This window comes from Somniosus microcephalus, chromosome 21, assembly GCF_052327205.1.
Source record: "Somniosus microcephalus isolate GS21.2 chromosome 21, FLI_Smic_1.0, whole genome shotgun sequence".
NCBI lineage: Eukaryota > Metazoa > Chordata > Chondrichthyes > Squaliformes > Somniosidae > Somniosus > Somniosus microcephalus.
In genome coordinates, this window is record NC_141007.1 from 11,174,277 (window position 1) to 11,245,233 (window position 70,957).

General features: G+C 51.4%; 1 protein-coding gene across 1 annotated transcript; it reads right to left on the minus strand.

Annotated features, from left to right (window-relative positions):
• Nucleotides 1–10,490: 10,490 nt before the first annotated feature.
• Nucleotides 10,491–54,173, minus strand: LOC147102591 (baculoviral IAP repeat-containing protein 7-like). Its single transcript, XM_085963237.1, has 8 exons — nucleotides 53,351–54,173; nucleotides 37,511–37,610; nucleotides 29,103–29,184; nucleotides 28,202–28,241; nucleotides 26,878–27,087; nucleotides 26,581–26,652; nucleotides 23,706–23,908; nucleotides 10,491–11,728 (listed from the first exon to the last, which is right to left on the minus strand). The coding sequence occupies exons 1-7, from the start codon at nucleotides 54,048–54,050 to the stop codon at nucleotides 23,715–23,717; spliced, it is 1,398 nt and encodes a 465-aa protein (XP_085819363.1). The 5' UTR covers nucleotides 54,051–54,173; the 3' UTR covers nucleotides 10,491–11,728; nucleotides 23,706–23,714.
• Between the last annotated feature and the right edge of the window lie 16,784 nt (nucleotides 54,174–70,957).

Here is a 70,957-nt window from a genome sequence, read left to right on the forward strand (position 1 = left end):
GAGTATTTCCAGCATTTTCTGTTGTTATTTGAGCTATTAACAATGTTGGCTGGCATTGAGGCCAGGGAAAATAGGCGAGTTGGTTAGGAATTTGGTGGGGACAGAGTTCAGGGGATAGGAGGTAGTACAGATTAGGTTGGAGAGGCTGAAGGGGAGATGGAAGTGATTTAGGGGCTGGAGGCAGTGGAGGCAGGTTGTGGCTGAGGACTATACAGGTTTAGAAACGACTATCTCCATCCAGCGGACCTGTGCCATAGGTCACAGGCTCCTTACCCCACTTTACCTCTGGTTGCCTTCAATTGCCCCCTCTGGCAAAAATGTGACCGTCACCCTCTTAAAATTTATAACATCCTCCATATCCACCACCTCCCTGTCCTACAGCGTGTGCTAATATTGAACCCAACTACAGGCTCCAATATCTTCAATCTCCAATGAGGCAGCAATTCCAGTCCCTACAGGTGTGTGCGTGCTGTGTACTCACCCGTAGGGCCAACGGAAATGCCGGTTTTAGGCATGCGCTGGAAACCGGCATTCCCGATCTGACAGATCCTCCGGCTGCCCTGGAGAAGGGCCTCTGCGGGGGGAGAGTTCCATTTTTTGGAGACCCTCCACCCACAGAAAACACTTACAATTCTTGTGCCTGGTACCAGGATAAGAGTTGCAAAAAAGTTTGAAAAAAATTAAAAATTTCCACTGATTTATCATTTAAACATACTTTAAAGAAAGGTAAGTTTATTTTTAGCCCCATTAAAAACTTTAATTTTTTTTTTCAAAAAATAAAATTTTTGTTTAAAATACTTAATTTGTGTAATTTAAAGTCATTTTAAAAATGTGATTTAAAAAAAATAATTATTTGAAGTTTTACTATGTTTTGGGGCTGATCTCTATTCATATATTTGACGGGTCTTCCTGTCAAATCTATGAATGGAGATTCCCTGCTCTGATTGGCTCCCCATGGCCCACGTGATCCCAGGGACGCTGCGAACCGCCTGTGCCTCTGGGATACGTGGGCCCTGCGCACCGGTAGTTTGGAGAGGCCCAGCAACGGAACTCTGTGCTTCCCGGGAGCCCTCCGGTCCAGGCGCAGATTTTTCCAGATCGCAGCCCTCCGCCCGCGGGAGGCCTGCGATCGGAATATCTGGGCCAATATTTTCTTGAAGATCATAAAATATCTCAGTGAGTTCCCTGCTAAGCAGCTTTTTCCAAATGTACCCTTAGTCTTTCCTCATAGCTCAGATGCCCAATCCCATTTCTCAACTTAGATCCTTCTTCTTATAGGTGTTCCCACAATGCAAATCTGTCCAATGAGGAGAGAGCGATTGTGCCGTCACGTGACGTTACTTAATCAACAGGGAGTAGGGATAGTGGGTAAGTACTCCAATTTGCAGGATGTGAGTAGTGGTGTCCCCAGGGATCTGTACTGGGGCCTCAACTTTTCACTATATTTATCAATGACTTAGGGAGTTTGCTGACGACACCAAGTTAGGTGGCACAGTAAGTAGTGTAGATGAGAGCAGAAAGTTACAAAGGGACGTTGATAGATTAAGTAAGTGGGCAAAACTGTGGCAGATGAAGTTCAATGTGAGAAAGTGTGAGGTCATCCCCTTTGCACCTGAAGAACGATAGATCAGAGTATCTTCGAAATGGTGAGAAGCTGGGAACTGTGGAGGAGCGGAGAGAGTTAGGGGTCCAAGCACAGAAATCACTAAAGGCTGGTGGACAGGTACAAAAAATCATTTTAAAAGCTAATTTTTATCTCAAGAGGGCTGGAATCCAAAGGGGTGGAAGTTATGCTTGAGTTATATAAAGCTCAGGCTAGACCCCATCTGGAGCACCGCGTTCAGTCCTGGGCCCCGCCCCTCAGGAAGGATATACAGGAAACTTTTTTTTATCCGGCATGGACGGGACCGACGTGGTGCCGGTTCATCAAAAATTCCGGATAACCGAACGCTATAGTAAAAGATAGGGAGAGCTGACAGCTCCGTATAAAGCAACAAACCCTGTTGCTTAGCAACAACTGTAGAACAATGAGCACAAGTTGCAAGCGTCTCTGTAGCTTAGCAACAACTGCAGCCACACCCTTGCACAGCAACAGATGGAAGAAGGCAAATACAATATGAAGTAAAACTTACCTGAACCTACTCCTGAATTTTGCCGGTTAACCGAGATTTCTGGTTATTTAGGTGCCGGTAAATTGAAAGTTTCCTGGACTGGGAGGGGGAGCAGCGCAGATTCACCAGAATGATACCAGGGCTAAAAGGGTTAAATTATGCAGACTAGGCCTGTATTCCCTTGAGATTGGAAGATTAAAGGGTGATATAATTGAGGTGTTTAAGATGATTAAAGGGTTTGACAGGGTAGAGAGAGAGAAACTATTTCCTCTGGTCGGGAGAGTCCAGAACAAGAGGGCTTAACCTTAAAATTAGAGCCAGGCCATTCAGGGATGATGTCGGGAAGCACGTCTTCACACAAAGGGTAGTGGAAATCTGGAACTCTCTCCCCCAAAAAGCTGTTGAAGGTGGGGTTCAGTTGACAATTTCAAAACAGATTGCTAGATTTTCGTGATGCAAGGGTGTTAAAGGTTACGGAACAAAGATAGAGTTAAGATACAGATCAGCCGTGATCTAATTGAATGACGGAACAGGCTCGAGGGGCTGAATAGTCTGCTCCTGTTCCTATGACTGTGCAATTGCACAGAGCCCCGAACGGATCCCAGTCCGGACAGAGTGAAGCCGCAGCTTATTGAGGCTGGTAGTCAATTGAAAATTTCAAAACTGAGATTGATAGATTTTTGTTAGGCAACAGTATTAAGGGATGTGGGACCAAGGCAGGTGAATGGAGTTGAGATACAGATCAGCCATGATCTAATTGAATGGCAGAACAGGCTCGAGGGGCTGAATGGCCTCCTCCTGTTCCTATGTTTTTGCTGTTCACTGTAAGGCATTGACTGACCCCCCACCCGCTCCCCCTACCCGCTCCAAGCTGGGAAGTGCATGTGACCGGATTTTAGTATGATACAGATCAGCTATGATCGAGTGGCTGAATGGTTCCTATTTTATATTCCTACTGTTCGTTTCCCTTCTCCAGCTTCATAACTTCATATATAGATAAGTGTGACTTTGGTTGGAGGCCACCTACTCCTTGGAAAATAAGAGTTTAAATGGGGTAGAACTGCAAAGGGATCCACGGGTAAAGATTCACAAATCATTAAGAGTAGCAATAAAAACAGGAAATGCTGGAAATACTCAGCAGGTCAGGCAGCATCTGTGGAGAGAGAAACTGAGTTAACATTTCAGGTCAATGACCTTTCATCTGAACTGGAAGAAGTTAGAGATTTAATGCCTCTGAAAGGTCATCGACCTGAAACGTTAAATATTCCAGGGTACTTGACATTTTGAAAAGACAGGCAGAATGGAAAAGGAGGGGGGTGCGGTAGCCCTGATAATAAAGGATGACATAAGGACAGTAGTGAGAAAGGATCACGGCTCGGAAGATCAGGAAGTAGAATCAGTATGGGTGGAGATAAGAAATAACAAGGGACAGAAAGCACGGTGGGAGTAGTTTATAGGCCCTCTAACAGTAGCTACACCATTGGACAGGGTATTAATCAACAAATAATAGGAGCTTGTAACAAAGGTAATACAATAATCGTGGGGGACTTTAATCTTCATATAGACTGGGCAAATCAAATTGGCAAAGGTAGTCTAGAGGACAAGTTCATGGAAAGCATTCGAGACAGTTTCCTAGAACAATACATAGTGGAACCAACCAGGGAACAGGCTATTTTAGATGTTGTATAATGAGACATTGTTAATTAGTAATCTCATAGTAAAGGATCCTCTGGGGAAGAGTGACCATAATATGATAGAATTTCACATTGGGTTTGAGAGAGAAATACTTAAGCCCGAAACAAGGGTCTTAAACTTAAATAAAGCCAATTACATAGGTATGAAGGGTGAGTTGGCTAAGGTAGATTGGGAAATTAATTAAAAGGTATGATGGTAGATAAGCAGCAACAAACATTTAAAGAAATATTCTAAAATTCTCAACAAATATACATTCCATTGAGAAATAAAAACTCCACGGGAAAAGTGATCTAACTAAAGAAACTAAGGATAGTATTAGATGAAAAGAAGAGGCTTATAATGTTGCAAAGAATAGTAGTAAGGCTAAGGATTGGGAGAACTTTAGAAACCAGCAAAGGATGACCAAAAAATTGATATAAAGGGAGAAAGTAGAATATGAGAGTAAACTAGCAAGAAATATAAAAGCAGATTGTAAGAGCTTCTACAAGTATGTAAAAAGGAAAAGAGTAGCAAAAGTAAGCATTGGTCCCTTAGAGGCTGAGACAAGAGAAATTATAATGGGGTACAAGGAAATGACAGAGACTTTAAACAAATATTTTTTATCTGTCTTCACAGTAAAAGAAACATAGTGAGGAATCATAGAAACATAGAAGATAGGAGCAGGAGTAGGCCATTCGCCCCCTCGAGTCTGCTCCGCCATTCAATGAGATCATGGCTGATCATCCAAATTCAGTACCCTGTCCCTGCCTTCTCCCCATATCCCTTGATCCCTTTAGCCTTAAGAAATATATCCAACTCCTTGAATATATTTAATGAATTGGCCTCTACCGCCTTCTGTGGTAAAGAATTCCACAGGTTCACCACTCTCTGGGTGAAGAAATTCCTCCTCATCTCTGTCCTAAATGGCTTACCCCTTATCCTTAGACTATGACCCCTAGTTCTGGACTCCCCGGCCATCAGGAACATCCTTCCTGCATCTAGTCTGTCCAGGCCTGACAGAATTTTATAGGTTTCGATGAGATCCCCCCTCAATCTTCTAAACTCCAGTGAGTACAAGCCCAATCGACCCAATCTCTCCTCGTACGTCATTCCTGCCATCCCAGGTATCAACCTGGTGAATCTTCGCTGCACTCCTTCCATGGCAAGAACATCCTTCCTCAGATAAGGCGACCAAAACTGCACACAATACTCAAGGTGCGGTCTCACCAAGGCCCTGTACAACTGCAGCAAGACATCCTTGTTCCTATACTCGAACCCTCTTGCTACGAAGGCCAACATACCATTTGCCTTCTTAACCGCCTGCTGCACCTGCATGCTTACCTTCAGCGACTGGTGCACAAGAACACCCAGGTCTCGTTGCACTTCCCCTTCTCCCAACCTATTGCCATTCAAATAATAATCTGCCTTCCTGTTTTTGCCACCAAAGTGGATAACCTCACATTTATCCACATTATAGTGCATTTGCCATGTTTCTGCCCAATCACCCAACCTGTCCAAATCGTACTGGAGTTTCACGACATCCTCCTCACAGCATACCCTCCCACCCAGCTTTGTGTCATCTGCAAATTTGGAGATACTACATCCAATTCCCTCGTCCAGAGCATTAATATATATTGTGAACAGCTGGGGTCCTAGGACCGATCCTTGCGGTACCCCACTAGTCACTGCCTGCCACTCGGAAAATGACCCGTTTATTCCAACTCTTTGCTTTCTGTCCGCCAACCAGTTCTCTATCCAAGTCAATACCTTGCCCTCAATCCCATGTGCCTTAATTTTACACGCTAATCTCTTATGCGGGACCTTATCGAAAGCCTTCTGAAAGTCCAAATACACCACATCCACTGGTTCTCCCTTATCTATTTTACCAGTTACATCCTCAAAAAATTCCAGTAGATTAGTCAAGCACGATTTACCTTTTGTAAATCCATGTTGACTTTGTCCGACCCTGTCACTGCTTTCAAGGGGCTAATGAGAGTGAGAAACTTAAAGTAATTAATATCAGTAGAGAAAAAGTACTTGAGAAACTAATGGGACTAAAAGCTGACAAATCCCTTGGACCTGATGGCCTACACCCTAGGGTTCTAAAAGAGTTGGCTGCTGCAGAGATAGTGGAGGCATTGGTTGTGATCTTCCAAAATTCCCTAGATTCTAGAACGGTCCCAGCGGATTGGAAGGTAGGAATGTAACCCTACTATTCAAGAAAGGAGGGAGCGAGAAATCAGGGAACTACAGGCCAGTTAGCCTGACATCAGTCGTTGGGAAAATGCTGGATTCCATTATTAAGGAAGCGGTAACAAGGCACTTAAAAAATCATAATATCATGTCAGCTGTGGCTCAGTGGGTAGCACTCTTTCCTCTGAGTCAGAAGGTTGGGGGTTCAAGTCTCACTCCAGGGACTTGAGCACAAAATATCTAGGCTGACACTCCAGTGCAGTGCTGAGGGAGTGCTGCATTGTCGGAGGTGCCGTCTTTTGCATGAGATGTTAAACTGAGGCCCCGTCTGCTATTTCAGGTGTACGTTGTAATGAAATCTGTTTGTCTTGATCCTGTATTCGTTTTGCACTCATGTATATTACCCTCCCCCACTGTGTATAGTTTCACTTCCTCTTTCCCGACTAACCTGGGAGGTTCCAGGTCTTGGCTCTTGGCTCCGCCCCTGACTTCTCTTACATAAAGATCCCAGGATCTGTATGACTCATTCCTGTGAACCAGTCGGCGTGTTGAGATGTTAGCTCTGATCTTAGTGATTAAAAGCCAACTTGTTTAAGTCTATAACTTCTAGTTTTGTGGTTATTGAAGGCCCATCATACGTAAAAGATCCCATGGCACTATTTCGAAGAAGAGCAGGTGAGTTATCCCCGGTGTCCTGGTCAATATTTATCCCTCAATCAACAAAACAGATTATCTGGTCATTATCACATTGCTGTTTGTGGGAGCTTGCTGTGCGCAAATTGGCTGCTGCACTTCCTACATTACAACAGTGACTACACTCCAAAAGTACTTCATTGGCTGTAGAGCGCTTTGAGACATCCGGTGGTCATGAAAGGTGCTATAGAAATGCAAGTCTTTCTTTAGGCAGAGTCAACATGGTTTTATGAAAGGAAAATCGTGTTTAAAAAATGTATTAGAAAATTTTTTGAGGATGTAACTAGCAGGGTAGATAAAGGGAAACCAGTGGATGTAGTATATTTGGATTTCCAAAAGGTATTCGATAAGGTGCCACATAAAAGGTTGCTAAGTAAGATTAGGGTTCATGGGGTTGGGGGTAATATGGATAGAGGATTGGTTAAAGGACAGTAAACAGAGAGTAGGGATTAATGGGTCATTTTCCAGTTGGCAGGCTGTAACTAGTGGGGTGCTGCAAGGATCAGTGCTGGGGCCTCAGCTATTCACAATCTATATTAATGACTTGGATGAAGGGACCAAGTGCAATGTATCCAAGTTTGCTGACGATACAAAGCTAGGTGGGACAGTAAGCTGTGAGGAGGACACAAAGAGCCTGCAAAGGGATATAGACCGGTTAAGTAAGTGGGCAATAAGGTGGCAGATGGAGTATAATGTGGGGAAATGTGAGATTATTCACTTTGGTAGGAAGAATAGAAAAACAGAATATTTTTTAAATGGCGAGAAACTTTCAAATGTTGGTGTTCAGAGAGATTTGGGTGTCCTCGTACAGGAAACACAGAAAGCTAGCATACAGGTGCAGCAAGCAATTAGGAAGGCAAATGGCATCTTGGCCTTTATTGCAAGGGGGTTGGAGTATAAGAGTATGGAAGTCTTACCACAATCGTACAGGGCTTTGGTGAGACCACACCTGGAGTACTGTGCACAGTTTTGGTCTCCTTATCTGAGGAAGGATATACTTGCCTTGGAGGCGGTGCAACGAAGGTTCACTAGATTGATTCCTGGGATGAGAGGGCTGTCCTATGAGGAGAGATTGAGTAGAATGGGCCGATACTCTCTGGAGTTTAGAAGAATGAGAGGTGATCTCATTGAAACATACAAGATTCTGAGGGGGATGGACAGGGTAGATGCCGAGAGGTTGTTTCCCCTGGCTGGAGTGTCTAGAACTAGGGGGCATAGTCTCAGGATAAGGGGTCGGCCATTTAAGACTGATGGGAGGAGGGTTGTTAATCTTTGGAATTCTCTACCTGAAAGGGCTGTGGATGCCGAATCGTTGAGTATATTCAAGGCTGAGATAGGTGGATTCTTGGACCCTAGGGGAATCAAGGGATATGGAGATAGGGCGGGAACGTAGAGTTGAGGTCGAAGATCAGCCATAATCTTATTGAATGGCAGAGCAGCCTCGAGGGGCTGTATAACCTATTCCTGCTCCTAATTCTTATGTTCTTATGTTAACTCTGCTTCTCTCTCCACAGAAGCTGGCTGACCTGCTGAGTGTTTCCAGAATTTTCTGTTTTTATTTCAGATTTCCAGCATCTGCAGTATTTTGCTTTTGATTAAACGTAGCGACGCCATAAAAAGTGCAAAGCACTGGAACTAATTTCTAGAGGAATAGAATTCAAAAGCAGCAAAGTTATGTTATACTTATACAGAACCTTGGTTGGACCACTCTTGGAGTACTGTGCCCAGTTCTGGCCTCCATATTACAAAAAGGATATAGAAGCACTGGAGAAAGTGCAAAAAAGATTTACAAGGATTATAGCAGAACTAAGAGGGTATAACTATCAGGAAAGACTGATCAGGCTGGGGCTCCTTCCTCTAGAAAAGAGGAGACTGAGGGGTGATGATGTAAAAAAACTACTAGGCACTTGGTCAGAGTATTAAACAAGGCTTTAATCGACTTTCACAACATGGAAGTCTAGTTATCCTTCACTAGTTCCTGTTTACAAAATGTCCCTGAGCAAGCTGGGCCCGTGCATTTATACTCTCCCTGGACAGCGACACCAGCAGGCCACCCAGTATATTTCATAAGTCATTTCTATATGAATGGCACGATTTATGTCAGGTGACCTGATAGAAGTCCTTAAGATTATGAAAAGGTTTGATAGGGTAGATATAGAAAAGATGTTGTGGGGGACAAGGGACCATAAATATAAGATAGTAATAAATCCAATAAGGATTTCAGGAAAAACTTCTTTACTCAGAGAGTGGTGAGAATGTGGAACTCATTACCACAGTAGTTGAGGCGAATAGCTGAGATGCATTTAAAGAGAAGCTGGATAAACACACGAGGGAGAAAGGAATAGAAGGATATGTTGATAGGGTGAGATGAAGAAGATTGGAGGAGGCTCGTGTGGAGCATAAACACCAGCACAGACCTGTTGGGCCGAACAACATCTCCCAGCTCTTGGCCCTACTCTCCAAACTGTTCACATCGCTCACCAACTGAGTTCTCCACTGTTCATAACCCCTCACAATTTGGCATCAATGGCAAATTTGGAGAGCTTGTTAAAGGAAGACCGTACATTTATACGGCACCTTTCACAACCTCAGAACATCCCAAAGCATTTCGCAGCCAATGAAGTACTTTTGAAGTGTAGTCACTGTTGTAATGGAGGAAACACTTAGTCAATTTGTGCACAGCAAGATCCCACAAACAGCAATGCGATTAATGGACAGTTAATTTAATGTTGGTTGGGAGATAAAGTTGGCCAGAACGTCAGTGGAACTCAATGGCTGCTCTTCAGATAGTGCCATGTGATCTTTTATGTCCATCTGAGAGGCCAGACTGGGCCTCGTTTAACATCTCCGCCGAAAGACGGCACCTCTGACAGTGCTGCCGGCCTACATTATTGCCAAATCAGAGGCGAATGTGCTACCAACTGAGCCACAGCAGACACTGTCCCATCCTCGACATCATTAATATACATAAAAAGCAACGGCCTCAGAACAACGTTCCTGCTAAGCTGTGCGGTCTGGAGGTCCTGCTGAGTGACTTTTATATGGGAGAAACCGAGCATGCGCGAAAATTTGAATGGGCCGCGCAGCCAGTTAACGGGACCGCGCACAAAAAAAAATTAAAGGGAGCATTGCCTCAGAACCAATGGTGTCAGATAGTTTTTCTGATCTCCAGCCTGGGAGAAGTCACAGCTTCCTCCAGTTTAAAATCAGGAAGACCAAATCCATCGATTTCTGCCCCTGACACAGACTCCTCTTCCTTGCCATTGATTCCATCCTCCTCTGTAGCCCATGGCCTCAGGCTCAACCAGGATTTGCCAGCTTGGCATCATGTTTGACCCGCAGCTTAGTTTGCGAACCCATATCCTTTCCTCACAAAGACCGCTCTGACTGCGCCCGCCTCCACGCCGACCTCAGCTCTTTCGCTGTTGGAAGCTTCTTACCTGAGGGGGCCACTAAAGCTTGTATTAAAAACAGAAAATGCTGGACATACTCAGCAGGTCAGGCAGCAGCTGTAGCGAGAGAAACAGGGTTAACGTTTCAGGTCGATGACCCTTCGTGACGACCTGAAACGTTAACCCTGTTTCTCTCGCTACAGATGCTGCCTGACCTGCTGAGTATGTCCAGCATTTTCTGCTTTTATTTCAGATTTCCAGCATCCACAGTATTTTGCTTTTGTATTAAGGCTCGTTGCAGCGTTCCGGCTGCTGCCAGGCTGAGGGCAGCTAACTCAGCACAGACGAGGGATCAAACCTGGGGCCTGCTGCTCCATAAGGGTTAGTGCTACAATCGACCATCTGAGCAACAGCCAACATTTCACTCCAATCACTAGTAGAAGTACTAGTTCCCCGTCAGGAAGTGGTTACCAGAGAAGAGCAGTGGTGGGCGCAGTTTTGGTCAGTTGTGTGCAATTTTGGTCGCCTTATCTGAGGAAGGATGTTCTTGCCATGGAGGGAGTGCAGCGAAGATTCACCAGGCTGATACCTGGGATGGCAGGAATGACGTATGAGGAGAGATTGGGTCAATTGGGCTTATACTTGCTAGAGTTTAGAAGAATGAGAGGGGATCTCATTGAAACTTATAAAATTCTAACCGGACTAGACAGACTAGATGCAGGAAGGATGTTCCCGATGGCGGGGGAGTCCAGAACCAGGGGTCACAGTCTAAGGATAAGGGGTAGGCCATTTAGGACAGAGATGAGGAGGAATTTCTTCACCCAGAGAGTGGTGAACCTGTGGAATTCTCTACCACAGAAGACAGTTGAGGCCAATTCATTAAATATATTCAAGAAGGAGTTAGATATATTTCTTAAGGCTAAAGGGATCAAGGGATATGGGGAGAAAGCAGGGACAGGGCACTGAATTTGGATGATCAGCCATGATCACATTAAATGGCGGAACAGGCTCGAGGGGCCGAATGGCCTACTCCTGCTCCTATCTTCTATGTTTCTATGTTTCAAGTTAGTAAAGACAGTGACTGGGTTTCTAGCCACTGGTCTAACATCTCCCCACAGGAAGGAGCACGGTGAGAGAGCAACGTCCAGGCATATCTGCCAATTTTCCAACACAAATACGTTCACCTGCATCCAACGAGACAATGGTGAGGGAGGAGGGAGTGTGTGGACCACAGAGGCTTTTACCCGCCATATTACGCTTGCAATACAAGAGAATGCAAACTGCTCGGAGTAAAATATAAATGCACGGGAATCTCAGTCACTATTACCATTTAATTATCAATGCACATTATTTTGTTACAATCCATAATCTTCTTGCCATCTGCAGTTCACAGCAACAGCATCAACACAGGCGAGTGAGGGGTTCGGGGGCTGAAGCGGGGGCAGGGGAAGGGGGGGAACTTTCGGCAGATCAGAGCCTTCATTCGGCAAACTCAAAAGCCTACTGGATGCAGTAATTGATGAATGTTAGTCTCCAATGTCACAGTTTATACTAATGATGACCACAGGGCTGGGTCCCCTTTGCTCTCGAAGTTAAAATCTGCGCCTGTCCATCGAGATTATCTTCGGATCCTCAGGGCGAGATCCAGATCGTCTTTGGAGAAAGCTGCAAATTGTCAACAAAAAAAACACACAATGACGAAGCTGCTCAGTTTGATTTGTAAGGAAGAGATTTCATTTTAAGTTTCTTCCCCCATCTTTGAGGCACGTCGTGCCAATCCCATGCAGGGGCAGGTCATGTGGGGCGCAAGGCCTTTGCCAGTGGGACTCCAGAAGAAGCTGTACAGGAGTGGCCGGGGGGGACTAAGCTAGACACAGATCCCGTGTCTTCAGTGCTGGTACCTGTGGGGGACCCAGAGGATCCATGTTGTTTCAGGCCGTCAGAATCTCTGTTAGAATTTTAATAGAAATTTGTAGCTGCTCCAGTATTGCGACGATTCTGAAATGCAACTGCGATTGTTTTTTGGGAGAGACTTCTGCTATCTTTGCGAAGGTAAGATTCAACCGGATTTAACACTGAAGTGAGGGAGTCTTTGCTTTACAGCTTGTTTGGCCAAACATCGCAGGCTTGTGATATGTCAATCGGACACATCTAGTGACAACGCCTTGTCAATTGCGGATTCTAATCCTAAACCAACTACTAACCGAACCCCTAACCGTCTAACCCTAACCCTTGTTCTAACCCTAAACCCGAGTCCTAAATTGCGGTGCCTATAGTTATTGTGCCGTGATCGATGATGTAAATCGCCCTCTTTGTTACTCGTCACTCCAATGTTAATATGTGCACGGTTGCTACTCTTGAGAGGAGACGCCCTCATTGTGCCTAATGGCTGAACCATCCAAAATAAACCTGCGGTGTTAGAGCCAGCATCTCCTGGTGAAAGCAGCTGTTACCTGCAGTCAACACGATGTGAAAGGCAGGGTGTGTGAGGCACGGTGAGTGTGCGAGGAGAACAACCCCAGCTTCTCCAGTCTCATAACTGAAGACCCTCAACCCCGGTACCGTTCTAGTACAGGAAACTCTCGATTTACCGGCACCCAAACAACCGGAAATCTCGGTTAACCGGCAAAATTCAGGAGTAGGTTCAGTTAAGTTTTTCTTCATATTAGTGGCCGTTTCTTGATTCTTGGCTGTGTAATCGGGGGTTTCTGCACTTGTTGCTAAGCAACAGGGACCTTGGTCTGTGGCCGGGCTTCTTGCACCTGTTGCTAAGCAGCAGGGAAGCCTGGATTTGTTGCCGTGTACGAGCTCTCGTACCTTTTAACTATAACTCTCTGTAATCCAGAATTTTTGATAAACCGGCACCACGCCGGTCCCATCGGTGCCGGATAAAAAAGAGTTTCCTGTAAATCTCCTCTGCACCCTCTCCAAGTCCTTGACATCCTTCCTAAAGTATGGTGCCCCAGAATTGTACACAATTCTCCAGCTGAGGCCTAACCAGTGTTTTATAAAGGTTTCGCATAACTTCCTTGCTTTTGTACTCTATGCCTCTATTAATAAAGCCAAGATCCCATATGCTTTTTGTTCTCAGCTTGTCCTGTCACCTTCAAAGATTATGAACATACACCCCCCCAGGTCTCTATGTTCCTGCACCCCTTTTAAAATTGTATCATTTAGTATTCCTACCAGAATGTATCACTTCACATTTCTCTGCATTAAAATTAATCTGCCATGTGTCTGCCTATTTCACCAGTCTGTCTATGTCTTCCTAACGTCTGTTACTATTCTTTTCATTGATTACTACATTTCCAAGCTTTGTGTCATCTGCAAACATTGAAATTATGACCTGTATCATCCAAGTCCAGGTCAGTAATATATATCAAAAAGAGCAGTGGTCCTAATACCGACCCCTGGGGAACATCACTGTATACTTCCCTCTAGTCTGAAAAACAACCGTTCACCACTGCTCTCTGCTTTCTGTCCTTTAGCCAATTTTGTATCCAAGCTGCCACTGTCCCTTTAATCCCATGGGCTTTCATTTTGCTCACAAGTCTATTATGTGGTACTTTGTCAAACGCCTTTTGAAACTCCATATACACATCAATCACACTACCCTCATCAACCCTCTCCATTACTTATCAAAGAATTCAATCAAGTTAGTCAAACACGATTTGCCTTTAACAAATCCATGCTGCCTGTCATTTATTGGGGCAGAAATTCGGGTCTCCACGGGTGAGTACGCATGGGGTACTCACCTGTAAGCCCAAAGGAAGTGCCGGTTTCGTGCATGCACTGCGCATGTGCGGGAAACTGACACTTCCGTTCCAATGAAAGCAGGGGTTCAGAGTCCCAACGCGTGCGCGGGAGAGGCTGCGCGTGCGCATCGAACTTGCGTTCTTTTTACAGGTTTTCCCGGGAGGGTAAGTCTCCAGAAGTTACACATTTAAAAAGTAGGCGCAAGGCCTGCTTTTAACAAGGTAAGTGGTGAATTAATTAAAATTAAAACATTTTTTCCACAGGTTTATTATTTTTAAATACTTTAAAGAAAGGTAAGTTTATTTTTAGCCCCGTTAGAAAATAAAATTATTTTTTTCAAAAATTTAAATTATTGTTTAAAATAGTTATTTCATGTAATTTAGAGTTTATTTAAAAAATGTGATTTAAAAAAAAATTTATTTGAAGATTTAGTGATGTTTTGGGGCCCGTAGTATTTATAAGCTTGACAGCACTTCCTGTCAAACTTATGAATGGAGCATTCCCTGCTCCGATTGGCTCCCCATGGCCCACGTGATCCCAGGGGACGCTTCGAACTAACTGCGCCCCTGGGATACGCAAGCACTGCGCGCCGGCAGTTGGAGCAGGCCCAGGATCGGAATTCCACGCGGGCCCACAGCTCAACGGCCGGCGCGCAAGGTAAGTGCAGGTCGGGGGCTTGCACCCGCGGGAAGCCCCGACCCGAATTTCTGGGCCATTAACTCATATTTTTCCAAATGACAGTTAATTTTGTCGGATTATTGTCTCTAGAAATTTCCCCACCACCAACATTAGACTAATTGGTCTGTAGTTGCCGAGTTTATCCCACTCTCCTTTTCTGGACAGGGGTGTAACATTTGCAATCCTCCAGTCCTCCAGCACCACCCCCATATCTAAGGAGGTTTGAAAGATTATGGCCAGAGCCTCTACAATTTCCACCTTTACTTCCCGCAGCAACCCAGGATGCATCCCATCCGGACCGGGTGACTTTTCTACTTTGAATGTTGCCAACCTTTTAAGTACCTCCTCCTTACCTATTTTTATCATATCCAATATCACTACCACTTCTTCCTTTACTGCTACGTTGGCAGCATCCTTATCTCTCGTGAAGACAAATGCAAAGTACTCATTTAGTCAGCCAAGCCCTCTGCCTCCACAAGATCTCCTTTTTGGTCCCTAATTGGCCCCACCCTTCCTTTGACTACCATTTTACTATTTCTAAGTTTATAAAAGACTTTTGGGTTCCCTTTGATGTTGCCTGCTAATCTATTCTCATACTCTCTCTTTGCCCTTCTCATTTCCTTTTTCAGTTCTCCTCTGTACTTCCTATATTCAGCTTGGTTCTCTACTGAATATGTCTAGTCTGTATCCAAAGTATCTCCTCTCTGAAGGCCTCCCATTGCTCATTTACTGTTTTACCTGCCAATCTTTGATTCCAATCCACCTGGGCCAGATCCCTTTCCAACTCACTGAAATTAGTCCTTCTCCAGTTGAGTATTTTCACGTTTGATTGTTCCGTGTCCTTTCCCATAACTACTCTAAACCAAATGATATTGTGATCACTGTTCCCCAAATGCTCCCCAACTGAAACGTGCTCCACTTGCCCCACTTCATTCCCCAGAAATAGATCCAGCACTGCTTCCTTCCTCGTTGGGCTGGGAACATACTGATCACAAAAGTTCTCTTGTACACATTTCAGGAATTCCTGCCCCTCTTTTTGCCCTTTACACTGGAACTATCCCAGTCTTTTGTTCTGAGTTTTGTTAATCATTTCAATCTCGGGGGACACAATAAACGGTAAAACTCCTGGCAACTGCTTTGTTGCTTCATTTGGAGACCATGGGAGGTAATTATCACCTTCACCACCTGGGCAGTAATCTGACGGAGCCCATGTCCCACCCACTGTAGAACCCACCTGATATTCATCCCATTGAAATCAATCGGGCGGGTTCTATAACAGTTGAGTGATCGGCTCTGCCAGATTACTGCCCAGGTGGTGGAGGTGAAAATTACATCCTGTGAGTGTGAGTCACTGGGGCAAGTAAGGTTCAAATGATTCAAAGTCACTGAAGAGAACTGCCAAGGGTGGAGTTTTATTGAGTTAACACTGTAACTCATCTGATCTACCAGCTTACTCCTGCTTCTGGCCAGCTTAACCACTTAATAAACACAAATGTGCAGTTTGTGGCCTGAGCCAACAATGCCAGTGCAGTGTTTTGCATTAGTTGAGGAGATCAGGCTTGTACAGTGGCGTTGGGTTTCAGTGCCTGCCCCGATGGTAAAAGGATTCATTGCTCTCCCAAAGGCAGCTATCTTACACACATTCCATGCAATAGCGTGTGCTTGCCTATGGGATCAAGAAGATAACTGTCGGAGAGAGCCTGGATCATACAGAAAGACCATTCCTTCTGGTTGGGGAGTTGGTGATGAGCGGTTACCAATATAAAATCATCACTAAGAGAGTGAGGAGGGAGGTTAAGATACATTTCTTACTCAGAGAGGTGTTGGAGCAGGGAATGCTTTGCCACAGAGAGTGGTTGAGGCAGAGACCATCGCATCTTGTACAGGAAAATGGGAAAAATATATTGAAGTTGAGGAAGATACAGGACTATGGGGAGAGAACGGGACAGTCGGAATAGTTTTGGATTGATACAGGGGCTATGGGGAGAGAGCGGGGCAGTGGGATTAGTTTGGGGATTGATACAGGGTTATGGGGAGAAAGCAGAGCAGTGGGATTAGTTTGGGGATTGATACAGGGCTATGGGGAGAGAGCGGGGCAGTGGGATTAGTTTGGGGATTGATACAGGGCTATGGAGAGAGAGCGGGGCAGTGGGACTAGTTTGGGATTGATACAGGGCTATGGGGAGTGAGCGGAGCAGTTGGATTAGTTTGCGGATTGATACAGAGCTATGGGGAGAGAGCGGGGCAGTGGGATTAGTTTGCGATTGATACAGGGCTGTGTGGAGAGAGCGGGGCAGTGGGATTAGTTTGGGATTGATACAGGGCTATGGGGAGAGAGCGGGGCAGTGGGATTAGTTTGGGATTAATACAGGGCTATGGGGAGAGAGCGGGGCAGTGGGATTAGTTTGGGATTCATACAGGGCTGTGTGGAGAGAGCGGGGCAGTGGGATGAGTTTGGGATTGATAACGGCTATGGGGAGAGAGCGGGGCAGTGGGATTAGTTTGGGATTGATACAGGGCTATGAGGAGAGAGCGGGTCAGTGGGATTACTTTGGGATTGATACAGGGCTATGGGGAGAGAGCGGAGCAGTGGGATTAGTTTGGGATTGATACAGGGCGATGGGGAGAGAGTGGGGCAGTGGGATTAGTTTGGGGTTTGATACAGGGCTATGGGGAGAGAGCGGGGTAGTGGGATTAGTTTGGATTGATAAAGGGCTATGGGGAGAGAGAGCGGGGCAGTGGAATTAATTTGAATTGATACAGGGCTATGTGGAGAGAGCGGGTCAGTGGGATTAGTTTTGGATTGATACAGGGCTATGGGGAGAGAGCGGAGCAGTGGGATTAGTTTGGTGATTGATACAGGGCTATGGGGAGAGCGAGGCAGTGGGATTAGTTTTGGATTGATACAGGGCTATGTGGAGAGAGCGGGGTAGTGGGATCAGTTTGGGGATTGCTACAGGGCTATGGGGAGAGAGCGGGGCAGTGGGATTAGTTTGGGATAGATACAGGGCTATGGGGAGAGAGTGGCAGTGGGATTAGTTTGGGATTGATACAGGGCTATGGTGAGAGAGCGGGGCAGTGGGATCAGTTTGGGATTGATACAGGGCTTTGGGGAGAGCGGAGCACTGGGATTAGTTTGGGATTGATACAGGGCTATGGGGAGAGAGTGTGGCAGTGGGATTAGTTTGGGATTGATAATGGGCTATGGAGAGAGAGCGGGGCAGTGGGATCAGTTTGGAGATTGTTACAGGGCTTTGGGGAGAGCGGAGCAGTGGGATTAGTTTGGGATTGATACAGGGCTATGGGGAGAGAGCGGAGCAGTGGGATTAGATTGCGGATTGATACAGGGCTATGGGGAGAGAGCAGGGCAGTGGGATTAGTTTGGGATTGATACAGGGCTATGGGGAGAGAGCGAGGCAGTGAGATTAGTTTGGGATTGATACAGGGCTATGGGGAGAGTGCGGGGCAGTGTGATCAGTTTGCGGATTGCTACAGGGCTTTGGGGAGAGCGGAGCAGTGGGATTAGTTTGGGATTGATACAGGGCTATGGGGAGAGAGCGGGGCAGTGGGATTAGTTTTGGATTGATACAGGGCTTTGGGGAGAGAGCGGGGTAGTGGGATTAGTTTGGATTGATACAGGGCTATGGGGAGAGAGCGGGGCAGTGGAATTAATTTGGATTGATACAGGGCTATGTGGAGAGAACGGGTCAGTGGGATTAGTTTTGGATTGATACAGGGCTATGGGGAGAGCGGAGCAGTGGGATTAGTTTGGTGATTGATACAGGGCTATGGGGAGAGAGCGGAGCAGTGGGATTAGTTTGGTGATTGATACAGGGCTATGGGGGGAGAGCGGAGCAGTGGGATTAGTTTGGGGATTGATACAGGGCTATGGGGAGAGAGCGGGGCAGTGGGATTAGTTTGGGGATTGATACAGGGCTATGGAGAGAGCAGGGCAGTGGGATTAGTTTGGGATTGATACAGGGCTATGGGGAGTGAGCGGAGCAGTTGGATTAGTTTGCGAATTGATACAGAGCTATGGGGAGAGAGCGGGGCAGTGGGATTAGTTTGGGATTGATACAGGGCTGTGTGGAGAGAGCGGGGCAGTGGGATTAGTTTGGGATTGATACAGGGCTATGGGGAGAGAGCGGGGCAGTGGGATAAGTTTGGGATTGATACAGGGCTATGGGGAGAGAGCGGGGCAGTGGGATTAGTTTGGGATTGATGCAGGGCTATGGGGGGAGAGCGGGGCAGTGGAATTAATTTGGATTGATACAGGGCTATGTGGAGAGAGCGGGTCAGTGGGATTTGTTTTGGATTGATACAGGGCTATGTGGAGAGAACGGGTCAGTGGGATTAGTTTTGGATTGATACAGGGCTATGGGGAGAGAGCGGAGCAGTGGGATTAGTTTGGTGATTGATACAGGGCTATGAGGAGAGAGCGGAGCAGTGGGATTACTTTGGGATTGATACGGGGCTATGGAGAGAGAGCGGGGCAGTGGGATTAGTTTGGGATTGATACAGGGCTATGGGGAGAGAGCGGAGCAGTTGGATTAGTTTGCAGATTGATACAGAGCTATGGGGAGAGAGCGGGGTAGTGGGATTAGTTTGGATTGATAAAGGGCTATGGGGAGAGAGAGCGGGGCAGTGGAATTAATTTGAATTGATACAGGGCTATGTGGAGAGAGCGGGTCAGTGGGATTAGTTTTGGATTGATACAGGGCTATGGGGAGAGAGCGGAGCAGTGGGATTAGTTTGGTGATTGATACAGGGCTATGGGGAGAGCGAGGCAGTGGGATTAGTTTTGGATTGATACAGGGCTATGTGGAGAGAGCGGGGTAGTGGGATCAGTTTGGGGATTGCTACAGGGCTATGGGGAGAGAGCGGGGCAGTGGGATTAGTTTGGGATTGATACAGGGCTATGGGGAGAGAGTGTGGCAGTGGGATTAGTTTGGGATTGATACAGGGCTATGGTGAGAGAGCGGGGCAGTGGGATCAGTTTGGGATTGATACAGGGCTTTGGGGAGAGCGGAGCACTGGGATTAGTTTGGGATTGATACAGGGCTATGGGGAGAGAGTGTGGCAGTGGGATTAGTTTGGGATTGATAATGGGCTATGGAGAGAGAGCGGGGCAGTGGGATCAGTTTGGAGATTGTTACAGGGCTTTGGGGAGAGCGGAGCAGTGGGATTAGTTTGGGATTGATACAGGGCTATGGGGAGAGAGCGGAGCAGTGGGATTAGATTGCGGATTGATACAGGGCTATGGGGAGAGAGCAGGGCAGTGGGATTAGATTGCGGATTGATACAGGGCTATGGGGAGAGAGCAGGGCAGTGGGATTAGTTTGGGATTGATACAGGGCTATGGGGAGAGAGCGAGGCAGTGAGATTAGTTTGGGATTGATACAGGGCTATGGGGAGAGAGCGGGGCAGTGGGATCAGTTTGGGGATTGCTACAGGGCTTTGGGGAGAGCGGAGCAGTGGGATTAGTTTGGGATTGATACAGGGCTATGGGGAGAGAGCGGGGCAGTGGGATTAGTTTTGGATTGATACAGGGCTTTGGGGAGAGAGCGGGGTAGTGGGATTAGTTTGGATTGATACAGGGCTATGGGGAGAGAGCGGGGCAGTGGAATTAATTTGGATTGATACAGGGCTATGTGGAGAGAACGGGTCAGTGGGATTAGTTTTGGATTGATACAGGGCTATGGGGAGAGAGCGGAGCAGTGGGATTAGTTTGGTGATTGATACAGGGCTATGGGGAGAGAGCGGAGCAGTGGGATTAGTTTGGTGATTGATACAGGGCTATGGGGAGAGAGCGGAGCAGTGGGATTAGTTTGGGGATTGATACAGGGCTATGGGGAGAGAGCGGGGCAGTGGGATTAGTTTGGGATTGATACAGGGCTATGGGGAGAGAGTGTGGCAGTGGGATTAGTTTGGGATTGATACAGGGCTATGGTGAGAGAGCGGGGCAGTGGGATCAGTTTGGAATTGATACAGGGCTTTGGGGAGAGCGGAGCAGTGGGATTAGTTTGGGATTGATACAGGACTATGGGGAGAGAGTGTGGCAGTGGGATTAGTTTTGGGATTGATACAGGGCTATGGAGAGAGAGAGCAGGGCAGTGGGATTAGTTTGGGATTGATACAGGGCTATGGGGAGAGAGCGAGGCAGTGAGATTAGTTTGGGATTGATACAGGGCTATGGGGAGAGAGCGGAGTAGTGGGATTAGATTGCGGATTGATACAGGGCTATGGGGAGAGAGCAGGGCAGTGGGATTAGTTTGGGATTGATACAGGGCTATGGGGAGAGAGCGAGGCAGTGAGATTAGTTTGGGATTGATACAGTGCTATGGGGAGAGAGCGAGGCAGTGGGATTAGTTTGGGATTGATACAGGGCTATGGGGAGAGAGCGGAGCAGTGGAATTAGTTTTGGATTGATACAGGGCTATGGGGCGAGAGCGGGGCAGTGGGATTAGTTTGGATTGATACAGGGCTATGGGGAGAGAGAGCAGGGCAGTGGAATTAAATTGGATTGATACAGGGCTATGTGGAGAGAACGGGTCAGTGGGATTAGTTTTGGATTGATACAGGGCTATGGGGAGAGAGCGGAGCAGTGGGATTAGTTTGGTGATTGATACAGGGCTATGGGGAGAGAGCGGAGCAGTGGGATTAGTTTGGGATTGATACAGGGCTATGGGGAGAGAGCGGGGCAGTGGGATTAGTTTGGGGATTGATGCAGGGCTATGGGGAGAGAGCGGAGCAGTGGGATTAGTTTGGTGATTGATACAGGGCTATGGGGAGAGAGCGGGGCAGTGGGATTAGTTTGGGATTGATACAGGGCTATGGGGAGAGAGCGGGGCAGTGGGATTAGTTTGGGGATTGATACAGGGCTTTGGGGAGAGAGTGGGGTAGTGGGATTAGTTTGGGATTGATGCAGGGCTATGGGGGGAGAGCGGGGCAGTGGAATTAATTTGGATTGATACAGGGCTATGTGGAGAGAGCGGATCAGTGGGAATTGTTTTGGATTGATACAGGGCTATGGGGAGAGAGCGGAGCAGTGGGATTAGTTTGGTGATTGATACAGGGCTATGAGGGGAGAGTGGAGCAGTGGGATTACTTTGGGATTGATACAGGGCTATGGAGAGAGAGCGGGGCAGTGGGATTAGTTTGGGATTGATACAGGGCTATGGGGAGAGAGCGGGGCAGTGGGATTAGTTTGGGATTGATACAGGGCTGTGTGGAGAGAGCGGGGCAGTGGGATTCGTTTGGCATTGATAACAGGGCTATGGTGAGAGAGCGGGGCAGTGGGATTAGTTTGGGATTGATACAGGGCTATGGGGAGAGAGCGGGGCAGTGGGATTAGTTTGGGGATTGATACAGGGCTTTGGGAAGAGAGCGGGGCAGTGGAATTAATTTGGATTGATACAGGGCTATGTGGAGAGAGCGGGTCAGTGGGGTTAGTTTTGGATTGATACAGGGCTATGAGGAGAGAGTGGAGCAGTGGGATTACTTTGGGATTGATACAGGGCTATGGGGAGAGAGCGGGGCAGTGGGATCAGTTTGGGGATTGCTACAGGGCTATGGGGAGAGAGCGGGGTAGTGGGATTAGTTTGGGGTTTGATACAGGGCTATGGGGAGAGAGCGGGGTAGTGGGATTAGTTTGGATTGATAAAGGGCTATGGGGAGAGAGAGCGGGGCAGTGGAATTAATTTGGATTGATACAGGGCTATGTGGAGAGAGCGGGTCAGTGGGATTAGTTTTGGATTGATACAGGGCTATGGGGAGAGAGCGGGGCAGTGGGATTAGTTTGGTGATTGATACAGGGCTATGGGGAGAGAGCGGAGCAGTGGGATTAGTTTGGGATTGATACAGGGCTATGGGGAGAGAGCGGGGCAGTAGGATTCGTTTTGGATGGATACAGGGCTATGGGGAGAGAGCGGAGCAGTGGGATTAGTTTGGTGATTGATACAGGGCTATGGGGATAGAGCGGAGCAGTGGGATTAGTTTGGGGATTGATACAGGGCTATGGGGAGAGAGCGGGGCAGTGGGATTAGTTTTGGATTGATACAGGGCTATGGGGAGAGAGCGGAGCAGTGGGATTAGTTTGGGATTGATACAGGGCTATGGAGAGAGAGCGGGTCAGTGGGATTAGTTTTGGATTGATACAGGGCTATGGGGAGAGAGCGGAGCAGTGGGATTAGTTTGGTGATTGATACAGGGCTATGGGGAGAGAGCGGAGCAGTGGGATTACTTTGGGATTGATACAGGGCTATGGAGAGAGAGCGGGTCAGTGGGATTAGTTTTGGATTGATACAGGGCTATGGGGAGAGAGCGGAGCAGTGGGATTAGTTTGGTGATTGATACAGGGCTATGGGGAGAGAGCGGAGCAGTGGGATTAGTTTTGGATTGATACAGGGCTATGGAGAGAGAGCGGGTCAGTGGGATTAGTTTGGTGATTGATACAGGGCTATGGGGAGAGAGCGGGGCAGTGGGATTAGTTTTGGATTGATACAGGGCTATGGGAAGAGAGTGGGGAAGTGAGATTAGTTTGTGATTGATACAGGGCTATGGGGAGAGAGCAGGGCAGAGGGATTAGTTTGGGATTGATACAGGGCTATGGGGAGAGAGCGAGGCAGTGGGATTAGTTTGGTGATTGATACAGGGCTATGGGGAGAGCGGAGCAGTGGGATCAGTTTGGGATTGATACACGGCTATGGGGAGAGAGCAAGGCAGTGGGATTAGTTTGGGATTGATACAGGGCTCTGGGGAGAGAGCGGGGCAGTGGGATTAGTTTTGGATTGATACAGGGCTATGGGGAGAGAGCGGAGCAGTGGGATTAGTTTGGGATTGATACAGGGCTCTGGGGAGAGAGCGGGGCAGTGGGATTAGTTTTGGATTGATACAGGGCTATGGGGAGAGAGCGGGGCAGTGGGATTAGTTTGGGATTGATACAGGGCTACGGGGAGAGAGCGGGGCAGTGCGATTAGTTTGGGATTGATACAGGGCTATGGGGAGAGAGCAGGGCAGTGGGATTAGTTTTGGATTGATACAGGGCTATGGGGAGAGCGCGGGGCAGTGGGATTAATTTTGGAGCTCTTTCAAAGAGTGGGTGGAGTGGATGTGCTCCCTGAAATACTGCAACACTGCCCCACCTTCCTAACCAACGAACTGTAGCGCAAGCCTGCTCTCAAACTGGGGAATGGGAATGTTCCAGTACCTGCGGACATTAGGACATGAAGGCCCGTACGCTGCCTCTAATGAGAGCTCGACATATAGGGCACCTCCGGAGATTAGGAGCACAGTCTCTGCATACAACCAGGTGTCCACAAGTTATAAAAACAATGGAGACCTCTTTATCCATGCACACTTTACAGGTCCGTTCATTCTTGAGCTGGCGCAGTTGCTCTTCAGCACTCAAGTCTGTAAACGTATGAAGACAAAAAGATATTTAGACCACTTATACTGGCTTTATCACATCATGTTTCTGTGGGAATGTGGTATTGAGATAGAAGATCAGCCATGATCATATTGAATGGTGGAGCAGGCTCGAAGGGCCGAATGCCCGACACCTGCTCCTATTTTTCTATGTTTCTATGTACAAAGTAACAATGGATTATTTCCTCCTCACAGCTCCCTGCGGACACTGCTCTGTAACTGGCCATTCGGTGTTGAGAGCAAACAGCCCAGAGCACTGACCTTCGCTCCCTCACTGCTCCTGAGAAACACCTCTGCTATCTGCGGTATATTGTAGTAAGCCACTGCCTCAGATCAACCCTTAGACTGTGTCACCCAACGCCACCTTGCTGCGTAGTGTATTAGCCAACAGAGTTCCTCTGTCTGCTGTTTTAGTGGAGGTACTGATCCATATAGAAATAGGTAATGTCTGCATTAAAATTGAGAGTAAAAATTGTCACATCAACACGTTCTGTGTTCTTCTCCTAACATCACTGTTAGAAACTCCGATCTCCCGTAGATCCCACCTCCCGTATCAGTCTATACCGTCAGTGGCCTTAGCGTTAAATTTTTCTGGGAGTTGACTCACACTGCTCTGTGTCTCCTTGTATGGTAGTGTAACCCAGGGTTGTAACATCCCCTTGTGGTCTGGACCAGATCCTCGTGTCTTTCACGCATTTATTTCTTCAGTCTCCCCAATGGTCGATCGAGTTTCCATCAGGGTGAAGTAAGACTTACACAGGATATACGGCACAGAAACAGGCCATTCGGCCCCACCAGTCCATGCCAGCGTTTATGCTCCACTCGAGCCTCCTCCCGTCTTTCCTCATCTAAATCTATCAGCAGAACCCTCTGTTCCCTTCCCCCTCATATGTTTGTCCAGCCTCCCCTTAAATGCATCTCTACTATTCGCCTCAACCACTCCCTGTGGTAGCGAGTTCCACATTCTCACCAATCTCTGGGTAAATAATTTTTTTCTGAATTCACTATTGGATTTCTTGGTGACTATCTTACATTGATGACCTTTAGCTTTGCTCTTCCCCACAAGTGGAAACACATTGGGGGAAAAATTCAGTTGGTAGCGCCACCCGTTAGTGCCTTAAGAGGGCGCTAAGTGGGGCGCAAACCAACTGGCGCCCGGACGCGGCACTGCCCACGCCTCCCGCTAAATTCAGTGGGAGGTTAGTGGTGGCACTAACCGTTAGCACTGCGCCGCTAGCGATGACGTCATCGGTGTGCGCAGCGCCCCGCTCACGCCCCGGCCGCAATCTTCGGGAGCGCCCCCTGATTTACCACCGGACGCTATGTCCGACAGGGTCAGGGTGGCATACCTGCGGCCGGGGAGGCGTAAATGAATGGCGAGGTGCGAGGCGGCCATTTTTGTTGTTGGCCACCTGCCAGCACTCCCGTCCCCGGCCTCCAGAACCCCCCCCCCCCGTGGAGTGCCGGCTGCGCTCCAAGAGCCCGGCACTTCTCTTGGGTGCCGGGCTCTTTTGCCTGCACTCCCGATCCCCGGGGGCCCAGCTGGGCCCCAGATCACGCTGCACAAGGCCCCTCCCCTTTAAGAAGGGGAGAAAGGCCTGCAATACCGCAGCGCGACGTGCCGCAGCGTGTAGCGCTGCGGCACGTAGCACCATGATATTCACTCGCAGCGCCCCAAGAGGGAGGCGGGGCGTCTCCAGTAGTGCCCCGCTTCCCTTTGGGGCGCAACCGACCAATTTCCGGCGCGGGGGCGCTAATTTTTCCGGGGCGCTACTTTTAGCGACCTGGCGAAGTTAGCGCCTCAAATGGGGCTATACTGAATTTCTCCCCCATTCTCTCTCTGTATCCACTCTATCAAAACCTTTCATAATTTTAAAGACCTCTATTAGTTCACCCCTCAGCATTTTCTTTTCAAGAGAAAAGAGACCCAGCCTGTTCATCCTTTCCTGATATGTATACCCTCGCATTTCTGGTATCATCCTTGTAAATCTGTTTTGCACCCTCTCCAGTGCCTCTATATCCTTTTTATAATATGGCGACCAGAACTGTACGCAGTACTCCAAGTGTGGTCTAACCAAGGTTCAATACAAGTTTAGTATAACTTCTCTGCTTTTCAATTCTATCCCTCTAGAAATAAATCTTAATGCTTGGTTTGCTTTTGTTATGGCCTTATTGAGCTGCATCGCTACTTTTAGTGATTTGTACAGTTGTACTCCCAGAGCCCTTGATGCGGATTGTTACGCTGCCTTATACCACAGTGAGTCCAAGGTACAGAACAACAGCTATGAACAGTTTCACTTATTTCCAGCAATACAACTTGTCTTCATTTAATAATAACAAAATAATAAATTTGCTACGTTAGCCCACTTCAGTAGGTCATCTTACGTGACTTAAAGCTATTTTCCAGCTCCTTTCCCATGCTCCATGCTTCTCCTAGCCCTTTGCTCTCTGACTGTCCCCAGCTTTCACCGCTCTCACTCTTTTTAAAAGCCTGACTCCAATGTCAGCTTTTAGTTAAACTGATTAGCCCACCCACTGAGTGGAATCCACCAATCTAACAATCAATAGAATTATTGTAGAAGCACTGAGTGTGAACGATCACTGGAGTGACCCTGAGCCCTCTGGTAGACTCTGAAGCCTCTGATGCTGCAGCTCACCCCGTCCCTGAGCTGTTGACTCTCTCCGCTCACTTGGAGCACGTATGGCTTCCCTTGGCCTCTGGTCAACCCCTGCAAGACACAAAATCACCAGTCAGTGTGAGGGTCTGTAACGAATCTCAGAATGTTTGCTGAATACACCCCGAGCTTTGACAGTGAAGCCCCCTATTTGATAATGGAGTAGATATATCACTGTGAAAACACAAGACCGTCACTTTACAGTCAAGTCCTTCCAATAGAACGTAAAATTCAGCTAATAATTCAGAAAGAAAGGAAGAGTTTTTATTGAAGTTATACCTGTGTTTAGTTGTCTCCTTTCTCGTTCTTCCTCCTCAGCCCCTAGTAGATCAGAGAGAAGGTCACTGACCGAGCTGTACTGTGTCCCGGTCAGCAGGTACCTGCTACCAACCAAACTCTCTATCAAACTGCGATCAAACCCCATCTGGAGCACACTCTGAACCACAGCGGACTGCATGAGAGGAGACAGCTCCGCATTGCCAACTGCTCCTGGAAGGAGATACATTTACGGTGAGACTTTAAGCATGCTCCTCCCTTTACTGTCTCTTCACTCCCCTTTCTCTCCCCCTTGTCCTGAACCAGAAGGGTGGAACAAAGGTGGGAATATGGAATGCCGTTTGGCCATTTGCTCGGGTCATTTCCAAATCCTCCCCTCCTTCCCAGCGCCTTCCCTGTTGGATTAGGAGCCGTGGCTCAGTGGCAGCACTCTTACCTCTCGGCCAGAAGGTTGTGGGTTCATGCCCCACTCCAGGGGCCTGAGCCCATCATCCAGGCTGACACTCCACTTGAGGGAGTGCTGCACGCTTTTGAACATTACATTAAGCCAAGGCTTTATCTGCCCTCTCCCTGGGAAGACTCTCCCCAGATGTAAAAGATCCCAGGGCACTATTCAAATAAGAGCAGGGGAGTTCTCCCCAGTGTCCTGATTAATAGTAATCCCTCAACCACCATCACTAAAATAGATTAACTGGTCTCTTTGTGGGATCTTGCTGTGTGCAATGACAACAATTCAGAAGTATTTCACTGAGTGTGAATTTCTATGTAATTCTATGCGAAGCGCCTTGGGGCGTCTGGGGACATGAAAGTAGCGACACAATTACTGACCTCTCCCTGGACAGACACTCCCCGGGTAGTCTCTCCCTGGGCAGACTCTCCCCGGGCAGGGCCTGACACAATCTGTCCAGTTATCTTCATAATGCAGCTCAAAGAGGTGAGATCTGGAGCAGGACAGGGAGAATTCTACGATAATATTTCAATCAGGCCCGATGGTGAAAACAACTCAAGCCTCCGGCAACGTCCAGCGGGTGGACAGTGGGCTCACTCCACCCACAGCCCCCCACATGCCCAACGAAAGGGATCACGCACAAATCGACCCCCCACCCGTAGGATGGGTAACCCCAGGATTCTCTGGCACACCCCACTGACTAGCTCTGCGGTAACACCAGACTGCCTGGCTTAGCAGCCTGACCCCCCACCCCCACCCCCCCCCCACAACCAATACCAGACCCTTAACCCCACAACTGTGGGAAGACTTCAAAATAAAACATTTTAACAATAAATTTATACGAGACCTTTGTGTGAAATTGTATTTTGAAAAACACACCTTGTCTGGCAGGAGTTCGTGGCTGAGAAACACCCTGAAACTACAAGAAAACACAGCAATTAACAGCCTCGACACACACACACACCCACACACGCTGTCACACACCGACACAAACACACACACACACACACACACACACACCCTGACACACACACACACTCTGACACTCACACACACTCTGACACTCACACACACTCTGACACTCACACACACTCTGACACTCACACACACTCTGACACACACACACACTCTGACACTCACACACACTCTGACACTCACACACACTCTGACACTCACACACACTCTGACACTCACACACACTCTGACACACACACACTCTGACACTCACACACACTCTGACACACACACACTCTGACACACTCACACACTCTGACACACACACACTCTGACACTCACACACACTCTGACACACACACACTCTGACACTCACACACACTCTGACACTCACACACACTCTGACACACACACACACTCTGACACACACACACACTCTGACACTCACACACACTCTGACACTCACACACACTCTGACACACACACACACTCTGACACACACACACACGCTGTCACACACCCACACACACTCTGACACACACACACTCTGACACTCACACACACTCTGACACACTCTGACACACACACACACTCTGACACACACACACACTGACACACACACACACTCTGACACTCACACACACTCTGACACTCACACACAGTGACATATTCAGACACACGTGCGCACACACACAACTTGCATTTGCATAGCGCATTTACCGTAATAAAACACACACATATACTGACACACATGCACACAGGCACACATGTGTGCAGACGCACACAGACACATAGATTATGACTGCACCAATATTATTAAGCCCACCGTTGACTCTAAGATATCGGAATGTAGTTCCTGGATCCTGGTCACATAATCTCGCCCTTTCACCTGGAGTAAAAATTCGCAGCTGGAAAAGCAGGACATTAAAAACTAGTTACAGAAAACAACCTAAGATTTATCAAATATCACACTGTACTTACTGAATTAACTCCCCTCCCCCCGCCCAGCTTCCTCCACATTCTCCTGAAGACGCTGCCTCCTTGCAGGAGTACAGCATCAGTTGCCCTCCAGTACCTTGTCTAGGTGACCACTGTAGGTGACGTTCAACCACAGGGAGCATCACCGACCCTGTCCTCACCTGACGCCTGCACTATCCAGCTCAGACCACTGGATAGGGTGCAGGAGTGGGAACTCAGGCTGATTCTCCCCCAGCCCAGGAGCGTTCAGGCCTCACTACTGCCCCCACCATGCCCAGCGTGTGCCGGATAGAAACTCCAGGCCATGCCCCTGTGATCCGCTTGTTGCCTGGAGATGAGCAGGGCTGGGAGATAAGGCGGCATCAATGTAGAATGCCCATAGCTGCGGGCAGCGAACGACAAACACCCTCTTACTCCTACTGTTTAAAGGGAGTTAGAGGGAGAATGTTAACTCCTGCGTGGTTAGCTGGTAGAGCCGGTGGGCCTGTTGGTGCTGCAAGAGGGCCGGTCCATTTTACCGGCTGGGCCTCATTAACATATGCAGCTGGGCCTAATTAACATATGTAGATGGGACTCATTAACATATGTAGCCGGGGCTCATTAACATATGCAGCCGGGCCTCATTAACATATGTAGCCGGGACTCATTAACATATGTAGCCGGGACTCATTAACATATGTAACCGGGCCTCATTAACATATGCAGCCGGGCCTCATTAACATATGTATATGGGACTCATTAACATATGTAGCTGGGCCTCATTAACATATGCAGCTGGGCCTCATTAACATATGTAGATGGGACTCATTAACATATGTAGCGGGGCCTCATTAACATATGCAGCTGGGCCCCATTAACATATGTAGCCCGGAAACGATGGGGTTCGGCTGCACTGCTGCTCACTGTTGAATAGCCAACTGACAGTAACCGCAGGTGGCACCGAACGGCCCTCCTCGCCCAGATGACCTAGTCAGGGGGGGGGGGGCGCACAGGGAACGGCCCAGAGCGGGCTGCCTCGGGGCAAACCAATCTCACCGGGGGGGCCTCAAACAAGCGTTAGACCCCATTATTTGGATATGCCAAGGCTCCGACACCTCCTTCAGGTGGGATTCAGTGGGAGTCAGTGGGTGTCAGTGGGTGTCAGTGGGAGTCAGTGGGTGTCAGTGGGAGTCAGTGGGTGTCAGTGGGAGTCAGTGGGAGACAGTGGGTGTCAGTGGGAGTCAGTGGGGGTCAGTGGGATTCAGTGGGAGTCAGTGGGATTCAGTGAGGAGTCAGTGGGAGTCAGTGGGAGTCAGTGGGTGTCAGTGGGAGTCAGTGGGAGTCAGTGGGATTCAGTGGGAGTCAGTGGGAGTCAGTGGGTGTCAGTGGGAGTCAGTGGGTGTCAGTGGGAGACAGTGGGTGTCAGTGGGAGTCTGTGGGTGTCAGTGGGTGTCAGTGGGAGACAGTGGGTGTCAGTGGGAGTCAGTGGGTGTCAGTGGGAGTCAGTGGGAGTCTGTGGGTGTCAGTGGGTGTCAGTGGGTGTCAGTGGGAGTCAGTGGGAGTCAGTGGGTGTCAGTGGGAGACAGTGGGTGTCAGTGGGAGACAGTGGGTGTCAGTGGGAGTCAGTGGGAGACAGTGGGTGTCAGTGGGAGTCAGTGGGAGTCAGTGGGTGTCAGTGGGTGTCAGTGGGAGTCAGTGGGTGTCAGTGGGAGTCAGTGGGTGTCAGTGGGAGTCAGTGGGTGTCAGTGGGTGTCAGTGGGTGTCAGTGGGAGTCAGTGGGTGTCAGTGGGTGTCAGTGGGAGACAGTGGGAGTCAGTGGGTGTCAGTGGGAGACAGTGGGTGTCAGTGGGAGTCAGTGGGTGTCAGTGGGTGTCAGTGGGTGTCAGTGGGTGTCAGTGGGTGTCAGTGGGAGTCAGTGGGAGTCAGTGGGTGTCAGTGGGTGTCAGTGGGTGTCAGTGGGTGTCAGTGGGAGTCAGTGGGAGTCAGTGGGTGTCAGTGGGTGTCAGTGGGTGTCAGTGGGTGTCAGTGGGTGTCAGTGGGAGTCAGTGGGTGTCAGTGGGAGTCAGTGGGTGTCAGTGGGAGTCAGTGGGAGTCAGTGGGTGTCAGTGGGAGACAGTGGGAGTCAGTGGGTGTCAGTGGGTGTCAGTGGGAGACAGTGGGTGTCAGTGGGTGTCAGTGGGAGTCAGTGGGAGACAGTGGGTGTCAGTGGGAGTCAGTGGGTGTCAGTGGGAGTCAGTGGGTGTCAGTGGGAGTCAGTGGGTGTCAGTGGGAGTCAGTGGGAGTCAGTGGGTGTCAGTGGGAGTCAGTGAGGAGTCAGTGGGTGTCAGTGGGTGTCAGTGGGTGTCAGTGGGAGTCAGTGGGAGTCAGTGGGTGTCAGTGGGTGTCAGTGGGAGACAGTGGGTGTCAGTGGGAGACAGTGGGGGTCAGTGGGTGTCAGTGGGAGACAGTGGGTGTCAGTGGGTGTCAGTGGGTGTCAGTGGGAGACAGTGGGGGTCAGTGGGTGTCAGTGGGAGTCAGTGGGAGTCAGTGGGTGTCAGTGGGAGTCAGTGGGTGTCAGTGGGTGTCAGTGGGAGTCAGTGGGTGTCAGTGGGTGTCAGTGGGAGTCAGTGGGTGTCAGTGGGTGTCAGTGGGAGTCAGTGGGTGTCAGTGGGTGTCAGTGGGTGTCAGTGGGAGTCAGTGAGGAGTCAGTGGGAGTCAGTGGGTGTCAGTGGGTGTCAGTGGGAGACAGTGGGTGTCAGTGGGTGTCAGTGGGTGTCAGTGGGAGTCAGTGGGTGTCAGTGGGAGACAGTGGGAGTCAGTGGGAGTCAGTGGGTGTCAGTGGGAGTCAGTGGGAGTCAGTGGGTGTCAGTGGGTGTCAGTGGGTGTCAGTGGGAGTCAGTGGGAGTCAGTGGGAGACAGTGGGTGTCAGTGGGTGTCAGTGGGAGTCAGTGGGTGTCAGTGGGTGTCAGTGGGAGTCAGTGGGAGACAGTGGGTGTCAGTGGGTGTCAGTGGGAGACAGTGGGTGTCAGTGGGTGTCAGTGGGAGTCAGTGGGTGTCAGTGGGAGACAGTGGGTGTCAGTGGGTGTCAGTGGGAGTCAGTGGGAGACAGTGGGAGTCAGTGGGAGTCAGTGGGAGACAGTGGGAGTCAGTGGGAGTCAGTGGGAGACAGTGGGAGACAGTGGGAGACAGTGGGAGTCAGTGGGTGTCAGTGGGTGTCAGTGGGAGACAGTGGGAGTCAGTGGGAGTCAGTGGGAGTCAGTGGGAGACAGTGGGAGTCAGTGGGAGTCAGTGGGAGACAGTGGGAGACAGTGGGAGTCAGTGGGAGTCAGTGGGAGACAGTGGGAGTCAGTGGGAGACAGTGGGAGACAGTGGGTGTCAGTGGGAGTCAGTGGGTGTCAGTGGGAGTCAGTGGGAGACAGTGGGAGACAGTGGGAGTCAGTGGGAGTCAGTGGGAGACAGTGGGTGTCAGTGGGTGTCAGTGGGAGTCAGTGGGTGTCAGTGGGAGTCAGTGGGAGTCAGTGGGAGTCAGTGGGTGTCAGTGGGAGACAGTGGGTGTCAGTGGGTGTCAGTGGGTGTCAGTGGGAGACAGTGGGAGTCAGTGGGTGTCAGTGGGAGTCAGTGGGAGACAGTGGGAGTCAGTGGGTGTCAGTGGGAGACAGTGGGTGTCAGTGGGTGTCAGTGGGAGTCAGTGGGAGTCAGTGGGTGTCAGTGGGAGTCAGTGGGAGTCAGTGGGAGACAGTGGGTGTCAGTGGGAGTCAGTGGGTGTCAGTGGGAGTCAGTGGGTGTCAGTGGGTGTCAGTGGGAGTCAGTGGGAGTCAGTGGGAGTCAGTGGGTGTCAGTGGGAGTCAGTGGGTGTCAGTGGGTGTCAGTGGGTGTCAGTGGGTGTCAGTGGGTGTCAGTGGGAGTCAGTGGGTGTCAGTGGGAGTCAGTGGGAGTCAGTGGGAGTCAGTGGGAGACAGTGGGAGTCAGTGGGTGTCAGTGGGTGTCAGTGGGAGTCAGTGGGTGTCAGTGGGAGTCAGTGGGAGTCAGTGGGTGTCAGTGGGAGACAGTGAGGAGTCAGTGGGATTCAGTGGGTGTCAGTGGGAGTCAGTGGGTGTCAGTGGGAGTCAGTGGGTGTCAGTGGGTGTCAGTGGGAGTCAGTGGGAGTCAGTGGGTGTCAGTGGGTGTCAGTGGGAGTCAGTGGGTGTCAGTGGGTGTCAGTGGGAGACAGTGGGTGTCAGTGGGTGTCAGTGGGTGTCAGTGGGTGTCAGTGGGAGTCAGTGGGTGTCAGTGGGAGACAGTGGGAGTCAGTGGGAGTCAGTGGGTGTCAGTGGGAGTCAGTGGGTGTCAGTGGGTGTCAGTGGGAGTCAGTGGGAGTCAGTGGGAGACAGTGGGTGTCAGTGGGTGTCAGTGGGAGTCAGTGGGAGTCAGTGGGAGACAGTGGGTGTCAGTGGGAGTCAGTGGGTGTCAGTGGGTGTCAGTGGGAGTCAGTGGGAGACAGTGGGTGTCAGTGGGTGTCAGTGGGAGACAGTGGGTGTCAGTGGGTGTCAGTGGGAGTCAGTGGGTGTCAGTGGGAGACAGTGGGTGTCAGTGGGTGTCAGTGGGAGTCAGTGGGAGTCAGTGGGAGACAGTGGGAGTCAGTGGGAGTCAGTGGGAGACAGTGGGAGTCAGTGGGAGTCAGTGGGAGACAGTGGGAGACAGTGGGAGACAGTGGGAGTCAGTGGGTGTCAGTGGGTGTCAGTGGGAGACAGTGGGAGTCAGTGGGAGTCAGTGGGAGACAGTGGGAGTCAGTGGGAGTCAGTGGGAGACAGTGGGAGACAGTGGGAGTCAGTGGGAGTCAGTGGGAGACAGTGGGAGTCAGTGGGAGACAGTGGGTGTCAGTGGGAGTCAGTGGGTGTCAGTGGGAGTCAGTGGGAGTCAGTGGGTGTCAGTGGGTGTCAGTGGGAGTCAGTGGGTGTCAGTGGGAGTCAGTGGGAGACAGTGGGAGACAGTGGGTGTCAGTGGGAGTCAGTGGGAGACAGTGGGTGTCAGTGGGTGTCAGTGGGAGTCAGTGGGTGTCAGTGGGAGTCAGTGGGAGTCAGTGGGAGTCAGTGGGTGTCAGTGGGAGACAGTGGGTGTCAGTGGGTGTCAGTGGGTGTCAGTGGGAGACAGTGGGAGTCAGTGGGTGTCAGTGGGAGTCAGTGGGAGACAGTGGGAGTCAGTGGGTGTCAGTGGGAGACAGTGGGTGTCAGTGGGTGTCAGTGGGAGTCAGTGGGAGTCAGTGGGTGTCAGTGGGAGTCAGTGGGAGTCAGTGGGAGACAGTGGGTGTCAGTGGGTGTCAGTGGGAGTCAGTGGGTGTCAGTGGGAGTCAGTGGGTGTCAGTGGGTGTCAGTGGGAGTCAGTGGGTGTCAGTGGGAGTCAGTGGGAGTCAGTGGGTGTCAGTGGGAGTCAGTGGGTGTCAGTGGGTGTCAGTGGGTGTCAGTGGGTGTCAGTGGGTGTCAGTGGGAGTCAGTGGGTGTCAGTGGGAGTCAGTGGGAGTCAGTGGGAGACAGTGGGAGTCAGTGGGTGTCAGTGGGTGTCAGTGGGAGTCAGTGGGTGTCAGTGGGAGTCAGTGGGAGTCAGTGGGTGTCAGTGGGAGACAGTGAGGAGTCAGTGGGATTCAGTGGGTGTCAGTGGGAGTCAGTGGGTGTCAGTGGGAGTCAGTGGGTGTCAGTGGGTGTCAGTGGGAGTCAGTGGGAGTCAGTGGGTGTCAGTGGGTGTCAGTGGGAGTCAGTGGGTGTCAGTGGGTGTCAGTGGGAGTCAGTGGGAGTCAGTGGGTGTCAGTGGGAGTCAGTGGGTGTCAGTGGGAGTCAGTGGGTGTCAGTGGGAGTCAGTGGGTGTCAGTGGGTGTCAGTGGGAGTCAGTGGGTGTCAGTGGGTGTCAGTGGGAGTCAGTGGGTGTCAGTGGGTGTCAGTGGGTGTCAGTGGGAGTCAGTGGGTGTCAGTGGGAGTCAGTGGGTGTCAGTGGGAGTCAGTGGGTGTCAGTGGGTGTCAGTGGGTGTCAGTGGGAGTCAGTGGGAGACAGTGGGTGTCAGTGGGAGTCAGTGGGAGACAGTGGGTGTCAGTGGGAGACAGTGGGGGTCAGTGGGTGTCAGTGGGAGACAGTGGGGGTCAGTGGGTGTCAGTGGGAGTCAGTGGGTGTCAGTGGGAGTCAGTGGGAGACAGTGGGGGTCAGTGGGTGTCAGTGGGAGACAGTGGGAGTCAGTGGGAGACAGTGGGTGTCAGTGGGAGACAGTGGGGGTCAGTGGGTGTCAGTGGGTGTCAGTGGGAGACAGTGGGAGTCAGTGGGAGACAGTGGGTGTCAGTGGGTGTCAGTGGGTGTCAGTGGGAGTCAGTGGGTGTCAGTGGGTGTCAGTGGGAGACAGTGGGTGTCAGTGGGAGTCAGTGGGAGTCAGTGGGTGTCAGTGGGAGTCAGTGGGTGTCAGTGGGGGTCAGTGGGGGTCAGTGGGAGTCAGTGGGTGTCAGTGGGAGTCAGTGGGTGTCAGTGGGGGTCAGTGGGTGTCAGTGGGAGTCAGTGGGTGTCAGTGGGAGTCAGTGGGTGTCAGTGGGTGTCAGTGGGTGTCAGTGGGTGTCAGTGGGAGTCAGTGGGAGTCAGTGGGAGTCAGTGGGTGTCAGTGGGAGACAGTGGGAGTCAGTGGGTGTCAGTGGGTGTCAGTGGGTGTCAGTGGGAGACAGTGGGAGTCAGTGGGTGTCAGTGGGTGTCAGTGGGTGTCAGTGGGAGTCAGTGGGAGTCAGTGGGTGTCAGTGGGTGTCAGTGGGAGACAGTGGGTGTCAGTGGGAGTCAGTGGGTGTCAGTGGGAGACAGTGGGGGTCAGTGGGTGTCAGTGGGAGACAGTGGGAGACAGTGGGTGTCAGTGGGAGTCTGTGGGTGTCAGTGGGAGACAGTGGGAGACAGTGGGGGTCAGTGGGTGTCAGTGGGAGTCAGTGGGTGTCAGTGGGAGTCAGTGGGAGACAGTGGGGGCCAGTGGGTGTCAGTGGGTGTCAGTGGGTGTCAGTGGGAGACAGTGGGTGTCAGTGGGAGTCAGTGGGAGACAGTGGGAGTCAGTGGGTGTCAGTGGGTGTCAGTGGGAGACAGTGGGAGACAGTGGGTGTCAGTGGGAGTCAGTGGGAGTCAGTGGGAGACAGTGGGTGTCAGTGGGTGTCAGTGGGAGACAGTGGGAGGCAGTGGGTGTCAGTGGGTGTCAGTGGGAGTCAGTGGGAGACAGTGGGTGTCAGTGGGAGACAGTGGGTGTCAGTGGGAGACAGTGGGAGACAGTGGGTGTCAGTGGGTGTCAGTGGGTGTCAGTGGGAGTCAGTGGGAGTCAGTGGGAGACAGTGGGTGTCAGTGGGAGTCAGTGGGAGTCAGTGGGAGACAGTGGGAGACAGTGGGTGTCAGTGGGAGACAGTGGGAGTCAGTGGGTGTCAGTGGGTGTCAGTGGGAGTCAGTGGGAGACAGTGGGAGACAGTGGGTGTCAGTGGGAGTCAGTGGGAGACAGTGGGAGACAGTGGGTGTCAGTGGGTGACAGTGGGGGTCAGTGGGAGACAGTGGGTGTCAGTGGGTGTCAGTGGGTGTCAGTGGGAGTCAGTGGGAGACAGTGGGTGTCAGTGGGTGTCAGTGGGAGACAGTGGGTGTCAGTGGGTGTCAGTGGGTGTCAGTGGGAGTCAGTGGGAGACAGTGGGAGACAGTGGGTGTCAGTGGGTGTCAGTGGGAGACAGTGGGTGTCAGTGGGTGTCAGTGGGAGTCAGTGGGAGACAGTGGGTGTCAGTGGGTGTCAGTGGGAGACAGTGGGAGACAGTGGGGGTCAGTGGGAGTCAGTGGGTGTCAGTGGGTGTCAGTGGGAGACAGTGGGAGACAGTGGGGGTCAGTGGGGGTCAGTGGGAGTCAGTGGGAGTCAGTGGGAGACAGTGGGTGTCAGTGGGAGTCAGTGGGAGACAGTGGGGGTCAGTGGGTGTCAGTGGGAGTCAGTGGGAGTCAGTGGGTGTCAGTGGGAGTCAGTGGGAGACAGTGGGAGACAGTGGGGGTCAGTGGGTGTCAGTGGGTGTCAGTGGGAGTCAGTGGGCAGGATGCCACTGACGTATAGCGACATGCACACTGATTAAAAAATAAATCATATTCACAAATTTACAATGGATAATCAGCAAATAAGACACAAGCACACCTGCACTCTTGCGCACGCACTCACACAACACAGGCCGACACACGCACTCACACAACACAGGCCGACACACGCACACAGGCAGCACACAGGTAGCATGGGCTGCCACACTCAGATATAGAAACACACTCTGCCACACGTCTCGTTAAGCTGTCTGTGGTCAGTACCGTGGAAACCATTTTGCGTGCTCTGTCCATGGATCATCGCCCGGCTCCCAGTTTCGGAGACCCCCATCGCAGTGAAAACATTTCACGTTGTCACGGTGTCCTGTCCAACAGGGAATTTACATGATTAGCTGTGCATTCACTCAGTCAGATCGATACCCAGAAGGTCAGCCCTGCAGGACTCACGCTGGCCACCCAGAAACACGCGCGGCCTCCACACAGATCAGGACAGCAGTGCTGCTCATCACTGGAACCCAAGCAATGTGACACAAACAGCTCGATTAGCATCTTCTCCCGTTCCCGCCCTCCCTCTGCTGCAGGCACGGACTCTCGCTGGGCTATGGCAACCCCTCCCCCGCGTGTGACCATTCTTCATGCGTGACACTGGACGGCGACTGAAGCTCAGCTAGTCAACCACGGGGGGAACCACAGTCAAGACCAAACCTGCCCTCGCCCAATGTGAACCCACGTCCACCTTTCCAGGGGTGGGGTGGGGGCGGGGGGCTGGTGAGGATCTCCGGATAGGGGTCAGGGGCCAGGGCAGTGGTGAGGGACACACCTTGCCAGGACAAGCAACTGTTGTGGGGGTCTCGGTGTGTCGGGGGGTCTCGGTGTGTCGGGGGGTCTCAGTGTGTCGGGGGGTCTTGGGGTGTCTCGGCGTGTTAAGGGGGTCTCGGTGTGTCAGGGGGTCTCGGTGTGTCGGGGGGTCTTGGGGAGTCTCGGTGTGTCAGGGGGTCTCGGTGTGTCGGGGGGTCTTGGGGAGTCTCGGTGTGTCGGGGGGTCTCGGTGTGTCGGGGGGTCTTGGGGAGTCTTGGTGTGTCGGGGGGTCTCGGTGTGTCAGGGGGTCTCGGTGTGTCGGGGGTCTTGGGGAGTCTCGGTGTGTCGGGGGGTCTCGGTGTGTTAGGGGGTCTCGGTGTGTCGGGGGGTCTTGGGGAGTCTCAGTGTGTCGGGGGGTCTCAGTGTGTTGGGGGTCTCGGTGTGTTAAGGGTCTCGGTGTGTCGGGGGTCTCAGGGGGTCTCGGTGTGTTGGGGGTCTCGGTGTGTTGGGGGTCTCGGGGGGTCTCGGTGTGTTAAGGGTCTCGGTGTGTCGGGGGTCTCGGGGGTCTTGGTGTGTTGGGGGTCTCGGGGGGTCTCGGTGTGTTAAGGGTCTCAGTGTGTTGGGGGGTCTCGGGGGGTCTCGGTGTGTTAAGGGTCTCGGTGTGTCGGGGGTCTCAGGGGGGTCTTGGTGTGTTGGGGGTCTCGGGGGGTCTCGGTGTGTTGGGGGTCTCGGTGTGTTGGGGGTCTTGGGGGGTCTCGGTGTGTTGGGGGTCTCGGTGTGTTGGGTGTGTTAAGGGTCTCGGTGTGTTGGGGTCTCGGTGTATTGGGGGTCTCGGTGTGTTGGGGGTCTCGGGGAGTCTCGGTGTGTTAAGGGTCTCGGTGTGTCGGGGGTCTCAGGGGGTCTTGGTGTGTTGGGGGTCTCGGGGGTCTCGGTGTGTTAAGGGTCTCGGTGTGTTGGGGGTCTCGGGGAGTCTCGGTGTGTCGGGGGTCTCGGGGAGTCTCGGTGTATTGGGGGTCTCTGAGGGTCTCGGTGTGTTGGGGGTCTCGGGGAGTCTCGGTGGTCTCGGGGGTCTCGGTGTGTTGGGAGTGTCGGCGTGTTGGGGGTCTCGGTGTGTTGGGGGTCTCGGTGTGTTGGGGGTCTCGGGGTGTCAGTGTGTTGGGGGTCTTGGGGGATTTCAGCTTCACCGAGATTTCCCCAGGATATCAGCTCTTTATGTGGCACGTGGGACAGCAAGTCCACGCGCAGGACACGTGTCAGCAGTTTTACACAATCATTTTAGTTGTTAAAATGCAGTGGACGTGCGCGAGGTTAGAACCCCCACTGTAGTGATCCCAGGACTGACTGCCGACCTAGTTCAGAGCTCGAAGCCCTAATTTTGCTTCTCCCCTCCGGTGAGGTCAGTCCTGTTCACACTCACCTCCAGCTGGGATTTGATGTTCATTAACCCTCTCCTCTCCTGGTTTTGAACGATCCAAAGTAAACCTCCGAATAATTCCTAGTAAATGCATTCAACATCACCCATTATTGTGGTTGAGTCAGTGTTAAAGCGCCTGGGAAACCGGGTCAGCTTATAACTGATTCTGTGTCCCGAGAAATTCTTAATACTGCCCTATAATTTAAAAAGAATTCAACGACTATGGCTTTCAGAACTGGTGCCCAGAAATTATGACTGAAACTTCTAACGGACAGAAAAGAACGAAAGATTTGCATTTATATAGTGTCTTTCACAACTTCAGGACCTCCCATTGAGCTTTACAGCCAATGAAGTACATTTGAAGTGGAGTCACTGTTGTGATGTAGGAAACGTGGTGGCCAATTTGCGCTCAGCAAGATCCCACAAACGGCAATGTGATAATGGCCAGATCATCTGTTTTTTAGTGACGCTGATTGAGGAATAAACATTGGCTCCAGGACACTGGGGAGAACTCCCCTGCTCTTCTTCGAATAGTACACTGGGATCTTTGACATCCACCTGAGAGCGCAGACGGGGCCTCGGTTTAACGTCTCACCTGAAAGGTGGCACCCCCGACAGTGCAGCACTCCCTCAGTGCTGCACAAGATTAAATGTCAGAGATTTAGAACAGAGAATCTTCTTCACACAGAGAGTTGTGAGGCTGTGGAATTCACTGCCAGGATTAGTTATTGAGGCAAAATCTATGTCAGCATTGAAGATTAGATTAGATAGGTTGATGAAGGAAATGGGGGTTGAAGGTATATGGAAACAGGGCGGGTAAATGTAATTATAGAATCATAGAATGATACATCACAGAAGGAGGCCATTCGGCCCATCGTGCCTGTGCCGGCTCTTTGAAAGAGCTCTCCAATTAATCCCACTCCCCCTGCTCTTTCCCCATAGCCCTGCAAATCTTTCCAGTTCAAGTATTTATCATAGAAACATAGAAGATAGGAGCAGGAGTACGCCATTCGGCCCCTCGAGACTGCTCCGCCATTGAATGAGATCATGGCTGATCATCCAAATTCAGTACCCTGTCCCTGCTTTCTCCCCATATCCTTTGATCCCTTTAGCCTTAAGAAATATATCCAACTCCTTCTTGAATATATTTAATGAATTGGCCTCTACTGCCTTCTGTGGTAGAGAATTCCACAGGTTCACCACTCTCTAGGTGAAGAAATTCCTCCTCATCTCTGTCCTAAATGGCTTACCCCTTATCCTTAGACTGTGACCCCTGGTTCTGGACTCCCCGACCATCAGGAACATCCTTCCTGCATCTAGTCTGTCTAGTCCTGTTAGAATTTTGTAAGTTTCAATGAGATCCCCTCTCATTCTTCTAAACTTAGGCGAGTATAAGCCCAACCGACCCAATCTCTCCTCATAACGTCATTCCTGCCATCCCAGGTATCAGCCTGGTGAATCTTCGCTGCACTCCCTCCATGGCAAGAACATCCTTCCTCAGATAAGGCGACCAAAACTGCACACAATACTCAAGGTGTGGTCTCACCAAGGCCCTGTACAACTGCAGCAAGACATCCTTGTTCCTGTACTCGAACCCTCTCGCTACGAAGGTCAACATACCATTTGCCTTCTTAACCGCCTGCTGCACCTGCATGCTTACTTTATCCAATTCCCTTTTGAAAGTTACTATTGAATCTGCTTCCACCACCCTTTCAGGCAGCGCGTTCCAGATCACAACAACTCGCTGTAAAAACATTCTCCTCACGTTGTCTCTGCAAGTCTTTCTTTCTTCCTTTTCTCTGGCTCTTTTGCCAATCACCTTAAATCTGTGTCCTCTGGTGACCGACCCTCCTGCCACTGGAAACAGTTTCTCCTTATTTACTCTATCAAAACCCCTCCTAATTTTGAACACCTCCATTAAACCTCCCCTTAACCTTCTCTGCTCTAAGGACAACAAGCCCAGCTTCTCCAGTTTCTCCACATAACTGAAGTCCCTCGTCCCTGGGACCATTCTAGTAAATCTCCTCTGCACTCTCTCCAAGGTCTTGACATCCTTCCTAAAGTGCGGTGCCCAGAATTGAACACAATACTCCAGCAGAGGCCTAACCAGTGTTTTATAAAGGTTTAGCGTAGCTTTTGCACTCTATGCTTCTTTTAATAAAACCAAGGACCCCATATGTTTTTTAACAGCCTTCTCAACTTGTCCTGTCACCTTCAATGATTTGTGTACAGACACCCCCAGGTCTCTCTGTTCCTACACCCCCTTTAAAATTGTACCCTTTAGTTTCTATTGCCTCTCCTCATTCTTCCTACCAAAATGTATCACTTCACACTTCTCTGCGTTAAATATCATCCGCCATGTGTCCGCCCATTTCACCAGTCTGTCCATGTCTTCCTGAAGTCTGTTCCTATCCTTCTCATTGTTTACTACATTTCTGAGCTTCGTGTCATTTGCAAACTTTGACATTATGCCCTGTATACCCAAGTCCAGGTCAGTAATGTATATCATAATAAAGAGCAGGGGTCCTAATACCGACCCCTGGGGGACACCACTGCACATTTCCCTCCAGTCTGAAAAACAACCGTTCACCACTACTCTGCATTCTGTCCTTTAGCCAATTTTGTATCCGTGCTGCCACTGTCCCTTTAATCACGTGGACTTCAATTTTGCTAACAAGTCTATTATGTGGTACTTTGTCAAGCAGCTTTTGAAAGTCTATTTACACAACATCAATCACACTACCCTCCTCTATCCTCCCCATTACTTCATCAAAGATCTCGGTCAAGTTAGTCAAACATGATTTACCTTTAGCAAATCCGTGCTGACTTTCATTTATTAGTCCAAACTGTCTTGTTTTGCACACTTTGTACAAAACTAATAAATTGCAGGACAACGGAGTATTACAGTTTAAACTCTTTTATGAAGCATCAGGTCTGTGATCTCAATCATACAGCACAGTGGAGACAAGAAGGAGTTAGGACCCCTTACAGATGCCTACAGGCCAATGACAACTCAGCATGTGATCACATGTGAATATAATAGGTATTCCTCACAGATGCCTGTGGGCCAATGATAATTCAATATGCAAATGTTACATCCCCTTTCTTTTAAAAGAAAGATGTTATGCATTACTTTTAAACCTTTCTTCTACATAATGTTCTCGGCAGCATAAACATGTAAGTAAACTCAGCATTTAACTAGCACTGAAAACATCTCAACGTTTCAATAACGATGTACAGGTTTTTTTTAGGGCAGCGATCCGCCTACACCCTTTGACAGTTCACAAATCAAGGATAACTCTAGGCTTGACCTCTCGTCCCGACCTTGTGTGGTATGTGTTAGATCCGTGATTCTGAGAGTATGATGTTTTTCAATAACCACACGGATGCTGTAACTTAACAATCAACAGGTATCTACTGGAGTAGGGTAGTCTCAAGACTGGGGGTACAGAGGCATGCGCAAGGCTTATATACAGGTGTGGTCACTGCCGGTACTACAGTATACAGGAGCTGTAAAAGTAGTTCTCTCTTAAAGGTACATACACTGCAGTATGGAACTGAGCATGCTCCTGAATCGGTCAACAAATCAGGTTCAGGTTTAGGTTCAGGTAAGTATGATGTGTTTTGTGTATTGTTCTGTTCATCACACTCTGTTGAACTGATCCTCTCGTCGGAATGACAGTGTTGTTCCTTGGTGTTCAGGAGGTGCCTACGATTGCGGCGGTACACCTGTCCTTCTGGGGTGCGGACGTGATACGATCGCTCAGTGTCAGCTGGCTGGATGATGACTGCTGGCTTCCAGTAGTCATGCTCCTGGATCCTGACGGATTCTCCATTGTGCAGCGGCAGCAGTAGTCTAGCTGACCTGTCATAGTATCTCTTTTGGTGTTGCTGTCTCTGTACACGTTTTGCATGCACTTGCTTGCAACTGACGACCTCTGGCTGCAGCTGCTGGTTGGTGCTTGGAAGGATTGAGCGAAGTCTGCAGCTCATCAACAGCTGTGCTGGTGACTTGAAGTTGTCAACCGGAGTGTTGCGGTACTCAAGGAGACTGATGTAGGGGTCTCTTTTGTCCGCTTTGGCTTTGTCCATGAGTGTTTTTGCAATCTGGACAGTTTTTTCAGCAAGGCCATTACTTTGAGGGTAATGTGGGCTTGATGTGACATGCGTGAAATCCCATGCCTTGGCAAACGACTCGAACTCTTTTGATTTGTATTGGGGGCCATTGTCTGAGACTAAAGTCTCTACAATGCCATGCCTGGCAAAGGCTGCCTTTAGCTTGTGGATCACAGCTGCAGATGTGGTGCTGTGAAGCTTGTCCAGTTCAAAAAGTCTGCTGTAGTAATCAACAGTCACTATGTAGTCCCCGTTGTTCCATGTGAACAGATCTGTTGCCGCGACCTGCCAGGGCCTGTCTGGGATACGATGAGGTATCATGGGCTCTTTGACATTTGATGGGCGGCGTTCTAGACAAATGGAACATTTTCCGACAGTGTCCTCAATGTGTTTGCACATTCCGGGCTTTGTTTGCATTTTTCCATGCCCATATGTCCAGCATGAATTTTTGTCAACATCTCTTCTCTGAGACTGGTAGGAATGATGATTTTCTCCCCTTTGAAGATGATTCTGTTGATTTGTGACAGTTCGTCTCTGTGGTTCCAGAATTCAGATATGCTCCGAGGGCATTTCCTCCTTTCCTCAGGCCATCCTTCATGTATGACTTTGCTCAGCAGTGTGAGTTGTGCATCTTTCTCTGTTGCTGCTCGGATCTCCTTCAGTTTTGAGTCATTCACAGGTAAGCTGTTGTACACCATGTGCACCTGCACATCCATGCCTTCACTGAGGCTGCTGTCCTGGTAGCTAAGGGACTTTCTGGAGAGCGTGTCTGCGACAGGAATGTCTTTGCCTGGGTGGTGAATGATTGTGAAGTCATACTTCTGTAGCTGAAGGATCATTCTCTGTAGCCTTGGTGGGGCTGCGGCTAGTGGTTTCCTCATGATTGACTCGAGAGGCTTGTGGTCGGATTCCACAATGACTTGTCGGCCATAGACGTACTGGTGGAAACGCTTACGTCCAAACAGAATTGCATATAGCTCTTTCTCGATTTGAGCATAGTTGATTTCACTGTCTGTGAGAGATCTGGAAGCGTAGCCGATGGGCTTTCCTTCTTGCAGTAATACTGCGCCTAGTCCGTACTTTGACGCGTCCACTTGTAGTCTGAGCTCTTTGTTGGGGTCGAAGTAGGCAAGAACTGGTCCTGGTTCTCTGGTGATTAGGTCTTTCATTTTCTGAAATGCTGTGTCATGTTGTTTGTCCCACAGGAACTCATTGGATTGTTTGAGCAACTGACGCACGGGTGCGTTGATTTCGGAGAGGCTCGGGGCAAACTTGGCTAAGTAGTTAACCATGCCTAGTACTGTCTCTAGTTCTGCGCGGTTCTTCGGCGGCTCCATCTTCTTGATGGCGGAGATTTTCTCTGGATCCGGCTTAATGCCATCAGTTGAGAGGCGATGCCCGAAATAACTGATCTCGGTGGATCCGATTATGCTTTTCCCGGGGTTGAGCCAGATACCTTTCTCCCGTGATCTTTGTAGCATCGCACGGAGGTTCCTGTCATGTTCCTCTCTATTCCTGCCATAGATGAGGATGTCATCTACGACTGCGACTACCCCGTCGAGGCCTTCATAGGTTTCGTCGATCTTCCACTGGAATTCATCCTGAGCTAAGACCAAATGGTAAACGCAGAAATCGGTAGCGTCCAAATGGTGTGTTGAACATTGTTAGCTTAGATGACTCTTCCGTGAGCTTGATAGTCCAGTATCCTGATCGTGCGTCCATTACACTGAAGTAACGTGCTCCCACGAGCTTGGGTGTGATGTCATCTAGCGTTGGTAGGGGGTAGTGAGGGCGTTTGATAGCCTTGTTCAAATCTCTGGGGTCGAGACAGACTCTGAGCTTGCCTGTACGTGGTTTCTCAACCACTACTAACGCGTTGACCCACTCTGTCGGTTCTGTTTCCCGGACGATGATTTCTGTGTTCTCCATGCTCTGCAGCTCCTCCTTCAGGCGACTACGTAGAGCAAGGGGTATCCTTCTCGGTGGGCAAACCACAGGGGTTGCTGCTGGGTCAAGGTGAATAGTGCATTCACCTGGGAATAGTCCGATTCCTTTGAAAACGTCAGCAAACTCCTCCATGACTGTCTGCTTCTCAATTGGTGGTGTCAATGATAGCACTAGCTTGACGAGGTCCATGTCTAAACATGCCTTTAGACCTAGCACTGGAGGTGCTCGAGTGTCAACAATGTAAAAGTCCAACATCATGTCGCTTTCTTTGTACTTGCATTTCATCACGCATGTGCCTTTTACAATGAGCTGCTCACCCCCATAGCTGGTCAGTCTGCGTGAGGTGGGCTGTAGCTCACACTCATCCTTCAAGCTGTGATACTCACTCAGAGGAATTACATTAACCAGAGATCCAGTGTCTAGTTTAAACTTAAGCTCTGTGCCCTGTTTTCCTATCTCAATATCAGCAAAGGCTTGCTCAGTCTCTGAAATCTGTTTCTTCTGTGACACAGAATCAATAAACAGTTCCTCTGCATTTGGCTCTCTATTTGGCATTTGGCTGTCACTCACTGTGTGTACTGCTATTCAAAAAACAGTCCTGCAAACTTTAAGTGGTTCCGTTTACCACATTTAGTACATTGCCTTCCTTTGGCAGGGCATTGCTCCTTTTCTGCATGCCAGTTGTTTCCACAATATCCACAGTTTTTGAAGCATTTTATGTCTGTGTCGTTCATTTTTAGAACTCTCTCTGTTCTTTCTGTTCTGAAACACGCTCTTTGGGCGGTGTTCTTTGGTGTGTATCTATTAACTGCGTGCATTGTCTGTTCACTCGAGCTGCTCGTGGCGCCGGTTATGGTTTTCAACTGTGCTTGGGCTATCTTGTGCGATCTAGCTATGTCCATAGCTTTGTCCAGCGTTAGCCCGGACCCAACATTCAAAAGTTTCTCTCTCACTTTAGCTGAATGTATTCCAAACACGATGCGGTCTCTGACCATCTCATCTTTATCCACATATTCACAGGGCTAATAATTCGGTGGCGCCGCGTTTGGGGCGCCAAGCTCGCCTGGGCACCGGAATTTGCGCTCTGGGCGGAGCCGCTTGCGCCCTCCCGCTTGGGGCACTCAAACTGAATATTGCAGTGCTACGTGCAGCAGCGCCACATGCTGCGGCACGGCGTGCTGCGGTACTGAAGGCCCTCCTCCCCTTCTTAAGGGGGAGGGGCCTGCACCAGCGCGATCACCGATCGCGAGTGCCGGCAAAGGAGCCCGGCACCAAGGAGATGTGCGGGGCGCTCAGGACACAGCTGGCACTGCCCGGGGGGGGGGGATTAGGAGGCCGGGGAGGGCGGCGCGAGGAGGTGCTGGCAGGTGGCCACCGAAAAAATGGCAGCCCCGCACCTCCACCTTAATTTGCGCCACTACCGCCACAGGTAGGCCCCGGTGCTACGGGGGGGGCGCGACCCAATATTGCGCTCGGGGCAGTAGCGGGGCGCTGCGCACACCGATGATGTCATTGGTGGCGGCGCAGCGCTACAGGCTAACGCCGCCATTAGCGCCCCGCTAAATATCGCGGGAAGCGTGGCCAGTGGCGCTAAAGCCACTGAGTGCCCTCTTTAGATGCTAACTGGTGGCACAGCCCACCGAATTTCTAGGCCACAGTCTTTTACCAGCAGTTTTAACTCAGTCACGAACTGTTTAAACGACTCACTAGCTCCTTGTACTTTCTTCTGAGACTTGTACCTAGCGAATATCGTATTTGTCTTGGGCATCACATATGCTTCAAAACAGTTAAAATAACTTTTCAGTACCTTTGCTTCATCCATGGTGAGAGACCATGTGTTAAAAATGTCTCTCCCTTTTTCTCCGATCCACAGGAGTAGGTCGCTGCATCTTTCTTCCTCCCCTTTGCTTTTCAACGGGCCCGAGAACATCAACTCCACGTGTTGCTTAAACTTGCGCCATTCTCTGTGTAAGTTCAAAGATTCCCAATCCATTCGAGGTAAGGGAGCTCCAATGATGTCCATTTCAAATCACTGTTCTGACACCATGTCTTGTTTTGCACATTTTGTACAAAACTAATAAATTGCAGGACAACGGAGTATTACAGTTTAACTCTTTTATGAAGCATCAGGTCTGTGATCTCAATCATACAGCACAGTGTGGACAAGATGGAGTTAGGACCCCTTACAGATGCCTACAAGCCAATGACAACTCAGCATGTGATCACATGTGAATATAATAGGTATTCTTTACAGATGCCTGCGGGCCAATGATAATTCAATATGCAAATGTTACACATACCTTTCCAAATGCCTTTTAATTTTGGCCCGGATTACTGGGCAGGATTTTAACTCGGAGGCGGGGAGGGACCTGGATTGCAGTTGGGAAATCTTGGAGAATTTAACAGCAGGGCCTGATTAACATTTTTTTCTCTGTTTCCCGCCCACAGCCAGCCAGCCAGGTTGAGAGGATGGCTGTCAGGCGGGAAGACCTGCAGCACCAGGCTGCAGCCGGGGAGCAGAGAGGAGTGAGGGATGGATTGGAGGCCGGAGAGGGGGTTGCGGTCTGATCGGAAGGGCCGGGGGGGGGCGGGGGAGATCAAAAGGGTCGGGGGGAGATCGGAATGGTCGGGGGGGAGATCGGAATGGTCGGGGGGAGATCGGAATGGTCGGGGGGGGAAATCGGAAGGGTCGGGGGCGGAGATCGGAAGGGTCGGGGGGGGAGATCGGAAAGGTCGGAGGGGAGATCGGAATGGTCGGGGGGAGATCGGAATGGTCGGGGGGAGATCGGAATGGTCGGGGGGGGAAATCGGAAGGGTCGGGGGGAGATCGGAAAGGTCGGGGGGGGAGATCGGAAAGGTCGGAGGGGAGATCGGAAAGGTCGGAGGGGAGATCGGAGGGGTCGGGGGGAGATCAGAGGGGTTGGGGGGAGATCGGAATGGTCGGGGGGAGATCGGAAAGGTCGGGGGGGAGATCGGAAAGGTCGGGGGGGGAGATCGGAGGGGTCGGGGGGGGAGATCGGAAAGGTCGGAGGGGAGATCGGAGGGGTCGGGGGGAGATCGGAGGGGTCGGGGGGAGATCGGAATAGTCGGGGGGGGAGATTGGAAGGGTCGGGGGGAGATCGGAAAGGTCGGGGGGAGATCAGAGGGGTCGGGGGGAGATCGGAATGGTCGGGGGGAGATCGGAATGGTCGGGGGGAGATCGGAATGGTCGGGGGGGGAGATTGGAAGGGTCGGGGGGAGATCGGAAAGGTCAGGGGGGGAGATCAGAGGGGTCGGGGGGAGATCGGAATGGTCGGGGGGAGATCGGAATGGTCGGGCGGGGAAATCGGAAGGGTCGGGGGAGATCGGAATGGTCGGGGGGGAGATTGGAAGGGTCGGGGGGGGAGATTGGAAGGGTCGGGGGGGGAGATTGGAAGGGTCGGGGGGAGATCGGAAAGGTCAGGGGGGGAGATCGGAATGGTCGGGGGGGGAGATTGGAAGGGACGGGGGGAGATCGGAAAGGTCAGGGGGGGAGATTGGAAGGGTCGGGGGGAGATCGGAAAGGTCGGGGGGGGAGATCGGAAGGGTCGTGGGGGGAGATCGGAAAGGTCGGGGGGGAGATCGGAGGGGTCGGGGGGAGATCAGAGGGGTCGGGGGGAGATCGGAATGGTCGGGGGGGGAGATTGGAAGGGTCAGGGGGAGATCAGCGGGGTCGGGGGAGATTGGAATGGTCGGGGGGGAGATCGGAAGGGTCGGGGGGGAGATCGGAAAGGTCGGGGGAGATCGGAAAGGTCAGGGGTGGGGAAGATTGGAATGGTCGGGGGGGAGATCGGAAAGGTCGGGGGGAGATCGGAAGGGTCGGGGGGAGATCAGAGGGGTCGGGGGAGATCAGAATGGTCGGGGGTGGGGGAGATCGGAATGGTCGGGGGGGAGATCGGAAGGGTCGGGGGGGAGATCGGAGGGGTCGGGGGGAGATCGGAATGGTCGGGGGGAGATCGGAGGGGTCGGGGGGAGATCAGAGGGGTCGGAGGGAGATCGGAAAGGTCGGGGGGAGATCGGAGGGGTCGGGGGAGATCAGAATGGTCGGGGGTGGGGGAGATCGGAAGGGTCGTGGGGGGAGATCGGAAGGGTTGGGGGGGAGATCGGAGGGGTCGGGGGGAGATCGGAATGGTCGGGGGGAGATTGGAATGGTCGGGGTGGAGATCGGAAAGGTCGGTGGGGGCGATCGGATGGGTCGGGGGTGGGGGCGATTTGATGGGACGGGGGGGGGCGTCCAATCAAGGGGGATTGGCGACACGGGGCGCTGGATCCAGCAGGTCAGTTGAAAGGCTCTTACCTCCTGGATCCAGCAGTCCTCGTCTTCCTTTAGCTGGCGGGTTATCTGGCGAGGTCCCGCACAGGCCGCTCACCAGCTTTTATATTGTAGATACCGCGCATGCGCAAAAGTTTGAATGGGCCGCGTGTTTGAGGAGGCAGGTCGCACAGGAGGCGGGCCGCGCAGGAGGCAGGCCGCGCAGGAGGTGGTCTGCGCAGGAGGCCGGCCGCGCAGGAGACCGGCCGCGCAGGAGGCCGGCCGTGCAGGAGGTGGTCTGCGCAGGAGACAGGCCGTGCAGGAGGTGGTCCGCGCAGGAGGCAGGCCACGCAGGAGGGACATTGCCAGCCGCCCAGAGTTCAATTTAAAATGCTGCTTCCACATGAGGCACACAGTCTCATTATAATATTTAAAGTGCCAACCGGATCCTGCGAGTGGGTTGGCCGCCCGATCCCCCGTCCCGCCTCCGTTAAAAGCGGAAGTGAGCGGGTTGGAGGCGGATTGGGGTAGGGATTCAGATTTCTAACATTTTAACCTCCCACCCGGTTTTTGGGGTTAAAATTCCTCCCATTGTCTCCGAAGGTTTCCCCACCACTGACATCAGGCTGACTGGCCTGTAGTTGCCGGGTTTATCCCTCTCCTCTTTTGTAAACAGGTGTAACATTTGCAATCCTCCGGTCCTCTGGCACACCCCCATATCCAAGAAGGATTGGAAGGTTGTGGCCAGAGCCTCTGCAATTTCCACCCTAGCTTCCCTCAGTAACCAAGGCTGCATCCCATCTGAACCGGGTGACTTTTCTACTTTGAGGACTGCCAGCCTTTTAAGTACCTTCTTTATCTGTTTTTATCCTGTCCAATATCACTACTGCCTCCTCCTTTACTGCTACATTGGCAACATCCTCTTCTCCAGTGAAGACAGATGCAAAGTCCTCATTTAGTACCTCAGCCACGCCCTCTGCCTCCACAAGAAGATAGTTTTTGGCACCTAATCGGCCCCACCCTTTTACTACCCTTTTACTATTTATGTGTTTATAAAAGACTTTTGGATTCCCTTTTATGTTGGCCTCTAATCTATTCTCATACTCTCTCTTTGCCCCTCTTATTTCCTTTTTTAGATCTCATCTGTACTTTCTATATTCAGCTTGGTTCTCTATTGTATTATAAACCTCCTTTTTCTGTCTCATTTTAATCTCTATGGCCTAGAAATTGGGTTTTGGCTTAGCCAGGGCTTTAGCGCCGGAAGTTAGTGCCGGCGCTAAGTCCCCTGCGCGCGCCAAAAATTCAGTGGCGCCGCGCCCAAACGGTTGCCGGCGCTACTGAAGGGTCTTTGCGGCGGTACATCGGCGCTAACTGCCGTTTCGCGCCGCAATTCCGGCGCTGCGGCACCCGATGCGGTGCGGCAGGCTGGGGACGTGCAGGCCTCCTCCTCCCGTTAAGGAGGAGCTGCCTGCACCCGGCCGCGGCCCGCGCAAATCAGCTTAAAAATGAGCCCGGCACCTCGGACAAGTGCCGGGCTTGCATCTGTTCCGGGGGGGGGGCGGGGAGAAGTCCGGGGAGGGAGCTGCAGGCAGGCGGCCGGCGGGAAAGTGGCCGGCCGCCGCGGGGCCTTTAATGCGCCGGCGCAAACTGGAGTAAGGCACCTCTGCCAGAACGTTGCTTGCGGCTGCCACGGGCGAGGCGGCCGCAACTCAATTTTGGAGTTCGGGCGGGTTACCACGGCAACCGGGACGCTGCGCACACCGATGACGTCATCGGTGCCGGCGCAGCGCTACCGGTGCAACGCCGATTTAGGGCCCCAGGGAATTTTTAAACTGGCCATAACTCTGGCGCTAGTCCCTCTAGCGCCTCAAAAGCGGCGCTAAGGCTAGTGAATTTCTAGGCCTATATCTTTAGTCATCCAGGGAGCTCTAGCTTTGCCCTTCCTTTCCTCCTCGAGAGAATGTGTCTACTCTTATACCCGAGCCATCTCTTCTTTGAAGGCCTCCCGTTGTTGAATTACTGCTTGCCACCTGGGCCCGATCCCTTTTCAACTCACTGAAGTTAGCCCTCCTCCAGTTAAGTATTTTTACGCTTGATTGTACCTTGTCCTTTTCCATAACTATTCTAAACCTGACGATGTTATGATCACTGTTCCCCAAGTGCTCCCCCACTGAAACATGCTCCACTTGCCCCACTTCATTCCCCAGAACTAGATCCAGCACGGCTTCCTTCCTCGTTGGGATGGAAACATACTGATCAAGAAAGTTCTTTCTTAGAACTCTTTGCTTTATAAATCATTGGTGTGACCGCCAACCAAGCCTGAGGCATGTTTGGGGTAACTTTAACTTTGGTGTAGGACAGGGTGATATCGACTCTGCCACTCGTTAAACACAACACCCGACTTTCACTTCTATTGAAGCCAATGGATGTGACAATGGGCGGCAGATTCAATAACTGTCCAGTTTTACACCATTGGCCAAATTTAAAATGAACCCCACCTCCCCCCACCCCCCACCCCACACCCACTGTGTCTTAAATTTACAGAGGGAAGCGGGGCGGGGAGAAGCACAGTTTTAATCAAAAGTTTAAAACCAGCCGACGTATTACATACATAATTACTTAGAAGTTACAGCACAGAAACAGGCCGTTCAGCCCAACATGTTCGTACCGGTGCTGATGCTCCACACGAGCCTCATTCCACTCTAGTTATCTCCTCCCACCCTCCCCCCGACTCCGCATCCTTCCATTCCCTTCTCCCTCATGTATTTATCTAGCTTCCCCTTAAATGCATCGATACTATTCGCCTCAACCACTCCCTGTGGGAGCGAGTTCCACATTCTCACCGCTCTCTGGTGAAGGGGTTTCTCCTGAACTCCCTGTTGGATTTATTAGTGACTGTCTCATATTGATGGCCCCAAGTTTAGCTCTTCCCCACAAGTGGAAACATCTTCTCTATGTCTACCCTGTCGAAACCCCATCTTAATTTTAAAGACCTCTATAAGGTCACCCCTCAGCCTTCTCTTTTCCAGAAAAAAAAGGCCCAGCCTCTTCAATCTTTCCTGATGGTTATAACGCCTCAGTTCTGGTATCATTCTAGTAAACGTTTTTTGCACCTTCTCCAGTGCCTTTTTATAATAAGGAGACCAGAACTGTTCACAGTACTCCAAGTGTGGTCTAACCAAGGTTCGACACAAGTTTAACATAACTCCTCTGCTTTTAATTTCTATCCCTCAGAAATGAACCCCAATGCTTTGTTTGCTTTTTTTAATGGCCGTATTAACCTGCGTCACTACTTTTAGTGATCTGTGTATCTGTACCCCCAGATCCCTCTGCTCCTCTACCCCATTGAGACACTTATTTTCCAAAGAGTATGTGGCCTCCGTATTCTTCCTACCAAAACGTACCATCTCACACTTATCTATATTGAAGTTCTTTGACAATTACGCGCCCCTTCTGCAAGTTTATTAATGTCTTCCTGTATTGTGTCCTCCTCTGTATTAACTATGCCCCCCAGTTTGGTGTGGTCCACAGGTTTTGAAGAGGTGTGAGATGGCCTTACCCGTGTAGAAGAAGCCCGCCCGGGCCAGGTCCGGTGGTTGGATGGTGATGTAGGCCGGCCAGTTTTCGAAGGTGCTCAGTCTCGCCTCCTCTGCCTCCATCTCCACATTGATTGGCGGCGCTGGCTCCTCCATGCTCATCCGCTGGAGCTGGCTAATGATTTGGCCGTCGACCGCGTCGGCCTCTTGCAGCTTTGCGCCGGGGTCTGGGCCACGTCTGCCGAGGTCGAAGGCGCAGGCGCAGGTGCGCGGAGGGCAGCGCTTCCCCCGCTCCGGCCTGGGCTGGCCGCCTGGCGACCAGCGTCTCAAGATGGCACTACGGAAGCCTGGCCGGTTCTGGAATGTTCTCGGCAGCCCGTCTTCTGGCCTCAAGCGCCGGGTGGGCGTTTCATTCCAGTGACTCTCACCACATCCAGTCAGGGGCTTGGGGAAAGGAGCGGTCGGATGCTGGGGGCCTCGGGGTGGATCGGGAACCTGCGCGCTCTTCTGACAGTCAGTTCCTTCAGTGTCGGCGCGGGCGGGCCCCAGACCCTCGCATCGGAGCCCCGCAATGGGATCAGCCAGCATGGAGAGCTTAGAGACGGGATGAAGCCGACTGGGATCCCCAAAGGCTCCTCCGCCGAGGTACCAGACACCCACTGCAGTCCCAACTTCCAGGCAACGGAGCTGGTTGCCAGGGCAATGCAGCCCAGCCTTGGCCATGTCGTGGGTCAGCGAGGGATCACCTGTGTAAGGGAATTGCTTGCAGACCTCAATTCTGTAGGGGTCAGAGGGGATCGCACTTCCCCTCTGGGCACTCTCCGCACTCCCCCTCTCCAGACTAACCCTCTCCGCACTCTCCCTTTCCGCACTCCCCCTCTCCGCACTCTCCCTCTCCGCACTCCCCCTCCCCGCACTCCCCCTCCCCGCACTCCCCCTCTCCGCACTCCCCCTCTCCGCACTCTCCCTCTCCGCACTCCCCCTCCCCGCACTCCCCCTCCCCGCACTCCCCCTCCCCGCACTCCCCCTCTCCGCACTCCCCCTCTCCGCACTCCCTCTCTCCGCACTCCCCCTCTCCGCACTCCCCCTCTCCGCACTCCCCCTCTCCGCACTCTCCCTCTCCTCACTCCCCCTCTCCGCACTCCCTCTCTCTGCACTCCCCCTCTCCGCACTCCCTCTCTCCGCACTCCCCCTCTCCGCACTCCCCCTCTCCACACTCCAGCTCTCCGCACTCTCCCTCTCCTCACTCCCTCTCTCCGCACTCCCCCTCTCCGCACTCCCCCTCTCCGCACTCCCTCTCTCTGCACTCCCCCTCTCCGCACTCCCCCTCTCCGCACTCTCCCTCTCCGCACTCTCCCTCTCCTCACTCCAGCTCTCCGCACTCCCCCTCCCCACACTCCCCCTCTCCTCACTCTCCATCCTTTCCAAGTACTTGGAGCTGCTGTCTGATTCTAGCTTTAAAACAACATCTTTGGTCACTCGAACTGTATGAGAACGAACGGCTATAGTGAGAGCAAGAACAGTTTCACGCCATTAGCGAACCTTATAACCATGGCAACTCGTAAGCAGCCTCCAATAAGCTTTCTAACTATTGCACGTATTTACGCCAGAGTCTCTCGTAGCTTCCTTTTAGTGACGCCACAGAGCACAAGGGTAAGACAAATTAGCAGAACCCCAAAAACCAGCAAAGTCACTTAAAATTAAATAATGCAGCCAATCATGCATTATCACTGGTCGGATCGCTTCCTGCTCAGTCTCAGTCTCGGGAGTCTGACCCCTGCGGTACTGCACTAAGTAATCACTTTCAGAGTGAGTGCGAGGTAACAGTGCACTAGGCCGGGTACTGGACAGTTCCCTCTGTGTCCTCCTCTTGTTGTCCCAGTGCAGACAGTGTTGAGCTGATACTGATTCCATGTGATCGCAGCCAGCCTGGACTGGAAAGAACCAGAGTCACATTCTGCTGAGCTGGTCCCCGCTCACACAATCCCAGCCTCAGGCCTTTGTCCTGTGTTTATTTCCCATGCCGTGCCAGGTTGGAAACGAAATCTAACTTTTATACAGATAGTTAGTTTCAAATATTACTTTTAAAAGTCGATTTGAGAAAATAGTTTGGTCACTGTAAGATGCATGAATGGTTTTGCACCAGCACAGAGCTGTTTTCTGGGTGTCAGCCATGGCTCAGTGGCAGCACTCTTGCCTCTGAGTCAGAAGGTCGAGGGTTCTAAGCCCCACTCTAGAGACTTGAGCATAAAATCTAGGCTGACACTCCAATGCAGTACTGAGGGAATGCTGCACTGTGGGAGGGGCAGTACTGAGGGAGCGCCGCACTGTCGGAGAGGCAGCACTGAGGGAGCGCCGCACTGTCGGAGGGGCGGTACTGAGGGAGCGCCGCACTGTCGGAGGGGCGGTACTGAGGGAGCGCCGCACTGTCGGAGAGGCAGCACTGAGGGAGGGCCACACTGTCGGAGGGGCAGCACTGAGGGAGCGCCACACTGTCGGAGGGGCGGTACTGAGGGAGCGCCGCACTGTCGGAGAGGCAGCACTGAGGGAGGGCCACACTGTCGGAGGGGCAGCACTGAGGGAGCGCCACACTGTCGGAGGGGCGGTACTGAGGGAGCGCCGCACTGTCGGAGAGGCAGCACTGAGGGAGCGCCACACTGTGGGAGGGGCAGTACTGAGGGAGCGCCGCACTGTCGGAGAGGCAGCACTGAGGGAGGGCCACACTGTCGGAGGGGCAGCACTGAGGGAGCGCCACACTGTCGGAGGGGCGGTACTGAGGGAGCGCCGCACTGTCGGAGGGGCAGTACTGAGGGAGCGCCACACTGTCGGAGGGGCGGTACTGAGGGAGCGCCGCACTGTCGGAGGGGCAGTACTGAGGGAGCGCTGCACTGTCGCAGGGGCAGTACTGAGGGAGCGCCACACTGTCAGAGAGGCAGCACTGAGGGAGCGCCACACTGTCGGAGGGGCGGTACTGAGGGAGCGCCGCACTGTCGGAGGGGCAGTACTGAGGGAGCGCCACACTGTCGGAGGGGCAGTACTGAGGGAGCGCCGCACTGTCGGAGGGGCAGTACTGAGGGAGCGCCACACTGTCCGAGGGGCAGTACTGAGGGAGCGCCGCACTGTCGGAGGGGCGGTACTGAGGGAGCGACGCACTGTCGGAGGGGCAGTACTGAGGGAGCGCCACACTGTCAGAAGGGCCGTTCGGACGCAGCACCGCACTGTCAGAGGGGCAGTTCGGACGGAGCAGCGCACTGTCGGAGGGGCAGTGCTGAGGGAGCACTGTGCTGTCGGAGGGGCAGTGCTGAGGGAGCGCCGCACTGTCGGAGGGACAGTACAGAGGGAGTGCATCACTGTGGGAGGGGCAGTACTGAGGGAGCGCTGCACTGTCGGAGGGGCAGTACAGAGGGAGCACCGCACTGTCGGAGGGGCAGTACTGAGGGAGCGCCGCACTGTTGGAGGGGCAGTACTGAGTGAGTGCTGCACTATCATTATCACATTGCTGTTTGTGGGATCTTGCTGTGTGCAAATTGGCTGCCATGTTTCCTACATTACAACAGTGATTACACTTCAAAAGTATTTCATTGGCTGTGAAGCGCTTGGGGACATCCTGCGGCTGCATAAATACAAGCTTTTGCTTGTTTTCTTTCCTTGTTTCTCTTCTGCACTGTCCTCCTCTTCACCTGTGAAGGTGCTGATCCTTTTCCAGCCCTCAGATACTGGGTCCAAGCATCCTTCCCTCATCTCCGAGCTGTGATATTCCAAGGATGGCATTCCGGCCAAGTCTATCCCTGCCTTTACCCAAAGTCCACTGTCAGCGGTCAATAGATTGTGCTCAGGAGTTGGAGCTCTGGCTGAAACTTCTTCTCTCAAGTACAGGTCAACTTTAAGTGTCTCTTACATCAGCCACACTGGGATCAGCTAACAGCACAAACTAACCATAGGACCTGCCACTCCTCCATGTTGTAACTATCGGGGTCGGTGGCAAGGTCAGGAAATTGTGTCTAAATGTCTGCTAAATAGCAAGACACTATAAAGGCAACAGTCAATAAAAGGGGAATACAGTTAGTAACAGGGGAATACAGTTAGTAATTACATTGATTTTACAGCACTGAAACAGGCCATTCGGCCCGACTGGTCTATGCCAGTGTTTATGCTCTATACCAGCCTCCTCCCACCCCACCTTCTATTCCTTTCTCCCTCGTGTGTTTATCCAGCTTCCCCTTAAATTCATCTCTGCTACTCGCCTCGACCACTCCCTGTGGCAGCGAGTTCCACATTCTCACTGCTCTCTGGGTAAAGAAGTTTCTCCTGAATTCCCTGTTGGATTTATTGGTGAATATCTTATATTTACGGCCCGTTAGTTCTGGTCTCCCCCACAAGTGCAAACATTTTCTCTGTATCTGCCTCATCAAACCCCTTCATTATCTAAAGACCTCGATCAGGTCACCCCCTTCAGTCTTCTCTTTGCTAGAAAAAAGAGCCCCAGTCTGTTCAGTCTTTCCCACCTAGAATTACTTAGGGGTCGATATTATTCCCCCCGCCACGATGGGCGGGAGAGGAGGGCTGGTTAAATCATCAAATTCTCTGGTATTTTACCCTCACCCTCGACTGTGAAGACCGATAAAAAATAAATATTTTAACAAGTCTGCCATTTCCTGATTTCCAATTACAATATCACTGGCGTCTGTCATTAAGGGTTTCACATTACTCTTAACCACCCTCTTTCTCTAAACCTTTAGGCCTAGAAATTCAGTATCGCCACGTTTGGGGCGCTACAGCCGGGCGTTCACTAAATTTAGCGCCCGGCGCAACTTAGCGCCACCTTCGCCGATATTCAGTTGCACCGCCCCAAGAGGTTGCTGCTGCGCTAAAGCAGGCGATGCACGACTATCATAAGGCGCTAAGCTGGTGAGCCGAGGCGCTAACACCGAGGGCGGGCGCAGCGCAGGTGCGGCGAGTTGCTGATTGAAGGCAGACACGCTGGCGCCGGTCAGCTCTTAAAGGGGGAGGGTCGATTTGTTTGGCTGGCACGCCCTGCACACTGCAGCCCTGAAGCAAGGCCTGACCATTGCTGGTTCATCAGTTCTACGCCCTGGACCATGGGGAAGCCCGCTATTCTTCCAAATCCCATTGCACGCTCTTGCTGCTTGTCCAGGGTCATAGGGAAGGAGATGTACTGACGTCTCCTTCTGAAAAGGGCATTGGTCACCTGGCGGATGCAGCAATGTACCGCGAACTGGGAGATGTTGGCAATGTTCCCAGTAGCGGATTGGAAGGAGCCGGTGGCATAGAAGTTGAGAGCCACCGTCACCTTCACTGCCACCGACAGAGACGTCCTGCTCCTCAGCTGTGGCTGCAGATCTCTGCGAAGCAGGTGGCAGATCTCAGTGACCACCTCCCTTCTGAATCGCAGCCTCCGAACACACTGCTCCTCAGACATGTTCAGATATGAGAACTGCTGGCGGTATACCCTGGGTGGGTAAGGCCTCCTGTGCCGACGCCTGTTGGCCCTTCTCCATCTGGCCATGATTGGCACTCTCTCACGGCGTCTCTGAGCCCTTTGAATGCAATGGAGAAGCCCAACGTTTCCACCCATTGCAGCCCCCATTATATGTGGCGACTCAAGGCTATGGCACTGAAAGATAAATCCAACTGCAAAGCTCTGGCCTGAAGCCAGAAGTACCTGTGCGAGCGCTGAGTCAAAGCAGAAAGCTCTCTGCCTTTGTCTCTCGCCAAATATCCGTCTCTCACACAGAAGGATTGGCACAAAATGGCTGCCACTTATAATGCAGGAGGAGTCCCCTTTAAATAGCGCCCCCCGCGCCCCGCAGCGACTGGGAACCGTTCCCCTCTACCAGTCGCTGGGGGCGCCAGGCGCACAGAAGGGCGGCGCCACTGAAGTTCCGGTTCGGGGCGCACCAAGGGCGTTGCACCATGAAATGACGTCACGATCTGCGCGCGCAGCTGAGCGGGCGCTGTGGTTTAGCGCCGCCGCTAAATCTTGAGTGAAGTTCGCGAGAGGCGCAGATTGCGCCGCGCCCGGGCGCTAGCCGCTTAGCGCCCCACTTCTCCTCCTAAGGCGCTAGCGGCTGGCGCGAACAACTGAATTTCTAGGCCTTAGTGTTGCCCTTGATATCCCTCACAAGTTTTTTCTCATTCCCTTTTTGCAGCTCTTAGCATTTTCTTTGTATCCTATTGCTGTTCTTTATATTTCTCCCAGTCCGCGAGATCGCTACTGTTCTTTTGTATAGCCCTTTCTTTTAGTTTTATACTAACACTCATTCTCTTGTTGACCAAGGTGGTTTCATTACACAAGTAGAGCTCTTGCCCGCTAAGGATACGTCCTGGACTTGTATTTTACCCAATACATTTTTGAACACCTCTCATTGTTCATCTGTAGTTTTATCCGTTAGTAGTTCTGCCCAGCCTATTGTAATTAATTCCTGTCTCATCGCTACAAAGTTACATCAAGTTACATCGAGTCTACATCACAGCAACAGGCCATTCGGCCCAACTGGTCTGTGCCGGTGTTTATGCTCCACACGAGCCTCCTCCCACCCCTCTTCATCTCACCCTATGAACATAACCTTCTATTCCTTTCTCCCTCATATGCTTATCTAGCTTTCTCTTAAATGCATCAATGCTATTCAACCACTCCCTGTGGTAGCGAGTTCCACATTCTCACCACTCTCTGGGTAAAGAAGTTTCTCTTGAATTCCCTATTGGATTTATTAGTGACTATCTTATATTGATGGCCCCTAGTTTTGGACCCCCCTCCCACAAATGGAAACATTTTCTCTACTTTATAAAGCGCTGGTTAGGTCACAACTGGAGTATTGCATCCAGTTCTCGTCACCACACTTTAGGAAGGGTGTGAAGGCCCTTGAGAAGGTGCAGAGGAGATTTACCAGAATGGTTCCGGGGATGGGGGATCTTAGCTACAAGGACAGGTTGGAGAAGCTGGATTTGTGTTCATTAGAGCAAAGGAGGTTGAGGGGTGATTTGATCGAGGTGTACAAGATTATGACGGGTTTGGATAGGCTAGACGGGGAAAGGCTGTTCCCACTAGTTGATGGTACAAGGACTAGGGGACACAGATTTAAGGTTTTGGGCAAGAGATACAGGGGGGATGTGAGGAAAAACTTTTTTACGCAGCGAGTGGTGATGACCTGGAACTCGCTGCCGACGGAAGTGGTGGAAGCGGAGACACTTAGGCCTAGAAATTGGGTTGGTAGCGCCGGCGCTGAGCGCCTAAAGAGACCTAGAATTGGGACGAAGCCCTATGTTGGGGCGAGCGCTATGAGGATAGCGCCGACTCAGAAATTGACTATACATTTAGCGCCTGCGCTAAGTGTTTGCGCGCGCCCGCGAGCGCAAACAGCTCATGACGTCATTTCAATGTGCAACGCCTTTTAGGAGCGCCTGAGCGCATATTGGGTGGCGCCCGGAGCCTTAGCGCCCAGCGCTATTAGTGACAGTTTGAGGGAGGGCTAACAGGCCCTTCTCGGAGTAGGGCGGCGCTATTTAAAGGGGACAGCTCTAGTGCAGAATCTTCTGCCACTTGGCCTGCTCATTGCGATCGCTGCTGGAGAGAGTTGGCGAGCTAATGTGGAGCGGAGTTCTGGGATTTGAGCTTTACAGTACTTGGCACCTTCAACCCTGTCCGAAGCACTTGCAGCACTACACCTAAAAGCCTTTTGACCAACTGGCATCGGAATGGGAGCTTGTTCGGAGGGCGACGGCCTCATCGCCCAACACTGTGAAGGGGCAGAGAGACGGCGGGAGAGAGGGCCGGGATTGTCCAGAAGGAGGCGGGGCAATGGAGGTCGGCCAATCCGACGGGAGGCTGCGAGGGTCTTTAGGCAGCAGGTGACAAGCCTTGATATGTCGGAGGAGCAGTGTTTGCGAAGGCTCTGAATCTGGAGGGACATTGTTACTGATCTGTGCCACCTGCTTGGTCAGGATCTGCAGCCGCGTGAACGCTGCAGAACCTCTCTGTCCGTGATGGCTGCACTGACTGAAGGCCTCCATTTTTATGCCAACGGCTCCTTTCAGTCAGCCATTGGGGACAATGCGACTGACGCTCAGGCTGCAGTCCGCTGTTGCATCCGGCAAGTGACAGATGCCCTTTATAGGCGAACGCGTCCATTCATTACCTTCTCTCGGAACCTGCACAAGCAGGCGGAGGAGGAGGAGTAGGAAGAGCAGGCGGAGGAGGAGGAGTAGGAAGAGCAGGCGGAGGAGGAGGAGGAGGAAGATGGAAGGGCTGCTGAAAGTGGAAGGTCCATTCGTCAGAGGCTCCTCTGGACTCGTCTCGACACCCCTGTGGCGGAATGATGACAGTCTTACCTCATGGGCACTTTGGATGTTTGAGGGCCTCTGCATGCCAGCATCACTGAAAGTAGTCACATGCACCAAGCAACATTTAAACTTCTGTTTATTGACACAAAAGTCTTTCATTACAGCTAAACAACGTAAAGTGAGCAGAAACCATCACTGCCAAAATAAAAGTGACCTGTTCGGCAAAGCAGCAAAACTCAACAAAAATCTGCACCTATAACAGCAGGTGAGGGTGTCCGTGAATTTGGACAAACAAACGTCTCAGCACCTCCCTCTACAACTGGCCCCTTGAGGGAGAACGACTTCTCGTTCGCACCCGGCCCCTTCCCTCCCTGCTGTTCCTACGTAATTGCACCCCAGTGGCGGCCTCAAGGCTGGGGGACGCTTGCCGACTGTCTGGAAGTGCAGAAGCCCCTGAGGTATGGCCTGGCCGACCTCTGGGCTTGGAGGGTGCGGACGCGGGATGCTTGCTTTGAGCATGGCTGGGAGCAGTGTGGCCTGCAGGTGGTGGCAGCTGCAATGCAGGCGTCCCAGCGCTGGCATGTGCAATGGTCTCCTGCCGAGAGAGGACACCTGCACCATGGTCGGACGACACACTGGCTATCTGAGGGGAGCGGCTCGGCTCATCCGCCACAATCGCAGGCTCCACGGATTCTTGGCCTTGTACGGGAGTGGAAGGGCCCGGGGTGATCCTATCTGATGCAGAGAGGGTGGCTGCAGTGAGACATCGCGTTGCGTCAATCTGGCTGTGGAGGAGCCCAGCAAGTGAATGCGTGGCAACAGTGAGGACCTGTGTGCCAGGTGCCAGTGCTTCGGAGAAGGCCTGGACAGTTCTTCCCATGGCTTCGGACAAGGCAGGAGCCGACCGCTCCACTGCCTCGGACAAGCCCTGCACAGACCTTTCCAGGGATTGTCCGAAGCCCTGAACAGTCCTTTCCATTGCCGACTCAAAGCCGTGGACAGTCCTCTCCATTGTTGGGCCGAAGCCCTGGATAGTCCTGTCCATTGTGGCCCCGAAGCCCTGGATAGACCTGTCCATTGTTTCCCCGAACACCTGGAGAGACCTCTCCATTGTTGCGCCAAAGCCCTGCAGAGTCCTCTCCATTGTTGCCCCGAAGTCCAACATACTCCTAGCCAATGAATCTATTGACTCAGGCATCTTCTCTGTAGTGTATGTAACGTTCCACCTTTAAGAGAACTATTTTAAGGGTTGCACTACTTTATCTTGGCTACTGTATACTGTAATATCGGTGGTGACCACACCGGTATATAAGTGCTGTGTAAGGATTTATTGGGCAGATTCGCCCTGACCTTCGAATAGTAAAGTCCTGTTAAAGTTACTCTTGTAGTCTGTGTATTAATTCACCATATAACCCACAGACTTTACAGTGGTGACGAGTTCGATCTTACCCTGCGGCAGCGATACATCCGAAGCAGTTAACGAGCGTCGAGAGGAGGCACCCGCCCTCGTCATTCTGCTGAGAGAAGACTCGAGTCTGCAGAGCAAGGAAGAAGGAAGAATTCAGACACGAAGCCTTCCATCAGCAACAGGCAGTGATCGTCCCTTCTGCCACGGTGGTGAGTGAGCCGATCAGCCACGAGAAGCAAGTCGGCCACGTTGACTGTGAGTAGGGGGAAAATAAAAAAAAAGAACGGAGGAAGGGCGGTGAACTCGACCACGGTCAGGGGGGAAAGGAGCCGGACAGAAGTCAGGCCCAGAGGCGCTGAGACTGGGGCAGCGTGGGGCACAGAAGCCGCGGTGCAAGCGGGAACGTAGCCGGTGTGAGAGACCGGGCTACCAGCGGGAACGCAGCCGGTGTGAGAGACCGGGCTACAAGCGGGCTGGGAGATGCAACAGCATCGTGAGACAGCTTGACCGCGACCGGCGAAAGGCCAGGCAGCTACCGAGGCCGCGAGGCGCTGCGACCGGGATCGTAAGGCGCGGGAAGAAATAAAAATAAGAAACCGCGGAGAACTCAGCCGCAGCCGGGGGAGGAAAGGACCGGACTGCGAGAGGGCTGGGAGGCGCGATTGGAAGCCGCTGAGGGAGAGACAGAGCCCGAGTGAGCGGGAGAGACAGAGCCGAGCGAGGGAGACCGAGGAGATTCAGCCAGCGGCTGGAACTGTTCGCCGTCAACGGGTTGTCCCCAGCGCCGGTTGCCCTGCCGAGAAAAGGGAACAAAGAACGCACTGAAGCCGGCGCGCAGGCTGCGAACCCCGAAAGCCAGCGGTCGTCGCCCGAAGGAAAAGCTTACCCCTCCCGCCAGTAGGCGGAGAAGAAGACAGGAGCGGGAAACCGCCATTTTGAAAGTGGGCGGGGGAAGAAGACAAGCGCGGGAAACCGCCATTTTTGGAAAAAAAAAGTTAAAGAAAAATTTCGTTGTTGTTTCTCAGGAAGATTGTGAAGATGCCTAAGCGTGGCAACATCAATGAATTCGATTCTGATGTGGAAGATTGGACCACGTATGTAGAACGCATCGAGATATATTGTAAGGTCAATAAGATAGCAAATTATGATAAAGCTCTAACCTTACTAAACTCAATGGGTGCGAAGACATACGGGTTATTGAAGCATCTTCTATCACCAGCTAAACCGGCGGATCAGTCTTTCGCTAATATTGTTGCTGTCCTGAAGGATCATGTGAACCCCACACCGCTGATGTTAGCGGAACGAACTAAATTTTACGGGAGAACGCAACTAAAGGAGGAAAGCAACGCGGAGTACCTGGTTGAACTGCGTAGGCTAGCAAAATACTGTCAGTTTGGGGTAAATCTGACAGAGGCACTGAGAGACAAGTTCGTGTGCGGGATGTCGAAGGAAGGAACACAAAAGCGACTACTCGAAGAGAACGATCTTACACTTGATAAGGCTGTCCTTATTGCAGCATCGCACGAAGCCGTAGCGAGAGGCACGGCGGAAATGCAGCTGAAGACAGCGGTACTCAGTGTGGATCAAATGACTTCGGGTACAACGAAATGTTACCGTTGTGGGAAGACAACACACGACCAGAACCAATGCTGGTTTAAAAACCAGGAATGTAGAAAATGTGGCAAACTTGGTCACATAGCTAAAGTATGCCGGTCAGGAAAGAAGACCAGCAACAATAAGTCACCGCAGAAGAAGTACAGAAAGGTACATAAGGTGACTGTGAAGAGTCCAGATGAACTGAATTCGGATTCAGACCCCAACAACAAGGAACTGGGTAGTCTGAGGATTCACAATGTGAGTAAAGAAGCTGACCGACAAACTATCTGGGTCACACTGCAGATTGCAAAAGTCCAAGTGAAGATGGAAGTGGACACCGGATCGGCGTTGACGGTCATGAATAAACAAGATTACAAAAAGTTATTCAAACATATTCCCCTACGGGATACGGAGATAGTATTGCAGACATACACGGGGTATAAAGTATACCCCATCGGAAAGATAAAAGTCAAGGTGAGACACAAGGGCAAAGATCACCAAGGAATGGACTTATATGTACTACCCGAGGGAGGTCCACCACTTCTGGGACGGGAGTGGATCAGGAAAATAAAGATAGACTGGCACTCACTAAACACAATGACGGTAGATTTCGGAAAGAAAGATGTCAAACCTGAACGGTTGTCCAGAATATTGGATGAGGCTAAAGAGGTATTCCAGCAGGGACTGGGAACACTGAGAGGAATTAAAGCAAAAATCAAGATTGCAGAACATGCAAGCCCAAAATTTTTCAAAGCCAGATCGGTACCTTACGCGATACGACCTGCTGTGGAGGCAGAACTGGAAGAGCTTGAACGTGCAGGGGTACTGTCTAAGGTAGACTGGAGTGAGTGGGCCACGCCCATTGTTCCCGTCATGAAGTCTTCATCAAGTAGCAAGCCAGGGGGACCGGGGAAGGTCCGCATCTGCGGAGACTTCAAGATCACAGTGAATCCGGTGCTTCACACGGTACAATACCCGCTTCCGCGGATTGAGGATATCTTTGCTTCATTGTCTGGCGGGAAACACTTCACCAAGATAGACCTGGCACAAGCATATTTACAGATGGAGGTCGAGGAAGAGTCACGCCAGTATCTCACAATCAACACGCACAGAGGCTTGTATCGATATAATAGACTGGTTTTTGGAGTAGCTTCGGCTCCAGCAATTTGGCAGAGGGCCATGGAGCAGGTCTTACAGGGTATTCCAAGCACTCAGTGTTACTTGGACGATATCCTGATTACGGGAGAAGACGAGGAGGAACACCTCACAAATTTGAAACTGGTGCTCACCAGGTTGAAGGAATATGGCCTTCGAGTTAATCGCCAGAAATGTGAGTTCTTCCAGAAACGGATCTCGTACTGCGGTCATGTCATTGACCAAGAGGGGCTGCACAAGTCACCTGACAAGATCGAAGCGGTCGTGAAGGCCCCCGCTCCAGAAAATGTATCACAGTTGAGGTCGTTTCTGGGGTTGATTAATTATTACCATAAGTTTCTGCCAAATCTATCCACGGTGCTGCATCCGCTGAATGCTTTGTTGCGGAAAGAAGTACCATGGAAGTGGAGCGAGGACTGTAAGAAGGCCTTTCGCAGAAGCAAGGCGTTGATTACCTCTGAGGAAGTGTTGGCTCACTTCAACCCAACGCTACCTCTTCGTCTAGCTTGTGATGCTTCCCCTTATGGTATTGGAGCTGTACTCTCACACAAGTTACCAAATGGCTCGGAAAGGCCAGTCGCATTTGCGTCCCGATCATTGACCTCCGCTGAGCGAAATTATGCTCAGATAGATAGGGAGGCTCTCAGCCTTGTGTGGGGAGTAAAGAAATTCAATCATTACCTGCAGGGCAAGAAGTTTACATTGCTGACAGACCACCAGCCGTTGGTGTCCATATTCAACCCTAACAAGGCCGTTTCCACTATGACAGCACAAAGGCTACAGAGGTGGTCCGTTCTACTAGGGGCACACCAATATGACATCGAATACAAAAGGTCCAAACAGCATGGAAATGCTGATGGGTTATCGCGCCTACCGTTGCCAGTGGAAGAAGAGGCGACTACAGTGGACCCAGTGGAGATGTTCCACTCAACCATAATGGAATGTCTACCAGTAACAAATTCCATGATCGAAAAGGAAACAAGAAATGACCCGACTCTATCATGAGTCTACGATTTAACGGCGGAGGGATGGCCAGTACATGGCGAACCAATGCTGCCAGCATTTTCGCACAGAAGAGAACAGCTGTCAGTGTGCCGAGGAACCTTGATGTGTGGATCTAGAGTGGTGATTCCACCCAAACTCCAGCAGAAAGTACTAAAGGAGCTTCACGAGGGGCATCTGGGTGGAGTGAAAATGAAGAACCTAGCCAGAGCGTTTGTGTGGTGGCCAGGTATTGATGGAGACATCGAAGAAATAACCAAGAGCTGTCTAGGATGCCAGAAGGTCCAAAACGCGCCACCACAAGCTCCTCTGCATCCATGGGAGTGGCCCTCATCTCCATGGCAAAGGGTACATATCGACTTTGCTGGTCCATTTATGGACTCAATGTTTTTAATCGCGGTGGATGCACACTCCAAGTGGCCGGAGGTAATAAAAATGTCCTCCACCACCACGGAAAAAACCATCACAGTATTAAGGACCATATTTGCCAGGAATGGGCTGCCGGAACAGATCTGTTCTGATAATGGACCGCAATTTGTGTCCGAAGAATTCAGGAAGTTCTTAAAAAGCAATGGGGTCAAGCACTATACGTCCGCCCCATACCATCCCGCCACCAATGGATTAGCTGAAAGGTTTGTCCAGACCTTCAAGAAGGCCATAAAGGCCATGGGTAATGAAGACATAAATCTACAACATAAGGTAGATAACTTCTTGTTGGCGTACAGGAATGCAACACATGCGGTCACAAACCAAACTCCCGCCATGATGTTTTTCAATAGAAGAATAAGATGCCGGCTGGATTTGATTAAGCCAAACGTCAGAAGGGACGTAGAGAACCGGCAATTTCAAGGCATGAATGAAAGGCCAACTAGATCCTTTCAGATAGGTCAACAAGTTTTGGCCCGGGACTACCGTACCGAGAAATGGCAGCCGGGAACTATTGGAAAAAGGCTAGGACCATTGATGTATACCGTGGACATTGGTGAAAGCATAATAAGGCGCCATGTTGACCAGATCATAGAATCATCCACAAAGGCCCAACCTACTCCACAACTCTATACGTCTAATGTTGAAGCAGAGATACCCAGAGCATCTACCTCCGATCCGGTAATACTGGAATCCGATGAACCTGAAACGGTCCTTCAAGCCGAATCGACCTTGCCAGAAGAACCTACTACACCACCGAAAACGACTACACCACCGAGGCGTTATCCGGACAGAGTCCGGAAGCCTCCAGAGAGACTGAATCTGTGAACTGTTTCACATAAAGTTGTATATATGTTAAGATGTTATATTAATGGGAATATGTATATATTGTTAACCTAAAAAGGGAGGATTGTAGTGTATGTAACGTTCCACCTTTAAGAGAACTATTTTAAGGGTTGCACTACTTTATCTTGGCTACTGTATACTGTAATACTGGTGGTGACCACACCGGTATATAAGTGCTGTGTAAGGATTTATTGGGCAGATTCACCCTGACCTTCGAATAGTAAAGTCCTGTTAAAGTTACTCTTGTAGTCTGTGTATTAATTCACCATATAACCCACAGACTTTACATTCTCCACTGCAGCCATCAGCTCCGTGTGTCTGACCCGGGCCTGTTTGCTCATCTCTGCCAGGCGCCGGACCTCATCTGCACTCTGTGCAGCAGTCATGACGACCTGCCTTGCCCTGCGGGGAGACGGTGGCCGAACTTGCCTATCCCCCCTGCGTTGCTCCATGCCGCTTGGTCCGGCAACTGGTTCATCCTCAGAGCCCCCCGCCCTCCCCTCCAGGGGACTACTATCCCCAGTCTGCAGATGCCTCAGCTCCCCGGATTCTGCAACAGCTGGTCCGGATTCCTCCTGGTCCTCGCCTCCGGTGGCACTGGCACTGGCAGCTTCAGCGCGTTGAGCCCGAGTTGGTGCTGCTTCATCTGAAAGTGGGAGGTGGAAGAGTGGCTTTAGCAAAAGGACAGGTTTGCTGAAAGGCATGCCAGATTGCGGCATGGCTCTGACATGGCTGCACACTGAGGATGCATGCTGGCGGGGGGACCAAGTGGAAGGCAACAGGTGGAAAAGGTGAGAGTCTTACCCTCGTTGTCGGTAATGGGGTCGGCAGATGCAGTGGTCACTGGACCAGACAGACGTCCTCCAAGTATCTGGTGCACTCTCTCCTCCAGATCCGTGAGAGTGACCACTTGTGCAGGTCCGCCACCGGTTCGACGCTGTTCTTTTCTAATCTGCGCCATCTTCGACTGCAGGGGAAAGAAGGGGAGGTTCTGTTACATGAGGCCTTGAGACATCATTGCATGCCCCCCATGGTGCAAGAGCCCTTACATGAGGCCTTGAGACATCTGTCCATGTGTGTGCCCAGAAAGGGCCATGGGTGCATACTGACAGATGGCCAGTGGCGCATCATTGCAGCAGGGTGCCCGAAGTCAGCTGCAGATGGAGGGAAGCACAAGTTTGGTAAACCATCACTCACCCTAACGATCCGTGTGAGGTCGTTGAATTTCTTCCTGCACTGAACAGGGGTCCTGGTCGCCATGCTGCTGGAGTTGACCCTCACAGCAACCTCCCTCCAAGATCGTCGGTAAGCCTTCTGATTTGGCCTCTTGCCATTATCCGGGTACAGCACCTGTCGACGGTGTTCAACTGCAGCCACCAATTGGTCCAGAACCTCAGTGCTGAAGCGCTCTGCTCTCTGCCTAACCTTCTCCATAATGATCAACTTTGTACCGCCAGACAAGGGCGAGCGCCGAATCTGAGGCCTACAGGGCATTGGGTGTTGAAGCTCAGTCTGACTGACCCACCCCTTTAAGAGCCGGCTGGCGCCTGCAGGTCTCGTGCTTTGCCGTAATTGAGTTCACCTGCGCTGCGCCCATCCGCGTCGAAATTGAGTAGCGCTTGACCTTTTGCGCCTTAAGAGCACCGTGCAATGGCTGATTTAGCGCCTGAATCCCCTTTGGGGGCGATGCAACCCAATATCGCGCCAGGCGCGGATAGCTCTCGTCTGGCTATAAACTTAGCGCATCGCCAGTTCTAATGCCTCAAGCGGGGCTATACCCAATTTCTAGGCCTCAGTATTTTCAACGGGAGACTGGATAGGCACTTGAGGGAAATAAACTTGCAGGGCTACGGGGATAGAGCGGGGGAATGGGACTGACTGGATTGCTCTACAGAGAGCTGGCACAGACTCGATGGGCCGAATGGCCTCCTTCTGTGCCGTCATGACTCTATGGGGGCGATTTTGCCAGCCCTGGGGAGGCAGGTGTGGAGGTGGGACTGCCGGCAAAATGGCACAATCTGGGGGCGGGTACCCATCCCGCCCCCAACCTGCCTCCGTGCCATCTTCCCAGGAGGTGGGTACCCGACCCGCGCTGGGAGCCGCCTCCTCAAGGCGGGAAGGGGATTAGTGCCAATTAACTGCCTGTGGGTCTGCGGGGGTCAGAGGGGCCGAGATGTCCGGTGTGCAGGTGAGTGAAGGGTGCATGTGTGCAGAGGTAAGTGTGTGAGGTGAGTGTAAAGTGTTTTAATAAGTTTTACTTACCTTTACTTCTTCCTGCAGGCTTCCTCCCTTCAGGTCCCAGGAGTCCCTCAGCTCACCGGCACAGAAAGCAGAATGGCCACTGAACTGTCAAAAGCTGCAGCCTTCTGCTTTCTGGTCAGGAAGGGTTTCTAATTGAGTCTTGAGTAAAGACACAACTTAGAAGACAGATTGTCAGTGATTGACAGCTTCACAGAGCTGTCAAATGATGACAATTCATCTGTCAAAAGCTCTTGACAGTTGAAACGTCACTCGCTGACGTCACCAGTAACCGGCTTTCCCTTAATTGGCCTGCTGAGCCCGCTGGGCGGGCTTAACAAGGTCAATCAAAGGAAAATAGCGTGGGTTGGCCGGACGTCGATGGAGGCGGGACTAAAACCCGACAAGTGGGAGTCCCGCCTCCATCACGTCCCCATTGATAAAATCACCTCCTCTGACTCTATGGGCAGGAATTTAACTCAGGAGTCGGGGTGGAGGCGGGACTACAACTTTCAGGGTTGTAGTCCCGCCTCCATCGAGATGCGGCCAATCCACGCGAGTTTCCCTTGATTGACCTTGTTGAGCCCGCCCAGCGGGCTCAGCAGGCCAATTAAGGGCCACCCGGCAACAGGTGACGTCACAGACTGAAATTTCATCT

Coding starts and splice junctions, on each gene's coding strand:
- LOC147102591 (XM_085963237.1), bottom strand. CDS start 54,050: ATGGCCAAGGCTGGGCTGCATTGCCCTGGCAACCAGCTCCGTTGCCTG. Junction 28,242..29,102: donor CCGATATCTTAGAGTCAACG/GTGGGCTTAATA, acceptor GTTTTCTTGTAG/TTTCAGGGTGTTTCTCAGCC. Junction 26,653..26,877: donor AAGGAGACAACTAAACACAG/GTATAACTTCAA, acceptor TGTGTCTTGCAG/GGGTTGACCAGAGGCCAAGG.